This window comes from Notamacropus eugenii, chromosome 2 (assembly GCF_028372415.1).
Source record: "Notamacropus eugenii isolate mMacEug1 chromosome 2, mMacEug1.pri_v2, whole genome shotgun sequence".
NCBI classification, from domain to species: Eukaryota; Metazoa; Chordata; class Mammalia; order Diprotodontia; family Macropodidae; genus Notamacropus; species Notamacropus eugenii.
Window position 1 is genome coordinate 13,959,756 of NC_092873.1, and position 68,397 is coordinate 14,028,152.

The 68,397-nt window shown below is 44.7% G+C and overlaps 2 protein-coding genes across 3 annotated transcripts; both read left to right on the plus strand.

Moving 5' to 3' along the window:
• Positions 1–23,935: 23,935 nt before the first annotated feature.
• On the plus strand, positions 23,936–33,474 carry LOC140522124 (uncharacterized). 2 transcript variants are annotated; one of them, XM_072637202.1, is made up of 9 exons: positions 23,938–24,108; positions 26,036–26,155; positions 26,368–26,479; positions 27,570–27,772; positions 27,994–28,045; positions 29,202–29,322; positions 29,408–29,542; positions 33,069–33,178; positions 33,281–33,472. In XM_072637202.1, exons 1-9 carry the CDS (start codon positions 23,958–23,960, stop codon positions 33,447–33,449), a joined length of 1,173 nt encoding a protein of 390 aa, XP_072493303.1. In that variant the 5' UTR covers positions 23,938–23,957; the 3' UTR covers positions 33,450–33,472. The 2 variants fall into 2 exon arrangements, with proteins under 2 accessions (XP_072493304.1, XP_072493303.1); XM_072637203.1 differs by lacking the exon at positions 26,036–26,155 and having other exon boundaries at positions 23,936–24,108; positions 33,281–33,474.
• Positions 33,446–41,287, plus strand: LOC140522143 (inner centromere protein-like). Its single transcript, XM_072637245.1, has 6 exons — positions 33,446–33,589; positions 34,280–34,425; positions 37,533–37,596; positions 37,786–37,920; positions 39,509–39,659; positions 40,805–41,287. Exons 1-6 carry the CDS (start codon positions 33,539–33,541, stop codon positions 41,002–41,004), a joined length of 747 nt encoding a protein of 248 aa, XP_072493346.1. The 5' UTR covers positions 33,446–33,538; the 3' UTR covers positions 41,005–41,287.
• The last annotated feature ends 27,110 nt before the right edge of the window (positions 41,288–68,397 follow it).

Genomic DNA, 68,397 nt, shown 5'->3' on the forward strand with positions numbered 1-68,397 from the left:
TGCAAGAGTATTCAGAGGAACTGAACACTTTGGCCAAAGTGGATCCTCACCCTCTTTTCAAGATTAGGAAGCCACAGATAGAGAAGCAACGTTGGCTTTATACTGTTAATTCAGGACAGAAACTCCTATCAGGAGACAGATTGGCCTGTTCTCCATTAAGTCATCATCTTCTCTATATATCCATTATGTAACCCCTCTTAGTGTGACTTCCCCCTGTCAAACATATTTTAACATAGGACTCATGATCAGAAAATGGAGGGATAACTTTACGTGGGATGTGTCTGCTTATATACATGGGGTTTATTAAGCAAGTGCAGTGAAGAAAAGCTTTCTCCAGGGACCTCTAGGGTGTTTTCCCTGGCTGGTTTCAGCTAACCGTAAGATTTGGTTCATTTGTTAAAAACTTTGTAATTTTCTGAAAGCCACTGTCTGTGTCCTGATTGGTTGAGTCCATTTGCAGTCTACTGGCCTTCTTAATATCTGACTTATTCTCACTGACCTCATCAACTAATAATAACTTCTGTGGAAACTGACCTTTTCCTGTCTCTCACACTTCTCCAGCTCATTTTACAGAGTAAGAAACTGAGCCAGCAAGAAGTGACTTGCTCAGGGTCACAACTAGCAAATATCTGAGGTTGGGTTTGAACTCAGATCCTTCTGATTCCACACCTGGAGCTATATGCACAGCACTGCCTTAGCTACCCTTCACAATCAGAGACTTCGGCTGGGATTACACAGGCTTTTGGCTTTGCAGTGCTTTATTTTGAGTTTCCCTTCAGCTCTAAATTTTGTGGGCTGATACCTGGCAGCAAGATTCACAGGATCAGGGGGGAGGAGTTAAGATAGCTGAGTAGAAACATATACATATGCTAGCTTCTAACCCACAGCCCCTAAAATACCTGTAAAAAAGAACTCCCAACAAATTCGGGAGCAGCAGAAGCCACAGAACAACAGAGCAGAGGAGATTTCTGTTCCAGAGAGACTCGAAAAACTGACACCAAAGGTCCGCCACACCCCGACCTGGAGCAGAGCCCACCCCTGCCTTGGCCACAGCTGCACCACGAGGAGTAGATCCAAGCTGGCTTCAGGGACAGAATCTCCAGCGGCCGCGCAGGTTCCTCCACCCACAGGTGCCAGAGGTCAGTGAGAGGGTCTTTTTGGCTCACCAAGAGGGGAGTGGGGTGTCTGCATGGCTTGGGCACTCTCCGGAGGCAGCAGTGGAGGCAGTAGCGTACAAGGGCTCCCAAGGCAGGCAGGGGGGCGGTTCGATTGTTGAAGGTTTCCACATAAACTCCCTGAGGGAACTAAGCCCAGAGTGGCGTCCCTGCCCCCACCCCAGCACCTAAACTTGATCTCACACTGAATAGCAGTTCTGCCCACACCCAAAGCCCTGAGGCTGGGAAGCAGCATTTGAATCTCAGCTCCCAAGCTCTAGCTCGGCAGATCTGGAGACAAGGTGGGTGTGGAGAGGACACTCAGAAGTCAAGTCACTGGCTGGGAAAATGCCCAGAAAAGGGGGGGAAAAATAAGCACATAGAAGGTTACTTTCTTGGTGAACAGATATCTCCTCCCTTCCTTTCAGATGAGGAAGAACAATGCTTACCATCAGGGAAAGACAGAGAAGTCAAGGCTTCTGTATCCCAAACATCCAGAATAAGTATTCCATGGGTGCAGGCCATGGAAGAGCTCAAAAAGGATTTTGAAAATCAAGTTAGAGAGGTGGAGGAAAAACTCGGAAGAGAAATGAGAGAGATGCAAGAAAAGAATAAAAATTATGTCAACAGCTTGCTAAAGGAAGAAAATAACACCTTGAAAAATAGGCTAACTCAATTGGCAAAAGAGGTTCAAAAAGCCAATGAGGAGAAGAATGCTTTAAAAAGGAGAATTAGCCAAATGGAAAAGAAGGTTCAAAAGCTCACTGAAGAAAATAGTTCTTTCAAAATTAGAATGGAACAGATGGAGGCTAATGACTTTATGGGAAACCAAGAACTCACAAAGCAAAACCACAAGAATGAAAAAAAGGAAGAAAATGTGAAATATTTCATTGGAAAAACAACTGACCTGGAAAATAGATCCAGGAGAGACAATTTAAAAATTATGGGACTCCCTGAAAGCCATGATCAGAAAAAGAGCCTAGATATCATCTTTCATGAAATTATCAAGGAAAACTGCCCTGATATTTTAGAACCAGAGGGCAAAACAAGTATTCAAGGAATCCCAAACCCAATGCAACCAAAATCCGGAGGGATGTAGTAAATTGGGAAAGAATTTTTACAGCTAAGCTTGGGGATAAAGGCCTCATTTCTAGAATATATAGAGAACTGACCCAAATGTATAATCATACGAGTCATTGCCCAATTGATAAATGGTCAAAGAATATGAACAGGCAATTTTCAGAGGAAGAAATTAAAGCTATCTATAATCATATGAAAAAATGCTCTAAATCACTATTGGTTAGATGTCCATCAACTGGGGAATGGCTGAATAAATTATGGTATATGAATGTAATGGAGTACTATTGTGCCATAAGAAATGATGAACAAGAAGACGTCAGAGAGGCCTGGAAGGACTTATATGACCTGATGCTGAGTGAAAGGAGCAGAACCAGGACAACTTTATGCACAGCAACGACCACAGTGTGTGAGAGTTTTTCCGGTAGACTTAGATTTTTGTAATAACACAAGAACTTCTTCCAAAAAAAAAAAAAATCCCAATGGTGGTTCTCAAGGCAAAATGCCTTCCACACTCAGAGAGAGAAATATGGAAGTCACTCACATAATGTAACATATCATGTTTGTGTATGTGTATGTGTTTGTGTATCATGTTCTGATTTGTTATACGATTTCTTTCATTTATCTTAGTCTCACTACATAGCATGACTATAGTGAAAATATACTCAAAAGGAAAATATATGTAGAATCTATACAGAATTGTATGCAGTTGTGGGGAGGGAAGGGGGGAGTGGGGGGTAGGTGGGAGGGATAAAATCACAATTGTATGGCAGTGATTGTTAAACATTAAAAAATAAAAAAATAAATTAAAAAAAATAGGCTAACTCAATTGGCAAAAGAGGTTTAAAAAGCCAATGAGGAGAAGAATGGTTTAAAAAGGAGAATTAGCGAAATGGAAAAGGAGGCCCAAAAGCTCACTGAAGAAAACAGTTCTTTAAAAAATTAGAAAGGAACAGATGAAAGCTAATGACTTTATGAGAAACCAAGAAATCAGAAAACAAAACCACAAGAATGAAAAAATGGAAGATAATGTGAAATATCTCAGTGGAAGAACAACTGACCTGGAACACAGATCCAGGAGAGACAATTTAAAAAATACAGGACTACCTGAAAGCCATGATCAAAAAAAAAAGCCTAGACATCATTTTTGTGAAATTATCAAGGAAAACTGTCCAGATATTCTAGAACTAGAGGGCAAAATAAATATTGAAAGAATCCACCTGTCACCTCCTGAAAGAGATCCGAAAAGGGAAACTCCTAGGAACATTGTAGCCACATTCCAGCCTTCCAAGGTCAAGGAGAAAATATTGCAAGCAGCCAGAAAGAAAGAATTCTAATGCTGTGGAAATACAATCAAGATAACACAAGCTCTAGCATCTTCTACATTAAGGGATTGAAGGGCATGGAATAAGATATTCCAGAAGTCAAAGGAACTAGGATTAAAACCAAGAACCACCTACCCAGCAAAACTGAGTATAATACTTCAGGGGAAAAAATGGTCTTTCAATGAAATAGAGGACTTTGAAGCATTCTTGATGAACAGACCAGAGCTGAAAAGAAAATTTGACTTTCAAACACAAGAATGAAGAGAAGCATAAAAAGGTAAACAGCAAAGAGAATTCACAAGGGACTTACTAAAGTTTACATTCCTACATGGAAAGATAATATTTGTAACTCCTGAAACTTTTCTCAGTATCTAGGGAGTTGGAGGGATTACACACACACACACACACACACACACACACACACACAGAGAAACACAAATACACATGGAGAGAGACACACACAGAGAGAGACAGAGAGAGAGAGACAGAGACAGAGAGACAGAGACAGAGAGAGCGCAGAGGGTGAGTTGAATAGGATGGGATCATTTCTTAAAAAATGAAATTAAGGGGTGAGAGAGGAATATATTGGGAGGAGAAAGGGAGAAATGGAATGCAGCAAATTATCTCTCATAAAAGAGGCAAGAAAAAGACTTTTTAATGGAGGGAAAAAGTGGGGAGGTGAGAGGGAAAACGTGAAGCTTACTCTCATCACATTGGACTCAAGGAAGGAATAAATTGCACACTCATTTTGGTGTGAAAATCTATGTTACAGGAAAGTGGGGGAGAAAGGGATAAGCAGGGTAGGGTGGATGATGGAAGGCAGTGCACTAGAAGGAGGGAGAAATTAGAAGTCAACACTCTTGGAGAGGGACAAGGTCAAAAGAGAGAATAGAAGAAATGGGGCGCAGGTTAGGATGGAGGGAAACAAAGTTAGTCCTACACAACATGCCTATTATGGAAGTCATTTGCAAAACTACACATATATAGCCTATATTGAATTGCCTGCTTTTCCAATGGGGATGGGTGGGGAGGGAGGAAGGAAGTGAACTTGGAACTCAAAGTTATAGGAAAAACTGTTGAGTTTTATTCTTGCATACAACTGGGAAATAAGAAATACAGTTAATGGGGCATAGAAATTTATCTTGCCCTACAGGACAAAAGAGAAGATGGGGCTAAGGGAAGGGAGGGATGTTAGAAGGGAGAGCAGATTCATGTTAGGGGTAATTAGAATTCTTGGTGTTTTGGGTTGGGAGGATGGGAGAGATGGGGAGAAAATTTGCATCTCAAAATTCTGTGGAAATAAATGTTGAAAATTTAAAATAAATAAATATATTTTAAAAAACAAGGAAATATTAGGATAACTTCAAATAAACTAAAAGTTAAATGACAAAAAAAGAAATTCATTCAAGTCAGGGAACACAAGTGGAAATGAGTGGAGATTTCTGGTGGGTTTGGTTAGGGAGAGGTAGCTCCTTTCTGAGTTCATATGGTAGAGAGAAACTGCCAAAATTTCTCAACCCCAATGGGGATATTACAAACGTTTCATTATTATATTTAAACATACGTTCATATCTTAGATAAAAATAAATAAATATAAGCGAATATTATGTTTCAAACAGGGCCTCTTATAGATGAAATTGTACCAGAGTGACAGAGAGATAATTCTTTTACATATTGCAATCTTGTACATTCTTCTTAGGCCATAAAAGTTAATAAAAAGAGATTCATAAACAAAAAATCTCTTTGGGATCTAGATGCTTCTGAGATGAATCTGGACTCCACTTGATTCTATAATGCAGGAGACACTAGGGAGAAGCCCTCCAACTACCCTTGGCCGTGAGTCATATCTGTGTGTGCCATTTCCAATGTGAGAGTCCCTAAGAGGGAAGTGAAACCACCAATAGACTCCAAAGGCTGGTTCTAAATGACGAGTTCTTTTTTTTCCCCTTTGAATCTCCTGTATCTAGTACAGAACCTCTCCCTTAATAAAGGTTTGCTTTAAAAATTAAAATTAAATTAAATAACAACTCCATTGAAAATAAAATGAAAATAAAATTTTCAAAATTTAAAAATCAATTAAATATTTAATTTAATTCAGTGTTTGATAAAGGCTGAATTATGGGGAGCAGTGACGATAAGACTTACATCACTTACTCCTCCCCCTTGCCAGGGGCCAGCCATGTGCACCAGCCAGATGAAGGGATGTCCGTTATCACGCGAATGGAGGCATTAAAAAAGAAATGATCATCTCAGAATAACCACTGCCTAGTTGGACCTTTCCCTGGGCACCCTCTTGGAATGTAGGGACAGCTTGACCTAATGCGGAGTTACAGTCTGTTTGTAAGGAAATGCCCCAACACCTCTGGGGAAAGAAGATGGAGTCAGCTCGTTTGTGTTGGAGGCTTGGAAATCTTCAGTAAATGGATTAGAATCATTTGTAATTAGGACACTCCTGGATTTGCACACAAAGAATTTCTATAAGTGCATAACATTTCAACTGTTAAGTCTCTGTGTGTGCTCAATGGAGCCTGCTTATCTAGTGACAGCAGTCATAAATTTAACTGCACAAGTCTGGGCCGTATCCAAGTTCGTGGAGAGAAATCACAAGGTCACAGCCTGTTTATCTCCTTGTTGGTGAGTCCTTCCCTACAAACAGCTTCCTGCAGATTTCCCCCTAATGCAACAAAGTCAATCCCATCACTTGCTATTTTCTTCCTTTTTCCTACACCCCCAGCACCTCGTCTGCATCAGTGGGAGGCACCCACACACGAACCAATGACGCCTGGGTGCAAACCATGTACCAAGTAGCTTATCCCACCTCAGCAAAGAAACCTGGGAATCTCTTAAATGTTAAGGTTTGGCTCAGAGGCAAACAAACCTCTTTGTCTCTTTGACTTAATAAAAAGATCTTTCCAAGGCACAGGTCTCACCACAACATTCTCCTGGCCAAAAAATTTTCAGTGGCTGCTTTTTGTCTCTCTTACACCTGAACGTAAGACCCTCCACACTAGTATACTTTTCTAGCCGTATTTCACATCATTCCCCTTTACATGCTCTACATTTCTACCAGACTAGACTATTGCCTGCAACCTGATCACATTCAGCCTGACAACCTGTATGTAGTGACACTAGCTTTCCCTACCACCAACTCTCTTTCTCCTCCATTTTTTCTGGAAATCTTTATCTAAATTTCTCTTCTGGGCTTCCATGGATCGAGAGCAACCTTGAGGATCAGTTCTCTAAAGCAGCATCTCTTTGGCTCATTTACCTCACTCAGGAATTCTTCTTGTGTCAGAGTAGAGATCAATTATAGCCAGTGTCTAGGTCTTCACAAATGTCAAAATTGGGTCCCCATGGCTCTTGAAGCAATTTTCAGAGTAATGATACACCCTTTAGACAATGCAGAAAATACATAAAAGATTCATCATGGCCCGTGAATAGGAAAAGGGACTAGATCTGGGATTTTATTAGTACAACAAACCCCAAGTGAGGAAGTCCCTTTACCAATGCAGGTTGTGACCTTGTCTCAACTTATTGAGCTACCTTTTGCCCTAAGAGTGTAAACTGCTTCTCTAGGATCATACAGTCAATTTGGGGCAGAAGGGGAGCTTCAATCCAGGTCTTTTTCGGTATGGCTGACCCTCTATCTACTCTGCACTGTATCTCTCATTTATAATAAATAGTCCACAAATGATCAAGAAAACTCTCCTCCCTCTTCTGTGAGTCCCTCCTTACACCTGCTTGGGAGAGGGGATGAGGTTCTAAAGTATCCCAGACTCACAGCACCATCTTATGGGAGGAAGAACTGAGGACCCAGCTGACTTGAACCAGGTATTCATGCCCTGAGGACGTACACCCCAGTGAGTAGGTGCCATGGACACAGAGAACTTAAAACCCAGCCTAAAGACCCTGAGGAGAAGAGGGTCAGTCCGGAGCCTCTAAAATGTCCAAAGTTCTGGCTCTGTTCAAAGGTCAGGCAAGGGTATAAAGGCCATGCAAGAACTACACCATCACGTGGCATCTCATTCTATGGAACTCAAATAGGACAAAATATGCAGATTCCCTGCCTTTGGGCTCCAGCTAGGGAATCAAGGGGAGAGGGCTGGGCCCTGAGGATTTTTCCAATGTCCCATGTCTTTGGTGGAAGAAGGAGCAATGGCTTGAAGTGTGGATACTCAGAACCTTGTCCTCATACTCTGGAGATTTCTGAGATTCTGGTAAAGAATTCTGAGCACTAAGGGAAGGATGGAAGGCAACACACAGACCTGAACTGCAGAGGTACAAGTAGGGTCAGAGAGGCTGGATGTCATAGTGGAAAAGAATACTTGCTTGGGAGTGAGTAGAGCTGAGTTCAAATATTGGCCATGCTAATCTCTGGATGTGGGCAAGGGATAGAACCTTTGTAGGCTACCTCATTTGTCAAATGATTGAAGGTGGGTGAATGAGGTGGATGGCACATGAGTGAGTGTCTCAGCTACTTCTGAGATGGGTACCATTCTCTCCTCTTTAGGACCTTGAAGCTGGACTTCCCTCCTCACAGATTTCCAGAGGCTCATTTCTTTGGCCTTCCAAAACCCACAAGATTGGTGCCTCAAAGTAATCTCTTTCTACTCAAAGGCAAAACAAAAAAACACCAAGACAGACGGAGAATGAAGGACGTATTCATAGACCCACATGTCAACCTTAAAGAGGGAGAAGGTCCAAGGCCTGCCGCTGATGACATTATCTCTTACTAGCTACTAACAAAAGAGAGAGAAGAGAAATACTGAGACAGAGAGAGAAAGGAGGAGAAAGAGACAGAGATGGACCAAGGAAGAACTGCCAAGGAGAATGGCAAAAGCTCTGGTTTGGCAGCACCTTCTGAAGGAACCCCAAGTTCTTTAGGACGCCCTCATCTACCATGTACTTTGTAGAATGAAACCAGGAATAGAATGACTCCACATGATCCTAAGTCTCTCCAAGCCACATTGATGACACTTCATTATGACTCTCCCCAGCCTCCTCTACCAGGTGAGTTACATGAGTGGAAGTCTCGGAATGTGCCATTCCCAATTCTGCCTATTTTACCAAACTGAGGCTCAGAGAGTTGCAGTAAACGTATTATCATCCAGCTGCCTCCGAATGCATCTCCTTACATCCTGTCTTTCCTTTTCTTTATCAAGTTACCAACTAGGATTTCCTAAAGCCGTCATTCCACAAGCATTAGCAAGTACCTGTTACATACCAGTTGTTGAGATGAGCACAGAGGTTGGAAGGGGAAACAAAACCAAACCAAGAAGCAACCCCTGCTCTCAAGGAGCTCATGGTGTAAGGAGGATTGTTGTCTGATTGATATTGGTAAATCACACATCTGACCGTGTCAGTGTTCAACTTCAAAACCTTGTGACTTTATTTCATCGAGGACTCAATACACATTTCTCTTTCTGGCATCCAAAGTCCTTCACCATCACGAAAGGATGCAAGGAAACCCCAAAGAGTGTCATGAAGAGTGAGATATTACTGAACAATTTCTTTGTATCTGTTGTTACTGCCAAGTAGAATGTAAGTTCCTTGAGGGCAGGGGCTGATTTGTTTTTGTCTTCATATTCCCAGCACCTTGTGTAGGATCTGGCAAGTAACAGACAATAAGTCAGTGCTTGTTGAGTTCATTGGCTTGGGTCACAAGGCTGTGAGAGCAACTTCTCGGACCCTGAATCTAATGCTTCATCTGTGCCAGTCTCCAAGGACTCCTTCCCCCCTTTCCCTCCCAGTCACCAAAGGCAGAATATAGATCAGAAACTAGAGACTGTATTCTCAGAATTCCTTGTTTCCCTAGGACTCAGCTTTCCCACCTGCCCCCACCTCCCCACCTCCACACCACTAGCCGGGAGGTGCTTGATTCTTGGATCGATTTTGAATATGCCTATGTGTGAATGTGTTTGTGTTGTCTGACAGAATGGAAGTTCCTTGAAGATGGATACTGTTGCCTTCGTGTCTTTGTACAGCCAGCACAGTGCCTGGCACGTAATATAGGTTTAATAAGGGCTTGTTAATTGTTTTCTCCCACAAATGTTGATCTTTCTTGTTGTCGATTCTCAAACCACTGGGAAGCATGCGAGTTCACACTGTGAATTTAGGAGTTGGGGATTCTTTACCTGAAGGGTGGTATAATGGGATTGAGTCCCTTAGCTGTGTTCCTACAGGCTCCATTTTGAAAAAATCGGGTGAAGATGCTACCCATGGCACAAGATGTTAATAATAACGATAACAATACTAGCTCGTGTTCATACATTACCTTAAGATTTAGAGAGCCCTTATCTCCTTGGAATCACACACAAATTCCATGAGGTGACGGTGAAATGTATCATTATCTGGAAAGTGAGGCTCAGTGAAGTCAAATGACACTCCATGGAGAGATGGCTGCTGTTAGAATTCCCTAAATGCATAATGCTTTGGTGTTCGGGGTCAGGGCCTGAGCTCCCTGGGGTTCCCCTGGCCAACAGGTCTCTAACCAGCAGTACCTGTCAGTCTGGGTGGAGCAAACCGTGAGCATTGAAGGAGGTGGGAGACAAGATGAGAACCAACTCCATTCATTCAACTGAGAGTCAGGGTTTATAAAGGCTGTAACCATAATTATATGCAGACTGAGCTCATCCCATTACTTCACCATCTCATGTCTATCCCACGTCCTTACACCTGAAGTAAGTATCGAAGCTTATCTTCTTCCTGAAGCTAGTTCCTGGGTTCCCAGGCCCAATTGTAACTTTACTGTACAGAACACCAGTATCTGCAGGAACATCAGGTTCCAGGGTCATGCCGAGCTTCTGCCAGTATTTGAGTAAGCACAAGTACCACGGGAACAGGCTTTGCCTCTGCTATAGCCTTGGTCATGGGACTTGCACCCCCCCTGGGCCCCTTACACTTTGGGACATCCCCATTCATATTAGGAAAGGAACAGATGAAAACCTCAGCCCAAACCAACTTACACATCTAGGTGGGATTTCTTAAAGAACATTATTGACATTCATCTGAGGGTTCAGGTTGGCTGGAGCCAGAGAATGAGGCAATTGTCTATTTTCACTGGGCTGATTCATGAGGAGTGGGGAGGTGAAGTCTTCAAACGTTATTTGGGATTTTCCTCTTTCCTTATTTGACTTGTCTACCAGTCCTACTCACTTTGCAGAGGCTCCAGGGCAGTAATTGGTGGGGAAGTGAGGTGTTGTCTGATCTCAGTATTCCCAGATCTGTCATGTGAGATGTTTAAATATTGTAATGAATTGGGGGTGGGGGGGGGGGAGGGAATTCTCGACTTTCCTGAGCCAGTATCGAGATTCGAAAGCTTGCTATAAAATGATTAATATTCATTCAGGACTTTTTGTCCAGTATTTCCTATATTCAGGTGTCTTGTAGCTGTAAGATGGACCAGCAGGCGATCGCGAATGTGTGTCAAAATAAATTGACCAGCAGCAATGTCAAATCATTTGCATTCACTCTCTCAGGCACCAAAATCCTAAATAGTAAATATATCCTTATGGAGGTGCCAAAATTAGACCTGAAAGGGAAGAACTAACATTCGTGTAGCCCCTACTATGTGCCATACAATGAGCTAAGCACATTATAAATATCTCATTTAATCCTCATAACAACCCTAGGGGGTAGATGCCATTATCTCTACTCTACATTTAAGCAAACTGAGGCAGGGTCGCACAGAAAGTAAGTGTCTGAGGCTAGAGTCAAGAAGGCCTGAATTCAAAGCTGGCCTCAGATCCTGACTAGCAATGTGACCTTGGACCAGTCACTTCACTTCTATTTGCCTATTTCCTCAACTGCAAAATGCCGAATTCTCAGGGTTATTGTGAGTATCAGACAAGATGAGATGATATTTGTGAAGTGCTTAGCACAGAATCTGGCACGTAGTAGGAGGTTAGGAAGTGCACGTACTCTCACACACACGCATACACACACACGCACACTCACACACACACACACACACACAGAGAAGCATGCATCATTGCTCCAGTAGCCTCTCCCTTCTCTCCTTATGTGTTTTTATGTGGGAATTGTGCCAAATACGAAGACAGCGTCATTGCTAACTAGAGAACCATTTGGGACTTGTCCAAAAGCAGACCCTCCCTATATGGTACTTTTTTTCTGTAGTTCAGATAATGCCTCATAAGGGCTTATACTCCAAATCCATTCATGTTGTGTAGAAGTAAACTGTTCATTCGAGAACTAAAAATAGTGTGTATGAAAAAGTGTGTGATATTTCTGCATGAGTTTTAAAGGTTTTTTCCCATTATTTTAAAGGAAGTCTTTTGAGTTCAACTCCAGATGCAAAAATACAATCCTCCAAACAGTCTGACCATCTCCTATATGTAGAATCAACCTTTTGATATTTGATGGGACTATGCTATTTTAAAATGAAGTTTGTATTCATGGGATTGCCTGGAAATCTCAGTGAGGTATTTCGGGAGACAGTGGTCAGGGATGAGAATACCTACTCAAGGTTCAGAGGTGGAAAAAAGAGTCTGAGAAGGGAAATCATTCACCCATTGGTCACAGAGTTAATATTGACCATGTAAAGACTAAAGCCTGCTCTCTGGATGTATTTACTCACTGATTCAACAAACATTTCTAAAATACTTCTGATGTGCTAGGCACTGGGACCACAGAGCCAAAATGCAAACAGTCCTTGTCCTCAAGTACCTTACTGTTAGCCCCTTGATCTGTCCATGGTCCTGATCACTGCTACTTCTCCTCTGGAGCCAAGAGCTTGCCTACCCTCTTCAAGTCAGTTCCATAAGTCCCTATAGAGTGTATTCCATGTACAAGTTATTGGGGATACAAAAAGAAGAATAAGCAGTCCCCACCCTTAAGAAACTGTTGTTCTCTTGGTGTGAAAACAATGAAATTAAAAAATGATGTAGAAATTAAATAAAGAGTAAGTATTAGGGACAGTGCACTTGGACCAGAGTAGGCAGGATAGAATTCTCATAGGAGGTGTCACTGCCCACTTTCCTCCTTGACTTAACACAATGTTGTGTTCTGGAGGTAAGTTTAAAAAAGGAAAAGGAAGCAAGGCAGGAAGACAGGAAAGCAGGAAGGCAGAAAGGCAGGAGGGCAGAAAGGCAGGAAGGAAGGAGGAAGGGAGGGGAGGACGGTAGGATGGAAGGAAGCAAGGAGCAAACAAAGAAATACACAAAGTAGTTTTGCTAAATTACAGTTAGTAGGAACAAAAAGCCAAATGAGGTAGAAAATAAAGATGATCAATCTCACTGGGAAATGAAACACTAAGTCCTCAGCAGGAAGAGGATTGGAGTTTAGGGAAAATGAATGAAAAGCCTCTGAGACAGCAACTAGAAGGAAGGCAATGAAATCAGGCTTCAATATGCTTCAGAGTGGCCACAAAAAGGTGTTTATTCAAGAAAAGCTTCATAACTCAGCATTCAGAACAGGAGAATGTAGATTACGCACAGCAGGAGAAGTTGGGAGAAGAGGTAAACTAGTCAGACAAGCGGGCTATAGACCATTCAAAGCAGGGTGAAGGAGAAAATACAGAACAGGGATGTACATTCCCCATAAGATTGAGAATAAGAATTTATGCAATTTTTGCTGCATTGATGTACTACATGTCTGACACTTCTGCCTTCAGGTTAGATAATGATATGGTCCGGTTTGTATCATGCTGCAATTCTCAAAGTGTAGTCTGGAGACCCCCAAGTGTGCCCAAAGCCCTTTCAGTGGGTTGTTTTCTTCAAGATTACTTTCATAATAACACCAGAGCACTTTAATTTCTTTCCTCCATTTTCCTCATTCATTATTATTAACATTTATTTTTCAATTTTTGACTTCCGCATTCTCTCTCACTCCCTTCCTCCATACTCACTGACCTCATTGAGGGGCAAGCAGTTTGATATAGGTGATCCATGTGTAGTCATGCAAAATATTTCCATAACCATCATGTTGGTAACTCTATTTCCCGCCATCCTACCCCGCTCACATTTATTCTATTCTTTCCTTTGACCCTGTCCCTCCTCTACAGTGTTCCCTTCTGATTAATCCTTCCTCCCATTTCCTCACTTCTATCATCCTCTCCTGTTATCCACATCCACCCCACTGGCCTGTAAAGTAAGACAGATTTTCATACCCAACTGAGTGTGCCCATACCCAAGTATTACCTCTCTAAGCTAAATCTGATGAGAGTAAGGGACACTCATTCCTTCTCACCTCCCCCCTCTTGCCCTCCATTGTAAGAGTTGTTTCTTGCCTCTGTTCGTGAGATAGTTTACGCCATTGCACCTCTCCCTTTCTCCTTCTCTCAGTGCATTCCTCTCTCACCCCTTAATTTTTTTTGTAGAAATCATACCTTCATATTCAACTCACTCTTTGTCGGGTGTGTCTGTGTGTGTGTGTGTGTGTGTGTGTGTGTGTGCGTGTCTGTGTGTGGATGGATGGATGGATGGACGGATGGGTGTATATTTCATCCAACTACCCTAATACTAAGAAAAGTCTCATGCGTTACGGATATCGTCTTTCCATGTGAGAATGTAAACAGTTCAACTTTAAATAAGCATCTTATAATTTCTCTTTCCTGCTTACCTTCTCATGCTTCTCTTGATTCTTGTATTTGAAAGTGAAAGTTTCTCCTCACCTCCGGTCTTTTTTATCAAGAATGTTTGAAAGTGCTCTATTTCGCCTAAATCGGATTGCATGCCATGTTTGGGAGGGACGAGGGCAGAGAGGAGAAAATTTAAAATTTATGGAAGTGAATGTTGAAAACTAAAATTAAAAAAAATGAAAAAGTCCTCTATTTCATTGAATGCCCATTTTTCCCCCTGAAGTGTTATATTCAGTTTTGTTAGGTAGGTAATTCTTGATTTTAATCCTGGTTCCTTTGACCTCTGGAATATCATATTCCAAGTCCTCCAATCTGTTTACATAGAAGCTGCTGAATCTTCTGTTGTCCTAATTGTGTTTCCGCAATTTTTGAAGTGTTTCTTTCTGGCTGCTTGCAATATTTTCTCCTCGATATGGGAACTCTGGAATTTGGTTGCAATATTAGTAGGACTTTTCCTTTGGGGATCTCAGGATGGGGTTAGAAGATTCTTTCAATATCTACGTTCTTCTCTGATTCTAGAATATCAGGGTAGCTTTCCTTTATAATTTCTTAACATATGCTATCTCTGTTCTTTTTTGATCATGTCTTTCAGGTAGTCCAATAATTTTAAAATGATCTCACCTGAATATAATTTCGAGGTTAGTTATTTTTCCAGTGAAGTATTTCACATTGTCTTCTATTTTCCCATGCTTTTGTATTTGTTCATAATTTCTTGATCTCCCATAAAGTCATTAGCTTCGATCTATTCCAATGTAGTTTTGAATCAATTATTTTCTTCAGTGAGCTTTTGGACTTCCTTTCCTATTTGGCAATTTCTGCTTCTTAATGCATTTTCCTCATTGGTATCTTCAACTTCTTTTGATATTTCTTTTAGTCTATTTCTGAAGGTGTGATATTCTTCATTATTTGTTAGGTCTCCTTTAGCAAGCTGTTGGTTTGTTTTTCAAGATTTTCTTGCATCACTCTCATTTCGTTTCCCTTTTCCATCTCCTTCTCTTACTTGACTTGAAATATTCTTTGTGAGCTGTTCCATGTCCTGTGGCCAATTCACACTTTTCTTGGAGACTTTGGGTCTAGGAGGTTTGACTTTGTTTCCTTCTTCACGTTCCGTATTTTGATGTTTCTTGTCACCCAAGTCAGATTACATATTCCCACGTTTCACCTTTATTTGCTTATTTTCCCAGCCACTTCCTTGATCTTGAGGCTCTTTGTTAAATTAGGTCTCTGCTTCCAGTGTGAAGGTGTCCGGCCCCACACTTCAGGGCTATTGTGCACCTGTTTTCAGAGATATTTCTAGGGACCTGTAAATCTTCAGTTCTTCCAAGGTTTGACGATCCAAGAAAAGATATTCATTCCTCTCCTGGTGTGTGCTTTGATCTGTGAGCAATCCCAAACTTTGTTTTCTGTCCTGGAACTGTGAGGAGGATTTCCTCTCCATTCTTGCCACAAGCACCACCAGAGCAGCGTTCCTCCTTACTCCAGGGCCACTACCCAGGACTGCAACCCAGATCTTCTTTGCTGAAACAAGGGAATTGGACTTCATAACCCCTAAGTTCCCTTCTAAATGGAAAGGTATCACTCTGAGAGTCTATGATTTCACCTCCTTTGGTTTGAGTGGAGTAGAACTGTGAACCTTAGGATTTTGAGAGGAAAATTGGTCACAGATATCGTACTAGTCACCGTGTGCAAGGGAGGGCAGGCAAGACTCAGATGCTAACAAGCTCCAAGGACACAGGCTGGGGCAGGGGAGCAGCATCAGGGAGTCTGAAAACCCATGCTCAGACCTTGGAATCCAAAAGAGTGGCATGAAGTTGTCAGAATAATCCTAAGTCTCTATGGTTCAAGGAGCCACTGACTTTTCCCAAGTCGTGCAAGCTACTGAATAAATCGGTTTCAGGCTAGAGAAGGTACAGCAGAATCTCTGTAACTCAACATCAAATCCATCCTATTTTACAGTGCTTGCAGATTTCCAGAACACTTTCCACGCTCACAAGAGCCCTCTAAAGGAGGAAGTACCAATGTTAGTGTTTCTTTCTTACCGATTGGCTGACTGAGATTCAGAGAGGCTTCTTGCCAATGTGATAAGTCTGCAGTGAAGAGTGTTTTAGAGTAGATTCAAAACCACTTTTCCTGCCTCTGAGTGCAGAACGTGTCCCTCAACATCAGGGAACAAAGAATGTGTACAAATGGCAGAATGTGAATCATGACTTGGCTTGTAGATTCTTTCATCATGTTTTCTCCAATCGAATCCTTTGCAGTGAAATTTGACAAACCACAAAGAACCATGAAAGTTCACGCTATGAACTCAGGGACAGGGGAATCCAGTCTCTGTCCTTGCAATTCACTCTTTTGCTCCTTGGCTCCTTTTTCCTTTTGGGTTCGAAATCTATAAAACAGGTAAGATAACAGAGGCAGTAAGAAGTGATGGAAAGATTCCTGGCTCTCAGGTCCAGAGCATGGGTTTAAATTTCACCCCTGGCTTAGAGAACAGTTTGACCTTACCAGACACTGAGGTTCCCCATACTTCCAATTAGTTATGTTAGATGTTGAGGATTGCATTAGATACTCTCTAGGGTCTCTTCCAATTTTTAAATCTAAGATCCTTAGAGAATTGTGGAACCTAGAACCGTTTGTTGTTCCTATATACCCAACAGAGAATCCTACCTGAGTCAGGATCTTGTGAAATCCTTCTGGGAATCCCATTAGAGAATAGAAACATCCAGAAAGAAAATGATGTATGCAGTTGGGGACAAATCACTGTTGTTCTGACACAAAAGTGAAGAGCATTTTTCCGTAACTGAGATTAAGTTTCACTACCCGTTGGATGGTGATTCAGGTGACTCTAAGGACATTTTGTAAATATACATGGTTAAATGGCAGAACTCTCCAGTTAGTAGAGGAGAAAATGGGACTTCGTTTGGTGTTGTGCAGCCTCTTCTACCTCGAAGTAGCATACGGGTAATTGCCTCAAACCCCCATTGCCATGAACTACCTGGCCTTAAACGTCCAAGGCAGAGACGTTTGCAGAACTAACACCATAAGAAGTCACTTGGATGTAAGCTGACTTCAGCCTGGGTTTCATGTCTGGAGGAGACACACTTCAATGAGCATGTCCCATGAAGTAAAGATGGAGAGGTTCCAATCTAGCCTGAAAGCTTTGAGGAAAGTGAGACTGTCAGAGATTAGTTCACTAAGAGATGTCAGGGATCAGGTTGGAGAGAGGTGGAAGGGGTGTGTGTGTGCAAGGCTTTATCGTAACATCACATGACTCACTCCTAGGGGAGGCCTGGGCAGCCTTGCAGGGCACACATATCCCTGTGCTCTCCGGAAGTTCCAAAGCACTCCTAGCTTCCTGAAGCCCAGTACCTTAGAACCTCATTTTCTTATGGTGAGACCTTTCCTTTTTGTTTTGCTGCTAGCTAGCTTGGTAATTTACTACTGCGAAGGTGAGTCACCTTGCCCTGCCTGATCCCTCCCTGAGAGGGTTGCATTCCCCACTCATTTGCCCCTGGCACCAGGGAACCTATCGGGCCATTCATTTTAGGTCTCAGGGTATTCATGCTCTGGATCATCCTACTTCAAGGAACTCCAACTATAAGGTATAGAGAATCCATGAGAGGTCCTATAGCCCATTCCCCTGCCTCTCCAGGCCGAACTAACAAAAAAAATGAGCTGTCGTATTCTCTCCAGTTTCTTCAGCCTTTGCTGTCTGTGCTGTAGTGTCTTCAGTCAGGAATTATATCAAGGATGGAGAATGGATTAAAACCAAGACGTGAAGATTATATAACAGCCTAAAGCGGTATCTCTAACTGTCATATTTTCTCTTTGTGTATTTCAGCCTTTTCCATGGATATGGTGAGAAAGTTCACCTTGGACTTAATTCGTTTTCTGAGAGATCTCATGCTGACCATAATAGAGAAAAATGAATGTGTGAAAGTACTAATTGAGGAACAACTGAAATTCTTCAATGACTTTGTAGTAGTATCTCTTGATAATCCTGTTACAACTTGTTCATATTTAGCTGCTATTTTTGAGCGCAGTACCAGATGTAAGGAATAAGGGAGTAGACATCCTAGATTCTTAGACCAGTCCTTTTATTCCTTAGCTAGACTACAGAACCAAAAGCAGTTTATTTTCTTGGATTCATTATCTGAGCCAGATTTTTTTCTGTGGGTTAGAAAGTTGAGCCTGGCCACTTTGTCTCAGCCAATGTTTAGAGTAGTTCCCTTTCCTGAGGCAAGATTCCCTGAGCATGGCTCCTTTCCTTAGATGAGATCGTGAGCTGTATTTCCTTCCTTGGACCAGGACTGAGCCTGGATCGCCTTCATTCCCAGTCTGACAATCAGCCTAATATGATTCCAGAGTTGGAAAAAATTATCCTGACTTCTCAAGATTTCTGTCCTTTAGTCCTTGAGGTTGTCTTGGCAGGTAAACTGCCAGATAGTTGGGAGTGTCTACCCTATCTTTAAAGAGAATTTCTCTTTCTATCTCGTGCTATTGGGGTTTGGTACTACTCTATAGAAATGCAGAAGATTTATGTGGGTTTATTTTGTAACTAGCAACTTTGCCAAACTTGCTTGTTCTGTCAAGAAGTTTTTTGCTCGAATCTCTGGGATTTTCTACGTTTATCATCATATGATCTGCAAAGAGTGATAACGTAGTTTCTCCTTTCTTCTCTTTTCCTTCTCTTATTGCGATAGATCATATTTCTAGTGTCATACTGAATAATAATGGTGATAACTGACAACCTTGTTTCACCCATTATCTTTTTGGAAATGCATCTAGCTTATCTCCATTGCACTCAATGCTTACCGAAGATTTTAGGCAGATACTACTTATTGTTTTATGGAAAGTTCCCTTTTTTCATATGCTCTCCAATATTTTTAATAGGAGTAGGTGTTGTATTTTGTCAAAAACTTTGTTCTGCATCTATTGAGATAATCCTGTGGTTTCTGTTATTTTTCTTGTTGATATGATGGATAATGCTGATAGTTTTTCTAATATTGAACCAGCCCTGCACTGCTGGTATGAATCCTACCTGATCATAATGTATTATTCTCGAGATAAGTTGCTGTATTGCTTTTGTTAAATCTTATTTAACATTTTCGCATCTATATTCATGAGAGAAATTGGTGTGTATTTTTCTTTCTCTGATTTGTCTCTTCCTGGTTTAGGTATCAAAACCATATTTGTATCATTAAAAGGATATTGGAGGACTCCTTCCTCTATTTTCACAAATAGTCTATGTTGTATTGGAATTAACTGTTCTTTAGATGTTTGATAGAATTCACTGGTAAATCCGTTCAGCCCTGGAGACTTTTTCCTAGGGAGATCATTGATGGCTTTTCAATTTCTTTTTCTGAGTTGGAGTTAAGTATACGAACACATCTGCAAGACACTTTTCACACAAATAAAGTCAGATCTGAGTAAGAGGCAAAACATCACTTGCTTGTGGGTAGGCCAAAGCAATGTAATAAAAGGGACAATTTTGCCTAGATTGGTTTACTTATTTAGTGCCATACCAATTAAAGTATGAGATAATTATTTTCTAAAGCTGGAAAAATAGTATCAAAATTCATCTGGAAAACAAAAGTTCCAGAATATCCATGACAAGAAATCCTAGGGTATGTGGCCTAGCGCTTCCAGATCTCCAAGTGTATTTGAAAGTAGCAATTATGAAAACCACTCGGTACTTAGTAAGAAAGAGAAGGGTAGAGAAGCGGAATGAGCTAGGTACTCAAGGCAGAGTAGACAGTGAATATAGCAATGTACTGTTTGATAAACCCAAGGACCCAGCTTCTGGGATAAGAAGCCACTGTTTGTCAAAAACTGCTGGGACAACTGGATAACAGTATGGCCGAAACTAGGCATAGACCCATGCGTGACATCATATAGAAGAGTAAAATCCAAATGGGTACACAATCCAGGTATAAAGATTGATCTTATGGACAAATTGATGGAGCAAGGAATAGAGTATTTCCCTGACTAAAGAAGAGATAGATAGTAGTATGAAGTGCAAGATGGGTAATTTTGATTACCTTCAACTGACAAGGTTTTGCACAACCAATCCCAATGCAACCAAAAATCGGACAGATGTCGAAAATCGGGAAAGAATTTTTACAGAATTTTGACAGAATGTCCAGGATAAATGTCTCATTTCGAGAATATATAGAGATCTGAGTCAAATTGTTACAAAAATACAAGTCATTCCTCAGTTGATAAATGGTGAAAGGATATGAACAGATAGTTTTCAGAGGAAGCAATTAAAGGTGTCTATAGCCATATGAAAAAATGTTCTAAATCACTTTTCATTAGAGAGATGCAAATCAAAACAGCTCTGAGGTACGACATCACATCTATCAGATTGGCAAAAATGACAGAACAAGGAGGCAGTAAATGTTGGAGAGGATGTAGGAGAGTTGGAACACCAATACTTTGGTGGTGGAGCTGTGAGCTCATCCAACCATTCTGCAGAGCAATTTGGAACTATGCCCAAAGGGCTACAAAAATGTGCACACCCTTTGACTCAGCAATATCGCTACTAGGACTGTATCCCCAAAACATCATAAAAATGGGAAAGGGTCCCACATGTACCAAAATATTTCTAGCAATGCTCCTTGAAGTTGCCAAGAACTGGAAATCAAGGTGATGCTCCTCAATTTGGGAATGGCTGAATAAGTTGTGGTATATAAATGTCATGTAGTACGATTGTGCCATAAGAAATGATGAACAAGAAGACTTCAGAGAGGGCTGGTAGGACTTATAAGATCTGATGATGGGAGAAAGGAGGAGAACCAGGAGAACTTTGTGCACAGCAACATCCACAGTGTGTGAGAGCTTTTCTGGTAGACTTGGAACTTCATAATAACGCAAGAACTTAAAAAAAAAATAATTCCCCGTGGTTTTCTAAGACAAAATTCATTCCACACTCAGAGAAAGAACTATGAAATGCATTTACAGAATGTAGCAGATCATGTTTGTATATGTGTCTGTGTGTGCATTATATTTTGATTTGCTATATGATTTCTTCCATTTATTGTAGTTCGTCTACACAGCATGACTATAGTGAAAACGGATTCAATAGGAAAGTATATGTAGATCCTATATAGAATTGTATGACGTCTTGGGGAGGGAGGGGGGTGGTGAGGGATTGGTGGCGGTTTAAACATCTAAGTTTTTTGTAGTGATTATAGAACATGAAAAAATTAAATAATTAAATTTTAAAAAAAATGCTCTAAATCACTTTCGACTAGAGAGATGCAAACGAAAATAACTCTGAGATATCACATCACATCTCTCAGATTGGCAAACATGATAGAACAAGGGGACGATAAATGTTGGTGAGGATGTGGGAGAGTTGGAACACCAATGTAATGAAACACTATTGTGCTATAAGAAATGATGAACAGGAAGACTTCAGAGAGACCTGGAAAGACTTATGTGATCTGATGCTGAGTGAAAGGAGCAGAACCAGGAGAACATTATGCACACCAATGACCACAGTGGGAGAGAGATTTTTCTGGTACGCTTGCAACTTCGTAGCAATGCGAGGACTTAAAAAAATTCCCAATCATCTTCTAAGGAAAAATGCCTTCCATATCAGAGAAAGAACTAGGGAATTCAATAGCAGAATATAGCAGATCATTTTTTTCTGTGTATTACGTTTTGGTTTGTTCTGTGGTTTCTCCCATTCGTTATAATTCTTCTACACAGCACGACTTTAATGAAAATGTGTTTAATAGGATTTTATGTATACATCCTATATAAAATTGTTTGCCGTCCAAGGGAGGGAAGAGGGACGTAGAGGTGAGGTAGGAGAAAGAAATCTAAGTTCTATCTTAGTGAATAGAAAGTTAATAAAATTAGTATAAAAAGAAAAAAAAAGATGTGTCATTTGTTCTTGGATTTTGCCAAATTCTCCGTCCTTCCTCCTCTCCCTGAACGAGCTCCCTGAACACTGAATATTGAATTAACGTTGGATCCGTAATCTCTGGCTGCTCAGATCCCTGTTTTCTGTGGAAAGGCTGGAGTAACAAGGATGTAAGCATTTGTGCTAACTCAATTCTCAAAGAAAGGGCTGAACCACAGTCACATGTTTCTGTCTCTTTTTAGGAAAAATGGAAGACCACTAAAAAAAATGTTGCCTCCTAGAAGCTTGTTGGAACCAAATGCACATCTTGTCAACCAAGGGCCCACTCACTGTGGAACCTAAGCCTCAACGTTGCCTGTGATCCTGAGCATCCACTGCAAAGCTTCCCCTCGATAAAGCAAATGCAGTTCTTTCCTGAATGTGTCCTCATACTTACTTAGCTCTGTCTGAGATTAGGTGGTGGTACTTAATAGAATCAAAAAGGACCAAGTGAGTGAAAGGGTACAATTGTTGGAATGACGTTTATAGCATGCCACTTGATTGTTCTCTAAGGCCTGGAGGCTGCAAACAATGAGCATTCATAATGGGCTACGTGGTGGGTAGAAGTCACTTTAGCTGTCTGTACCTCAGGTTTCTCATTGGCAAACCACGGGAATATTCTGGCAGTCATATCTATATTTCCTGGGCTTCTTCCTCCAAGGGTCCAACTGAATGACCAGACAAATTCCTAGGCTTGGGGATGAGACGGAAATCCATAAAAGATCCATTTTTTTCAATGAGTATTGGTCCAACTACAGGGCTGTGCAGGGCACGGTCTTGTGCTTTGAGGAAAATAGAAAATCTAGCAAAGAACTGGCTCCAGCATTCATAGAAATATCAATTTATTAAATGCTTAAGACAATAGAATAGGTGACTATCATACAAATGCTCACACGACAGGTATTTTACAGCTAATAAGTCTAATAGAAGCATTAAAAATGCCAAATTGAGTACAGGGGGCCATGAAGGATTTGTGGCATGTGAAGCTATGTGTAAGCGTGGGATAATCAAAAAATTATCATTTATTAAGCACCTTCTGTTTATCAGGCACTGTGCTAAGCTGTGAGGTCACAAAAAGTGCAAAAGACTTAAGGAGGCAAGAGGAAGGAAAAGACTGAAGAATCATAAGGAAAAAAGACACGAGTATTAGACGGTGGATACAGGGGTAGAATGGAAACAACTCACAAGAGTAGTTTTACGAACAACTCAAGATATATTTTGTTCCAAGATTATGGCAAGGCAAAGATAATAAGGCAACAAGTATTTATTAAGTGCTGACTGTATATCAGGCACTCTAAGTACTGAGGTACAAAGGAAAGAAAAGAGTCCTTGTAAGGAGAATGAATGAATGAATGAATGAATGAATGAATGAATAACATGTATTAAGCTCTTACTAGGTACAAAGTTCTGTGCCAAGTAGTCCCTGATCTCAAGGAACTCCTATTCTGAATGGAGAGAGTAATGTATAGGTTTCAACTGTCAGTCAGATGAAATATTGCCAGCATTCTTAGGGTGCAGAAGGAAAACACAAGGTAACCAGCATCCCTTAATGTAATTCCTTCGGGCAATTCTTATGTTTCCAATTTGGAAGCATTTGGCGTATTGAAGCAAGAACTTTGGTGGCAAGAAAGTTGTTTTCGGGGTATTTTATAAATTGAATGCCTGAGGAGGTTGGGGCTCTAGCACCTGCAGGAGGAGTTATCCTTTCCCTTTGCTTTACAGATGAGGAAAATGAGGCACAGGGATGGGGAAACGATTTCCCTGAGGCACATTTGTCGTAAAATGGCCAAAGGAGCCGGATTGAATGCCTCAGTTGTCTAGCTCCAAAGACATCCCTCTAGACCTCAGTGCCCCACCCATCCCCTCCCCCACTGGTCCTTCTCTCCCTAACTGCCATGGAATTCTGCAACTCCAACAGGCTGCGTTACTTCACAAGGGACAGTTGCTGTGGAAGTTTGCTTGGTGACTCCGGTCGTGAAGAAATGGGCCAAACCTGGGGCGCAGGTGTCCAAAGGGTGACTTGCTGGTGTGGCGGCAGACCCCTAGGTAAGCAGGAGTGGGGGTGAGGGGAAACATCAGTCTGACTTGGGGTTCATCTCGTAGGGGAGGCAAGGCTGGGACTGTGGATTCTTGGCTGCTTTTCTTTTCTTCTGATCAAAAGCCTCCCATAGAAGGCACTTGGACAACCCCTTTGTCCCAGGGACCTCTCAGTTGGATAAGAGATCCCAAAGTCTAAGACGACTCTCTGTCCCCCAAATCTCCCTGACTGGCCTGGCTCCTTGCACTGTCGTGCGGGTTACACTGCTGTGTGTGTCTGTCTCAGAGCTCCCCTGGTGGACCATGAGCTATGTTCTGGTGAAGGCAATGGTCAGGTTGGCTCTTTCATCTTTGTACCTTGAGGGCTTTGAATACCTGACGCTGCCTCAGCTTCGAACGCACTGGGGCAGCCAGCACCGCAAAGGCTTGACCTCTTTCCTCATCACCCGTCACGGTGTTTGTGGCCTTCCGTAGGGGAAGACTCTAGGTCCCATGTTGGTGCTTTCTCCTCTGGGGAGCCTGGTAGCATATTTCCTCAGCTGGTGGCTTAGTGGCTGGAACTCTGGATCTGGGCACTTACTGGCTGTGTGAGCCCGGGCTAATCACTGAACTTCTGTGTGCCTCATTTTCTGCAACTGTCAAATGGGAACAGTCATAGCACCTGATTCCCAAGGTGGTGAGGATTAAGGGAAATAGTATAGGTAAGGCACTTTGCAGAATTGAAAGCACTTTTGAAAATGATTATTCCCATCAATAGTAATGGACCTGAGATCCCAAAGCCTCTTTGCCAGGCAGGGATTTTGTTCCCAGTGGAGCTTGGAGTGGGTGTATGGGCCTGGCTCTTCCTATCTGTACTCCCCAATTTCTGCCTGGCTGCCCTGTTCCCTTCTGGAATTCAGGGCTCACTTTGCTGAGGAGACCTGAAGACCTGCAGTTGGGGCTTGTGTTGATGTGAGTCATGAGGGACAGGTTTTGGTTGCCTTGCCTGCCTTCATCCTACTTTATCCCTTTCCTCTGGTTTCCTCCTTGGGATATGGATTCTTCCTGTGGGGAATGGATCTGCTGGGGATTTGCATCCCCTCTAGCTCCCAGGGTGTTGAATTGAAGGGAACTGATCAACATGAAGAGGGGTCATGTTGACATTGGTGAGCAGTGGGGTGCTGGCCCGAGGTTGCTTTGCGGAATGGTAAGCCATCAGAGGGAGGATGTTGGGTTCCTGGGGCTTCTGCGTCCTCAGGACAGCAGTATGAAATGAGCATGCGAGCTCCTTCTGATGCCCCATGGCCTCCCTGGGCTGGGTTGCCTAAGTACCCAACCAATTCCTTACTGCATTTGGGGTGTAAAGCATCTGAGGGAGAAGAATGCCAGGTAGTTGCTGGGCCGGCACTCCACCTTCGTTCCCTGTTTGCCCCTGCCTCCCGATCCTGGCTCAGTTTAAGGGGCACCAGCCTGTGATGTCTGACCCATGTCTGAGAGATGTTTGACTTCTGGGCCTCTCTCTTCAAGTCAGTTCTCTCTTCGTTGCCTCACCCTGGGACCACAGATGTACACTCACTGGTCCCTGTGGCCCGCCAGCCAGGCGCCAAGGCTCCTATTAATCACTTTCTTCCTGCCCAGCGTGCTGCTAGGTGCTGACCTCCCAGCTTGCTGCCAAGACACAAAGATCAAATGGCACTTGTTGGAACTTCTAACAGCTTGAGAATATTCAGATGACAATTAGGAAGGAAGGGAATGCTTTCTCTGTGCCTGGCCCTGGGCTTAGCGTGGCAGATACAAGCAAGCCAAGCTGGTGCCAGCCTTCATGGGGCATTTAGGTTCTTACATGGTAGATAACACAAGGAAGTGGTAACCAGTGTGGGGCATGGACTGAAACATAGTACCCAGAATGAGTACACTTGACTTTGAACTGTTGATTTGATTCCTTGCAACCATTTAGCCTTTCTGAGATCACTGCTGCCTTTCCAATGTCGTCGAAACACCTACGACCTCCAGAGAGATGGAGTGCAGAGACTGGAAAGGGAGCCAGTGAGATGCATCAGCATCAGAAAATACGAAGGTATCCAGATTGCTGCTGCAGTGAAGACATTCTTGGCATCTGAAGATGCTCCCAATGGCTAGTGCATTCAGGGTGGAGGGATGGGAGTGATCTTAAAGCCTGGACCTGGTCCCCTTCCCCTGAGCAACCCTGGAGCCTGCTTCAGATGATTTTTCTCAGCAGGTGACCTGGGAATTCTCATTTTGACCTTCCCTTCTGCTCTGAAATTGCAGATGGCACCATGGGGACCACCATAGGCTCTGGGAGAGTCCTGGAGGCCCACAGAAATGAGACGGTGTGGCTGCAGCAGATGCAGGAGAAGGAGGGTTTGAGCACTTTTTCCAGGTTAGCCTGGGGCCAAGGGACCCGCATGGGTGCAGCAGCCCAGGGCAAGGGGCATTGGGCAAAATTGAGTGACCTGAGGGATTGGGGACAGAAACCATTATTTAAAATAATTTAGGAACCGTATGGGGAATCTGGACCCTGTTGCAAGGCAGAGTCACAGGAACTGAGAAAGCACAAACAAACAAGGACAAGCATGTGTCCCATTACACTCTTGCTCCAACCTCTGCCATTTTGGCCTGTTTTCCTTCCTTCCCTCACCTCCTCTTTCTTTTCTTCTTTTCCTTTCTTACTCCTTCCATCCTTCTCTCCCTTCTTGCCTCCCTCTATGCCAGGCATTGTATGGAGCCCAGAGAATGAGAAACTCTCTTCTCTGTGGACTGGATCTTATGTTCTAAAGGGATGTGACCAGTCTTCTGGACTTGCCCTTCCTATGCTCCATCAGTATCTGGCTTCCCCCAGGCTAAGTGGGCAAGGCAGAACAATGGAGACAGGCCTGAGTTTGGTGTCAGCATCTATCTCCAGCCCTCCTAGTCTGTGCTAGCTCCCTAGGCCTCTGTAAATAGTGGGAGCTGGGCCAGAAGGCTTCCAAGGTCCCATCCATTCAAATGATGGTCCAGTGATGATGGTAGTACTCTCAACACTGTGTTTGGTGCTGTGGGAAACATGGAGGGAAGTAGGAGATGTTGAGGGGAGAGGAGACCCAGGCAAGCAGCAAGGGCAGGGCAGGGGAGAGTTTGGTGCCGACGTGCAGGCCCTGCAGAGAGTCTAGGACCCAGATTGGAAACCAGAAGGGACCTTGGAGGTCCTGGAGTCCAAGACTCTCATTTTCACAGACGAAGAAACTGAGGTACGCAGGCAAAATGACTTGCCCATGGTCCCCTAGCTAGTCAGTGTCTGAGGCTGAATTTGAACTCAGGCCTTCCTGATTCCAGGCCAGTGCTCTATCCACTGTGAGTTCCTTAAGGGCAGGGAACATATTCGGGATTTTCTTTGTTTGCCAGGCATAGGTTTGTAGACTGAGAGACAGAGCCTCCCAGATTGGCGATGCCTAGGGCCGTGGTGTCAAGACCCTATTTTCTGCTTCCTGCAGGGGGTCTGGCCCCAGGAGGCCCAAGAGCAGTCAGCACCACCAGCAGCTACTTGCGGTCAAAGAGAGCTTGGAGAAGCTGGTCCCGGGGGTGGCTGAGAACGGCTCCGTCTCTTGTGGGACCCAAAGCCAAGCAGCAGCGGTCCCCTCGCTGCCTGCCTCCCCTACGGAGTTCCCCAGAATGTCAGGGAACCTGCCATGCTCAGGTAAGCTCGTACCCGTCGTGGAGATTGGCGTCAGCGATCAGCAGAGTGCGGAGAAGTGCCTGGTGGTGAGCAAGGCTAGCACAGGTCCTCTCTTTGGGCCAGGTCTACTGCTGTGGCTTGGTTCCCTCTGTGCCCTAAATCTGCAACAAGGATCTAACAAGATATCGGGGGTGAAAGGTTCAGAGGAAGGGTGGGTCTCCATTGTCTTCTTCTCTCCGTAGAGAGCACGATGGACCAAGGTGAGGCGCCCAGGAAGCTTCCTCAGAGCATCAGGTAGGAGGAGCCACAGGTATCTGTGAGCACAAGTGGCAGGGAGAGACCACACAGGATGGTCCCAGAGCTGGCCAAGGGATCCACGAATTCAGTGCTGCTAAAGTGCCACTGTGTGCCTCAGTGAGCAAAACATCCCGGCACTGCGGGGAGGTCTGCCCTCTGGACGCTTTGACTCAGCCTCTTTCAGAACCTCCAAGGCAAGCTAGGCTTTTGGGGAAAAGCCGCCATCCAGATGAGCTTGGGGTCCCCAAGGCATTCCAGAGATCCTTAATATGGTCCTTGCACAACTCATGCTGACACCCAGCTAAGGCGTCCAAAATAACTTCCTTCTCAGAATCAGCCTTTAAGAAGAGTCTGGTTAGTGGGGCAGGTGAAAGGAAAGGAGGAGGCCATTCCCTAAGTTCTCTGGATGATAAGACCTCAAACATATTGGTGTGACTTTGGGCAGATGACGTTTCTGGGCCTCAGTTTCCTTCTCTGTCAAATGGGTGAATTGGAAGGCCTCTCAAGCTTTCTTGATGCTCAGTTGGTGACAAAGTGGTGGTGGATCCTGAGTAAACGCTCCTTGTGGCCTTGGTGGGTGGCTCCAGGAAGAATTTTGGCCTCCAGTGGAGAGGGAGGTGTCCTCTCTCCCTCCCTCCCCATATAATCTCGTCTACCATGTATAGGTGACCTACACACACACACACACACACAGACACACAAACACCCCTCCCTGTGGACATTCCCAGTAGGATGTGAGCCTCTGATAGCAGAACTTGTTCAATCTTTACTGCTGGAGCCTCAGAACCTAGAACAAGGCTTTTTGATGGAGGAGGTGCTTAGGAAAGTTGTATTTGATTTAATCAGACACATATGATTCCGTAGCAGTGTGTGTGTGTGATTCTCATCCTGGCTGTTGGCATCTGGTGTTCCTGTAAGATTGTGCGTTCTCTGAGGGCAGTGGGGACTTGACCTTTGTCCCTCCCCAGGCCAAGATAGAGCCCTCCAGGAGGGAGTGCCTAGGCCTGTGATTGTTAAAGTGTGCCAGGTCTAGGATGTGGAGGGAGGAGGAAGGCTGAGACTCCACCTGTCAGAGTCTGGCTGCTTCTGCTGTGGCAGGGGGCTGCTGTCATCTGTCCCAGGGCACCCATGGGTGCTGATTCTGCCCCCACAGGCGGAGGTGGAGCTACAAGCAAGCTGTCAATAAGGCGGCTGAGAAATGGCACCACATGGACGATGAGGCTCTCACTCCTCCTTGCACCAAGACAGCCTTACCTGTCTGCCCCGGCCGCAAGGTAAGGCAGGTGAGGCACACTCCCCATCCTGGCTGCTGCTAGGCTGGCGCCATGCCCACGCCTTCCTCCTTATCTCCCTGGGCAGGTGGTGCAGCCCGTACGAATGTTCCTACAGACAGTGCGAAAGAAGCAGATGCTCGTGACGCTGACCTCCGCCAGCCGCCCCAGTGTCATGAAGTCGTTCATGAAAAGCAACACTGTCCACCATCTGGATGCCGAGGTCAGCACCGGGGCCAGGGGTAGCCACCAGAGGAACTTCTCTGCTTGGCCTGTGCCTGGGACTTCCACGGGACAGCTGGGAGTGCAGTTTTGGGTTGGTGACCTTCTCAGAGAACTGGGGTCCAAATAGTCCAAGCAGTGCCTGTACGTGAGCCAGAGGTTTGGTTTGAGTGTAGAGAGGATGCAGGTTTAATCCTGGCACTCTAGGTCCTGACTAAGAGCTGAGGCTCAATTGAACGTTCCATGTGGGTTGTATACAGAATCGTCTTAGGAGATGAGTTTTCTTCAGTGGTGTGTCAGCCCCATAGTGTGCATGAGCATCAAGGGAAACTCAGATTACTCTGCTTAGCTTGCCCGAGGTTTTAGAGGAAATGGCTGGGTCAGAGGTTGGGCAGGCAGGCAGCCCCCCTGCCCTGGAGCAGCCTGGAGGACTGGCTTCAAGGGCAGGGCTGCCCAAGGCCTCTGGCTGTGTGCCTGGCAGGGGTGTGTGAGGCAGCGAGAAGACTTAATGCCAGGTTTTCCTCCTTTTCTCCTTTCACAGGGCACTTTTGTCCTGAGTAATCCACCCACCTATCATCTTAGGAGTATAGCCACCCATCCCCACCCTCCCTACTGGACCACTACTTCCTGAAGTGCTAGAATCCCTTGTTTTACACGTGAACTTTGTGAGTGTGTGAGCAGAGTAACTCCCAGGGGAAGGGAGCCCCAGGAGGTCGAGTCGCTGGTTCAGGGTCACCCAGCAAGTCCTTGCAGGGCTTGTCCCGGGTTGCTGGCCCAGCACAGATGGCCCAACACGGGCATTCCCTTTGCATTGTCGGCAGCCACGACCCAACGCCTGACCCTCCTGGATCCTGAGGCCTCAGTCCTGGGCTCTTGCCAGCAAAGAAACAAATGGCCCCCTGGTCTACCTTGCCCCTGATTTTCCAGCGTACCCTGGCTCGATGGTAGGCGATGGTGCTCCCCACTTTAGAATGCTAGTATTGACCTTTTCAGCTCCTGTTAGTGATTAAAACTATGTTTTCAAAGTCTCATTCCTAATTCCCAGAGTCTCTGAGAGATCCTTCTTAAGGAGCTTGTACATGTCCTTTGAGTTTGGTCTAAGGAGCACACCACTGTTGGGGCTGGTTCCTGCTCCCAGGGGCATTCCACAAACTTTCTGGTCAGTTGATTTTAAAGTTGTGGAAATGACTTGCCTTTTGGAATTGAAGTGGGGGTAGAGCCATGAGACAGACCTTGAGTGATGAAGGAGAAGGGAACCTGAGTCTTTGGCAGAGAAAGGCCAATCACCATCATCAGCCTGTGGGAATCAGGAAAGGAGCCTGGCGGAGCAGGGCAGCTGCGTCTGTAACTTTGTGCTGAGGACTGCACAGTCTCGCCTACTTCACTGTGCTCAGCTAGGGGTACTGCCCCCAGGATCCCCACATCCTAAGGGCAGGAGTTTTCTGCAAGGGGTCTGGGGGTTATTTGGGAGAGTTCTCCCACTTACCTAAATCTGGGTTCCTGGGGTGAGATTCTTCCTGGCCTTCTTGGCTACTTCTTAAGAGTTCAGGGCCATGCCCAAGGTCCAGGCCAAGCAGCTGATTCTGTCTTGGAATATTCGCATGCTTCCTCCAAGGGGAGCAGCCTTTTCCATTTATGTTCTAGAGACCAGAAAGAGCCCAGCAGGTGATTAGTACTCAAGGAGACTATATTTTCCTCCTTCTGGGAATGAGGAGTTCCTTACCTTGAAGCCTTGGGGAATGGGGTAGCATTTCTGGCCAGAGTTGTGGTGTCCTGGCTCTCCTCTGAGGAGAGCTTTGTCCCTCAATGACCTACTGAACTTGGGAGTCATGGCATTCCAGGGAAGGCAGTTCATCCCAAAGTCTCTGTTTAGGGAGGGATCAGAGTGTTGTTACCTTCAAGAGATTGTGGACTCCCAGGCAGGTCACGGGATCTGCAGTGCTCTGGGCCCTTGCTTTAGCTGGTGAAGAAATGTCGATAGAGAGTGGTGGAGGGAGGTACCAAGCTGGGAATTCTCACGAGACTTGGCTGCTCCCCAAAGCACCCAAGTTTGTCAGTTAAACGTTCTTCAGGAGCTGCTGCTTAAAGCATTTCTGGGCCGAATCTTTTCAGAAAGGACTTTGGTTTCATCCATTTGAAGGACTTTTGTCTATTCGATTTGATGAACATTGGCTGACACCTGAATTTTTGAACCAAGCAAACGCAGTTGTATCAGTCATCCTGAAAATGCTGTCTCCCACTATTCTCTCCATTGTCATGCTTCCCACTCTCCCACTTCTTAGTCCACGCTGAGCCAGCTGCACGAATCGGGAGATTTTGCCTCTGGTTGACAGCAGAAAGGGCAGTGCGAGGAGGGAGCTGGAACTCAGTGGGGATTGATCCCTTGGGTAGCGTCTGTGTGGTGAGCTTCGGAAGTTATGTCAACCCTCGTTCTGTGAGAGGGAGGTGTACCGTCCACAGCATCCTGATGGGGTCATCTGTCTAGCCTTTACTGGAACACCTCAGAGCAGCAGGGAGCTCACTAGTTCACAAGGCATGGCCTGTGTCTATGGTTGCCAGCATGATGCTTGAGTGCAGTGGACCTCAAATCCCTGTACATTGGGTCGAGTTAGAAGGCTCCATTCTGCTGTCCCGTTGGTTTCCTGCAGATTTTGACCCCTTCTGGGTGTGCATTCTGAGGCTGGGCAGAGTAGAGCTAGTCACTGTCCTCCTCCGTTCTCCTTTTTCTTCAGTCCCCATGTGATGGATTTCTGAAGCCTGACTCAGTCTTTCCCCTGGAGGGGTATCTAGATCTGGCAGGCCAAGAAGACCCTCGAGGTTCTCTCCCAGCACACTGGGTCCAAGGCTTCTTTCCGGACAGGTGGCCAAGGGGTGTGCGAGGTGTTCTTGTGGGGGCTGCACTCTCCTCGAGCTGGTGGGCTCAGGTATCCTGGGGTCCGATGGTATCGATCATTTGGCTGCACCTCACAGCTTTTGATGGGTGTGAAGCCCAGCTCACCGTGTCTTGTACGTGAGGCCTTGGATCAGCCCCTTGCCTCTTTGGATCAGTGAGGCCCTGATGTTGACTATCAAAAGGAGCCAGGAAAGCCTCCGAGCCTTGGTTTCTATACTGCCTCCATGGAACGGAAGGACAATGAGCCCATTTGACAGATGATGAATTTTGGATCTCAGAGAGGGGAAGCAGTGGTGTACAGCCACCTGGCCAGTTAGTGGCTGACCAAGCCCTGGGAGTCTACCCTGGCAGGACACCAGCCACCCCCCATGCCCTCAGCTTCCCTTCCTTTGACTCACTGATGTCAAGAACGGTTGTTAGAGCATGGGCAGAGAAGAGCCAGCTGCCTTCAGAGCCTGGTTCAGGTCCTGTCTGTGACACAGCCCTTCTCATGCTCTCTGCATATCGAATGGGGGGAAGGTGGGCCTTCCAGGGAAAGGGGGTGGGGAGAAGAGAGTCTGGGCATTCTGACCTCTTCTGGCCCCTGGCGGTCTCCCCATCTGCCTCACAGCTGCGATGCCCTTCTTGTCCTCAGGAGAAGGAACTGCAGCAGCTGGAAAACCTGAAAAAGAAGGAGGAGGCTGAGCTCCTAAGAAAGCAGAAGGTGGAGGAGGACCAGCACCAGCGCCTGGAGGAGATGAAGATGTGAGTGAGCACCTTCTGGAGGCATGGGCGGGCGGTATGGTGGGGAGGACTGAGGGGGCTCGCCAAGCCCAAGAATGGGTCCATTGCTCCTTGTTCCCCCAGGAAACGGGAAGAGCACCTGTGGAAGGCCCTGAAGGCCCGCAAGCAGGCAGAACAGCTGCAGGTAGAGAAGAAGAAACGCACTGAGCAGAAGTTGGAGGTCAGAGGCAGCCCCAGAGTCTGGGCCCCTGGCAAGATGCTGGGTGGGACAGGGCAGGGTCTTGACCCCTGACCTCCTGGCTCGGGGTCTCTCAGGCAAAGCAGAAGCCGCTGGCTAAGAAGGCCAACAAGAAAACTGCCAGGAAGCTGGAGGAGGCTGAGATGATGCTGAAGCAGGAGGAAGAAGCCTGGAGGCAGACGAGACTCCAGCAGGTGAGTGCAGATGGACCACCATGGAGGGAGGAGTGGAGCTGGCCAGCCTCTGGTCCTTCGGCCCCACTTACTTGTGGGCAGCCAACTGTGTGCCCCTGTGTGCTGAGCCTCGAGGCAAGAGGACCTTAGTTCAGATCCAGCTGTGCCACCTTGGTTAGCTCCTTTAACTGTTGCCTGCCTCAGTTTCCTCTTCTGCAAATTTATATTTGCCTAGTAGAAGTGTTGGTAAGGACCTGAGGAGATAAGCCAAGCCAAACACAACTGAAATGTGATCTTCATCATTCTTGTTGTCAGGGCGCAGCCCCACAACAGAGAGGAACCTAAGAGAGAAAGACTGGGGACAGTTGTTCACCGTCCATTCTGGGATACCTGATGCCCCTCACTGCCTGGTGTGTTATTGGGGCGAGGAGGAGGACTGTGCCAGGTGCAGAATATTCATTCTGTAGTCAGTCAGAAGCATGGGCCCAATCTGGAGCCAGCATGGATGGTTCTTGTACAACCATTGATTTTAGAGCTGAGGGGGTCTTAAAGACTGTTGAGAGCAGCGGGGATACTGAGGGCGAGCTAGAGCAGCCTGATCCGTGCCCACACCAGTCCTCCTCCTGCTCAGTGAGTTGTCTGTGCTCGGAGGCCCATGTGGCCCGTCCCTCCCCACCTCCCTGACGGGATCCCTCTCCTTTCCACCTGCAGCAGGAGGAGGAGCGGGAGCAGAAGCGGCAGAGGAAGGTGGCAGAAGCCCTAAGAAACGCGTTGCAGCGGAGGCAGCGGGAGAGGCAGCTGGCGCTAGAGAGGGAGATGCAGAGGAAGAGGGAGGAGGAGAGGCTGCAGGCTGAGTGGTGAGGGCCTGTCTGCCCCCTGAGCAGCTGTGCCTCCCCTGCCTCTCTGTTCATGTCTGTGTGTGTGTGCGCGTCTGTGGATGTTTCTGTGTGTGCGTGTGGGTGCAGAAGTGTGGCCGTGTGTGCGTGTGTGTGACTGTGTGCATGAGTGTGAGTTCCTGTGTGTGATTATATGGGTGCATGTGTGTGTACATGTGTTTGACTGTGTGTGCTTCTGTGCGACTCTATGTGTGACTGTATGTGTGCATGAATCTGTGCCTGTCTGTGCATGAATGTTTGCGTGTTTATGACTGGTCGTCTGAGATTTTGTGTGTGTGCATGTCACTGTGTGCCTGTGTGCGTGTGTTTGGTTGTGTCTTCATATTTGTGTAACTGTGTGTTCTTGTGTGTGTGGCTGTTTCTGGGTGTGAGATTGTGTGTGCGTGTGAATGAGGAGACTGTGTGTGATTGGAATGTGTGTGAAATTGTGTGAGTCTGTGAGAGATTGTGTGTGTGCGACTATGTGCGGCTGAGTGTGAGAGATTGTATTCGTGTGTGTGTGTGTGTGTGTGTGTGTGTGAGAGAGAGAGAGAGAGAGAGAAAGAGAGAGAGAGAGACAGAGAGAGAGAGAGGATGTGAATGTGAGTGAGCTCCCTGCAGATACCCGACATCTGTGAGAAGGCCTCTTGGGCAGGGAGGTGCGTGGGGTTACTCCAGGCCACATGCTGGCTCCATTATTTACTTTCAACCGGTCATTGAGAATGTCCCTTGCCCTCTCCAAGACTCAGTTTCTTTTCCTAAATGGTGTGGGTGCTAGATGGGCCCTGTCGGGAGACTCACAGGGTCGTGCTGAACTCTCCTCGTAGTTCCTGACCACCTTGGGAGCCTGAGATCATGTTGGCATCACTGGCAGGCAGGGCCATTGAGAGGATGGATTTTCACATTGGGGAGCTTGGGATCATGGAGCACGATTCCCCAGACACATCCTGCTTTTCTTCTTTGTCCTTTGCCCTTCTGGGACTAGCTGTTTTCCTTCCTTTCGATGGGCCATGTCTCCTTACTTCTTAGAACATGAGCAAGCTCTTCATCCCTCGCACTCAACCCAGAGCAGATGCTAAGTCAAGGTCTTTTTCCTTCCTTGGGGTGACTGTCCCGCTGTGTGGGACAATCTCCTTCACTTCTGTCCAATATCACAACAATTTTGAGAGGTGTGTATTTGCAGGGATCATCCCCATTTTGCAGATGAGGAAACTGAGACTTTGACGATTTGAGACACAAGTTGAATTTGTTGGAAGCAGATTTGAGCACGAGCAACGGTTTGTTTTTAATTCTGTATTTTGAAAATAGGTTTTATTAATGTCTTTGACAGGCGTTGTCTGCTCTCCCATAGTATTCCGTCCTGTGACAAGGGAGGTGGGCTGCCCTGACCTCAGGTGGGCAGCACTGTGCCCTCCACCTCCCTACCGCAAATGGGCTGAGGTGCAGGAACAAGAGGGGCTGGGGCGGCTGTTCAGTCCATCTCCCCTTCCATATGATTCTTGGCTCACACTCTTCTGTCCTCATGCCTGCTCTTCTCCTTGGACTTTTCTCGGTACCAGAGCTTCATTTCTTGCTGCATACTAATATTCTGTTACACCCATAGACCAGTTTGATCAGCCCCTCCCCAGTTGGTGTGTTCCTTCTTTGGTGGAGATGCTTCCTCCACGCTGGTGGGGTTCCAGCTCTGCCCAGGTAGCTGTGGCTTCTCAGTGTGGCTGAGAGCCCTTCTATATGCTCAGGTAGCATACCAGGGCCTGGGAATTTAAAGAATGACAAGCAACCCAGCTTACCAGAGAAATCGGCAGACCTTTTCTATGTTTTCATCTCTTTGCTGTCCTAGTTGCAGCCTTTGACGCTTTCAGGACAGTGCACTTACTTGGACACTCCAGCCCCATGCAATATCAGCTTGTTTTCCGGGGTGGTCTGAGGCAGCCCTGCTCGTATTTCACCTCTGTCCTGGTCCTTCGTGGAATTTTACGGATCACTCTGTATTTTTGGCTGCTGCCTTTCCACTTCCTGCGGGCATCAAGTGTTGACCTTTACAGTGAGACTTCTGTAGGACAATGATGGTCTGGCACTGAATCTTCTGTGTCCTTTGCACTTTTTCTGAGTTACTAGTCTACTTAAGTGAGAATTGCCCCAACTGTGTGCCATCTCTTCTCGTTCCAACTTTTGTGACTGGGCGCTAGTCTTGGCCTTCCCTGTAACAGTGGCGCTGCTGGCAGAGGCATCCCCAGGCCCGTCACACACCTCAGTAGGCAACCACTTGTTTCTTGCCTTTCCCGCTTTCTCTTGACTCCCGTGTTGGAATTTCAAAGTTTTTCCTCAGCTCTGAGCTTTTCATCAGGGTGTTGGAAAGTGCTCTATTCTGCTCAAGACCCCTTTTGTTCCTCTGCAGCATAATTATACTCAGTTTTTGAGCGAATCTCTTGACCGATCCTTTGACTCACTAAGGAGGCCCTGTAGCATTCTGGGATCTGATGGCAGCTACAAATATTTTAACGTTTTGGACCATGACAGGTGGACTTTTCATTTGAAACGTATGGCTCTGTCTCCACGGATGCGGCAGTTTCTGCATCAGGTTCCCTGCTGTGATGACATTACTGGTCCAGATATGAAATCACATCCTGATATTTACATGTATAGTTTTGCGTCTCCTATATTCATCATTCCATTAGTTTTCTAAGCTCTTGACTCAGAGGCCTATGGTGGGTGTCTATTTTAGTGGGAGGCAGTACTGATTCCCAGCTCCTGCATCAGTGTTTGGGAATGTTCTTGGATTAAAGTGGAACAGAAAAGAGAGTTCAATTCCTTGAGCATTTCTTGAGTGCCTACTATGTACAAGAGACTGTCTCAGTTCTCTGGGGGTACAAAGACAGAAACAAAGAAGGCCCTGCCATCTGGGACCTTAGGCTTTCCTGACTTTCCTCCTGATACTCTTTCCCCTGTCCCATTGTCATGAGTAGGTGAAGAGTAGTTAAGACCTGGGCAAAGTGGCAGGAGGGGCCGCAGGGAGGGATTTGAGTCAGGACCAACCCTCTGGCCCCCTTCCTGCTGGTGACTGCTGAGGAAGGACTCTTGGTTTTCAGGGAGCGAGCTCTGCAGCTCCACAAGGAGAGATTACTGAAGGAACTGGAAGAGGAGCAGAAGAGGGTGAGGCACTGGGCAGGACCTGGGGTGGGCCTTGGTCTTAGCTACAGCCCCAGCCCTTACCTCCTCCTCCAATGGTCCCTTCAGAGGCTGCTGCCCCTGGGCTCTTTGGGTTTTCCTGGAACAGGGCAGGGATGAGGGGCAGCACCTTGGGCAGTTGTCTGGGCTGACGCAATGTTGTTGTGGCCCCAGGAGCAAGATCAGCGCCAAGAGCAGGAGCCAAAGAAGCTGCAGAAGGAGCAGGAGAAGAAGGCCAAGGAGGCCAAGGTGGTGGCAGCCGCTGCTGGAGCCCCTGACAGATGGTTGGAGGAGACCACGCACGTGCAGGTGAGGCCCCTTCTGCATCTCACTGCCCAGAAACGTAGAAAGGCAGGCTCCTAGGGGGCTGTTAGGCCACTAGCCAGGTCCACGCTCGGTCTTCTTCCAGTGCTCAGGATAAGAGGTCCCTTGGCCTCCGCTTCAAGATCTCTCAAGACCAGGGAGCCCATCAATTGATCAGCCAGCCCATTGCATTTTGGGAGAGTTCTGAATGTCAGGATGTGCCCAGGGGACCTCCCCACTTTGGCCCTGGTTCTATCCTCTGTTGTCTCAGCCAGGTGCCCACCACACGTGGACGTGAGGACACAAATTAAGTCTCCTCTTGTCCTGGCTCAGCAGTCCCACGTCCTTTGGCATTGGATTGCCCTTTTCTGCAGACTGTCTGGTTTTCAATATTGTACGATGGGGTGTAGCCTGGGCCTCAGAGGGAGCAGAGGCTAGAGGCACCAGGGCCACCTCATTGTTTTTGGAAGCCCTGCCCACCTGCCTCTCCCTGTCTTTCTGGGATGCTGTGTCACTGCTGACCTACCCTGAACTTCCTGTCCCTTGAACGTCCTGGGGCCTTTTCACATGATCTTATGACTCTCCACACTTCGCCCTTGCAAATTTGGATTGTCTGAAACCATATTTTGACTTTGACATGAATGCCTATTTAATTCCATCTTCTCAACACTGAACTAGGGCTCAGTGGGCTGGCACCGCCAGCATTGTGCAACGTAGCCCAAGGCTGTATCTGAGAGCAGTGGGGGCTAAGGACCAAACAGGACACCACGTTGGGGTTCAGCCTATAGCATGCACCATTTCCTGTGTGAACTCTTCAATTACTAGCACCCAGAGTTCTCTTTTGCAACGTGGGGCAGTGGGATGACCTCAATGACCCCACAAGGTCCCACTTGGTTCAAACTCTGAACCTCCTCCACATTCTGTGACCTCTACAGAGGAGAAGGGAAAGAAAGCCTAGGGAGAACTCTCCAAGGGGAGCCCAGTGTGGGGACCCCTTGGCCGCCTGTCAGCCCAAAGCTTAACCAAACTCTGCAGGCTTGCCTCAGCTCTGTCTGCCAGCAGTTTCCTGATGTTTGGCTTTTTTCGGTCAGCAGAGGGTCAAGTCCAAGAGGTCCTGGCCCTCAGGAGTGTTATCTAGGGTTTAGCTACACACATCAAGATGTGGCCATCTCCACCGCCCTTCCCCATTGCTCTCAGTGATCAGGTCCTTGGTCTATAAGGAGTTGAAGATGCCCCACAAACCCTGTGGGGTCAGTGCACACCTTCCCAGAAAAGAACTCTTTGGACCCTGCCAGACACAAGATTTCCTCCACATAAACAGGGATTTCTTTCTGTGTTCACATCCTTTCCTCTGAGACTCCCAGCTGGAAGCTGCGTGTGACTTATCCACATTTGACACATCGAGAAACGGATCCACATAGAGGTGGAGACATAATGAGAGTGTTCTTCCTGGCCTGTGGCCACTCAGGACCTCAGTCTCTTCATCAGTCAGATGGGGTGTGGGTGGGTTTGCACTGAATCATCTCCCAGCTTCTTTCAGCTCTGGCACCCCAAGGGGCCAGGAAGAGATAAAGAGATCTCCTTTCTTCTTCAGTCTCCAGTTGGCAACTCTTCTGAAATGACCCCCCAGAGCCCCAAGGGGAGCCTCAAGATCATCCCAGACAGTGATGGAATGGACCTGTGTAGTGATGACTCCACAGATGATGAGTTCCAGCCCGGCAGGCCCATTCCTGCTTGGGCCACAGGTAAGTGAAGACCGTCTCCCTGAATGACAAATGACACCCCTCATGAGATTGGAGTGAGGTGTACTAAGGGGAGCAATGTTTAAAAGGCTAGAAATGTAGGCTGATAGCAAGTTGTAAAGCTTGGCCTTTCAATGTCAGTGGAAACTTCCATTTGATCTAGAGGCTAAGCAGGGAAGGGATGTGGTCCGTCCTGCTGGGCTTTGGAAAAATTCCCGTGTAGCCTTGTGGAGGATGGGTGGGGGAGATCCACAGGGAGGGCAGTGTGCAGGTGAAGTCGCGGAGGGCTGTGTGAACTGTTGTGGTGGGCGAGGCAGCATCAATAACTGGGTCAGATCCAGTTCAGATAGTGTAAGGTCTGGTTGGCCCTCGATGGGCCATGTGCGTGGAAAAAGAGTGAGGAGTCTGGGGTAATGCTGAGATTGTGAGCCAGGTGGGCAGTGCTCTCCACAACAAGGTGGAGGTGTCCGTTAGGGGAGAGAATTCTGCATGTCAGATATAGAGAACTGGAGGTGCCTGTGAGACATCCTTTTTGAAAGAGCCAGCTGGCAGTGGATGATTTGGGGCTGACACTCAGGAGAGAGCAGAAGGCTATATGGATGCATAGCTCTGGGAGTGATCCACTTCACCAGAGGAAACAGTAGAGAGAGAAAGCAGAATGGGGCCCAAGAAGGATCCTTGATCCAGAGGGCTGATGAGAAGTCAATTAGGAAAGAGGAGAAGCAGGCAAGGGGCAGGTGGCCCGGGATCCATCAGCTGCAGAGATAAGATTGCTCCCTTTGGCACTGAAGAGGTTATTGGGGACAGTTGTATGTGAAGGGGGTGCTGAACATCTGACATGTGAAAGGAGTTCAGTGGAGGGAGGGAAGGCCAGGAGGAGACATGCTGCAAGGTGGGCTCTTAGGACGTTCCTTCAGGAAGAAGAGAGGAAGGGATGGGATTGAGGTATCTGGAGAGAAAGGGAATTTCCTGAGAGCCTGGGGCCTGAGGTCAGGGGAGGCAGGTTCTCAGCTGCAAGGGCTGGCGTTACAAGGGGTGAGGAGAAGGGAATATCTGGAACAACCTTGATGAGGAGAGTCATTAGGACTTGGGTGGCATCTGTTTGTGAGACCCCTGCTCTGATGTGACCCCTGACTCTCCTGGCCCAGGGTTCCAGCTCAGGCAGGCCACCATCTATCAGTACTACGTCCCTCCTGACATTGACCAGATCTTTGGCACCATCCTCAGTCCGGACCTCGAGGACATATTCCAAAAGAGTAAACCACGTTATCACACTCGCACCAGCTCTGCCCTCTGGGATTCCCCACCACTTGCCAGAGTCCCGGAGTTTGAGGGAACTGTCGTATGACCTGCAGACGCCTTGAGATGGGAGCAGGGAGGCCCCTCTTGGCCATCCTGTGCAGTCACAGCCGGACCTCACTGAGACTCTCAAAAGCTGTGGGTGAGCTCGAGGGACAATGGTGCTCACAGTGCCCACATGGTCAAGACAGCAGTCCCTCACCTGTACATAAGTGCTAGCTTGCTAGGTAGGTAGTTCGAAGCTGATGTCAGACTCCAGTGTTACAAGGTTAGGTTAAGAAAAGGTTAGATGATAAGGTTAGGTTAATAAATAAAAATTTTCTGGCATATGATGTGGCGTTGTTCCTTTTAGGAAGGTCTTGGTACTTGATCAAGAAACTCTGCAGCATGACCTGGGCTGTGAGGAGTGGCAATGGTCGGTTTCAGGTGGCCGAGTTCAGCAGCTACCTGGGCTTGGCACTGGGGTGAAACAGCTGACCCTCAGCAGCAGTCAAGGAGCAAGAGAAGGTTCTGAGATGCCTTTGTGCCCTGACAGCCTGGCTTCCAAGGATCTGTCCAGCTCTGCCTTTTCCTGGCCCTCCTGTCCCAGTCATTGTCTCCTTCCTGGCTGGAACCTTTTACATCCTGGGTTCTCTGGTTCCTCCAGTGCTGATATTTGACCTCCTCTGCTGCCCTGCTCCTCAGCCTGGACATTTCATGTCCCATGCTGTCTGGTCTCCCCAGCCCGGACATTCCTGTACTGTGTTCTCTGGTGCCACCCTGCCGGTTGGGGCTGGATGTGTTGAAGAGACCTAGAATCGGGGCAGGTGTGCAGTCAGGGTGCAGTGGGAAATGTTCAGAAATTCTTTTCTCTTTAAGAGTGTGGCCCAAATGGGAGCCCATCTGGGGGTTGCAGCATCTTAACTCTGAAATGCACGCCTGCTCAGGGAGGATGATTAAGGCCCATACCACTAATAGTTATAACAATGACATGTCTCTCTAAGGCTGATAGAGCACCTTGCAAAGGTCATTTCATTCTATCCCTCACAACCCTGGTAACTCGGTGCTGTGATCCTCACTTTTCAGCTGGGGAAATCAAGGCAGGCAGCAGCTCCTTGACTCGCCCTGCACTCCATGCACCTGGTACATGTCTAAGGCAGGATTGGAAACTGGGGTCTTCCTGACTTCGAGCCCAGGCTCTCTTCATCTTGCTGCAGACATTCACTAGTAGAGTGACCCTGCGCAAGTCGCTTCGCCCAGCTTGCCTCTGTTTCCTCACCTGGAAAATAAGCTGGAGGAGGCTGTGGCAAATCTGCTCCCATATACGTGCAAGGAGAACCGCCAATGGGATTACAGAATTGGACAAGACTGAACGTACTTTAGGCTGATGATGAAGTGCTTTGTGGCTTACAGCAGGCTTCACCTGCATCCTTGACAAGAACCACAACTACTTAAGAATGAGAAAAATGAGGCCCAGACTCCCCTCCCTGCTTCAAGGAGCAGACTCGGTGCTGGTGCTTGGACCCAGCCTCTGACCTCACTGCTGGGTTTTCAGCACAATACCATGCTTACATCGCCTCTCATGTGGGCCCCAAACTCCCGTGGATGTGGCAGGGAAGGGAAGAGGCCAGACATACACCTGCAATTTTTGTCTCCCCTTTGATTTCTCCTGAGGGGGTTATTTTTTTTTTTCAAAATCAGAATCAATCTGAATGAAACTATTTATTTCCAAGTAGTGTTTAAAAGGTCTTGGGTGTTTCCCCAGTTAATCATCCTCCATTCCTCCCCAGAGCATACCTGCTCCCACCACATCAGTGTTTCAGAGGTAACCTGGACCAGAGCTGGTGGGGAACCCGAAGCTGAATTTCAATGTCTCCATGGGGATGAAACTGGCTGTGTGACCCTGTCAAGTCACTTAAGCTGAGCCTCAACGCTTCCATCTCTAAAATGGGCATCAGAATGTGTCATAAAGTGGTTGTGAGAATCCAATGAGCTCATGGTGGTAAAGTGTCAGACATATTGCTGCTTGGTCGTTGAACAATTCATTTCACTTCTTGGCCTCTGTTTCCCCATATGTAAAAGGAGGGGGCTCCATCAGACGACCTTTGAAGCCTCTTCTAGCTCTGCAACTGTGATCCCATATAAATTCTTTTAAAAGTAGTTATTAATGACTTACAATTTTCTTTTTCTGGAAATAGTAGTTTACCTTTTTCAACTGCATGTAAATATATCTTTGTTGATAATAAGGTTTTGAATTCCACATTTGTTTATCAGTCACTTTATTCTCCCCTCCCCCCTCCACAAGAGGCCAAGCACTTTCCTATAAGTTATGCAGACTCCACGATGAAAACATGTCTGCATTAGTCATGTTATGAAAGAAGAAACATAAGAAAAGGGCAAAGTCATACTCCCAAAAAATAGCATGCTTTGATCTCCATTCTGACCCGCTAGTTCTTGCTCTGCACATGGGCACCATTTTCCATCTTGAGTCTCTTGCAACTGTCTTAGATCCTTGCCTTGCTGAGAAGAGCTATGTCTATCATAGTTGTTCATTGTACGCTGCAGCTGCTCTGTGTACAGAGTTCTGGTTCTGCGGACTTCACTCAGCCTCAGTTTCTGTAAGTTCAGCTTTTTCTGAAGTCTGCCTGCTCATCATTTCTTAGAAGATATATTTTTATAGCACAACTTATTCAGCCATTGCCCAAGAGATGGGCATCCCCTCAGTCTCCAGTTCTTGGCCACCACAAAAAGTGCTGCTCTACATATTCTTGTCCATGTGGGTCCTTTACTAATTTTTATGATTTCTATGATACAAACCTAGTAGTGGTATTGCTGGATCAAGAGGTATACACAGTTTCGTAGCCTTTGAACACAGTTCTAAATTGTTCTCCACCATGGTGGGATTGGTTCAAAATTCCACCAATAACGCATTACTGTTCTAATTTTCCCACACCTCTAACATCATTTTCCTTTTCTGTCATGTTACACATGACAATCTGATGGGTGTGAGATGGTACTTCAGACTTGTTTGCATTTGTATTTGTCTAATCAATAGTGATTTAGAGCACTTTGACATATGACTATAGTTAGCTTTTAATGATTCAATCTGAAAATTACCTGTTGAATTGCTTTGACCATTTATTAATTGGGGAATAACTTGTATTCTTAGAAATTGGACTCACTTCTCTGCATATTTGAGAAATGAGGCCTTTAACAGAAACACTGGCTTTGAAAATTGTGTCCAGTCTTTCTGCTTTCCTTCTTCTACCCTTGGTTGCATTGGTTTTGTCTGAGCAAAAACCTTTTAATTTCATATACCCACAATGATTCATTTTGCATTTTATCATTCTCTCTTTCTCTTGATTGGTCACAAAGTCTTCCCTTCTTTGTAGATCTGACAGGTGAACTATTCCACGCTCTCTTCATTTGCTTATGGCATCAACCTTTATGTCTAAATCATGTACCCATTTTGAACTTCTCTTTGTATGCAGTGTAAGGTATTGGTGTATGCCTAGTTTCTGCCATATTTTTCTCCCTTTTTCCCAGCAGGTTTTAGGAAATCATGAGTTCTTATCCCAGAAGCTGGACTCTTTGGACCACTGAATTCTTTCTTCAAGGCCCAAGTCATGCCTCACTATATCTGGTAACGCTTCCCTGACTCCCCAGCTAAAAAAGTGGAACACTTTTTTGGATTATGGAGACCTCCTCTGTTCCCATCCCATCCTTGCGCATGGTTCCCCACTCCTCTTGTTCAGTCATGCCCAACTCTCTGGGAATCCATTTGGGCTTTCCTAGGCAGGTACTGGAGAAGGGAAATCGAGAGCTATTGCTCACCCAAAGGCCTAACACTCTGTGTTGGCTGGTGAGAAGACCTGCTTCATTGTTCGAGACGCTGGACCCCTGAAGTGGTCAACTAAGTGAGGACTAGACAAGTGCAGAAATGAAGCCTGGACTCAGTCTACATCTAACAGTTGGGTCTTACAGGGGTGAAAGTGTAGTCCAGAAGTACATGATGCAAATATTTGTTTTGTCAAGCTATACAGATTATGTAATGTAAAAGCCAGAGTGGTGATAGAATGTGGAATGTGGAATATAAGGGCTGGGAAGGATCTTTTTAAAGAAATAATTCTTAAAATTGATTTTTCTTCTATATTTATAATCTTCCCTTCCATTCATCCCCCCAGTCCCAAACAAAGGAAAAGAAAAATTCTCTCCTCATAAACATGCACAGTGCAGCAAAACAAATCCTCAGTCTTGATCCTGCCCAAAAATATACATCCTTCTTGGCATTGGGAGTTCATCAGCCTCCCATCAAAGTGAGATGGCGGTTTCCTTTTGAGTTTTCTGGACTCACAATTTTCCCCTGCTTGCTTGGACATCTGGACGTTGGTTTTCCCTACAATGTGTTCCCTATACAAACTGTTCTGGTTCTGCTCACTTTGCTCTCTGTGTGTTTATTGAGGTCTTTCCAGGATGCTCTGAAACTGGCCATTTAGTCATTTCTTGGGACACAATATTCCATCACACTCATACAGCACAATTTGTCCAGCCGCTCCCCAGTAGGAGAGTAGCCCCTTAGATTCCATCTCCAAGCTACCATGAAAAAAGATGCTCTAAGTATCTTGGGATATAGCAATCTTTTTCCTCTTTCTTTAGTCTCCTGACCTTGGGGTACGTCTTGAATACTGGTCCAGCTATTGGGAAGAATTTTAAAAACCAAAAGGTCAAACCTGGGATGGAGTAACCTTGTAATAGGGAAGATAGGATGTTAGAGCAGGACCTTAGCAGAAATGGTTTAAAGAATGTCAAGTTAGTGGACTAGTCAACAAGCTTGATTAAGCAGCTACTTAGTGCCAGACACTGTGCTGGGGATAGGAGGAGAGGCAAAAGACATTCCCTGCCCTCAAGGAGCTCCCCGTCTGGTGGGGACCATGACCAATGTCAACCCTCCACAACCATGTCAAAGTAATCACTAATATCCACACACCTTGTTGGGCTCACCACTTACTGTAACCTGGGTGACCTTGGGCAGGATACGACACACCAAAGTGGTTCAGAACATCGAATGTCAGAGCTGGGAAGGACTGTGAAGAAACTGAGACCCACAGAGATTTGGGTCAAAATTCCCCAGCTAAGACCTTGATTTCTGGCCTCGCTGATTCTGAGGCCAGAGTTTTTTCCACCTGGCCTGAGAAGCAGAGACGTCCTTCCTTCAAGAACCAGAAACCAAGACTCATGTTCTCTTTGATTATAGATGGAAGGGAATTCAAGAGAATTGAAATAGAAATCCAGCTAAGCCAAAGTGAGGGAAGCAACTCAATCTCCTTAGATTCATGGGGTTCTCACACACACACACACACACATACACACACATGCACACATATTCACACACATGCTCACATGTGCATGCACACACATGAATGTATACCTTGATTTAAGCCTCTTCCTATTAGTGAAAAGCTGTGTTTTGTAAGTTATTCCTAGTCTAGTGCTCATCTAGATGCCAACATTAATTTTCAGAGTCAGTTATTATTTCTCTTTTCCTTTGACAATCTGTGTTTCTTTGGTCTAGAGGACACCCTGATTTGACAGAGTTTCTACTAAATTTTCAGCATTCATCTCCACAAAATCTTGACTACCATATTTTCTCCCCCTCTCTCCCCTCCCCCCCAAAACACCAAGCATTCTGATTACCCCTACCACCAATCTGCCCTCCCTTCTAACATTCCTCCACTTCCCTTGAACCTATCTTCTCTTTTGTCCTGTAGCGCAAGATAAATTTCTATACCCCACCTGTAGTTCTTATTTTCCAGTTGTGTGCAAGAATAATACTCAACATTTTGTCCTCCAACTTTCAGTTCCAACTTTTCTTCCTTCCTCCCTCCCTACCCATCAGCACTGAGAAGGCAAGCAATTGAAAATATGCTATATATGTGCAGTTTGGCAAATGACCTACATAATGCCAGTCTGTGTGTGTGTGTGTGTGTGTGTGTGGCTTCATCCTTTATTGCCAAAGAACAGCATGCCATCAGAGAAATGATGACATGACTTGCACTTGACTTTGTTTTGAGTGAGGGAGGGCTGTGCAGGTCACCAGCCTCACTTTTCCTCCAGAGTCCCCTGAATCCAGGGACCAGATATTCATCGGGATGCCTGGAGATGACCCAGCATGAGGTCTTTGGGATTAAGTGATTTACCCAAGGTAACACAGCTAGTGAGTGTCACGTGTCTGAGGTGAAATTTGAACTCACTTCCTCCTGACTCCTGCACTGGTTCTCTATTCACTAGCTGCCCCTCTTCCATAATAGTTATGTTGTGGAACACTAACTCTATTTCCTTCCATCCTATCCTGCCTCCCATTTCTTCTATTCTCTCTTTTGACCTTGTTCCTCCCCAAGTGTTTACTTCTAATTACTCCCTCCTTCCATTTGCCCTCCCTTCCATCATTCCCCCACCCTGCTTATCCCCTTCTCCCCTACTTTGCTATGATGTAAAATATCTTTTCATACCAAATTGAACATGCATTTTATTCCTTCCTTGAGCCAAATGTGATGAGAGCAAGCTTCACTTTTTCCCTCTCATATGCTCACTTTTCCCCTCCTTTGAAAAGGCTTTTCTTGCCTCTTTTATGAGAGATAATTTTCCCCATTCCATTTCTCCCTTTCTTCTTCCAGTATATTTCTCTCTCACCCCTTAATTTTACTTTTTTCAGATATGACCTCTTCCTCTTTAACTCAAGCTGTGTTCTCTGTCTGTGTGTGTGTGTGTCTGTGTGTGATTGTGTGTGTGTAATCCATCCAAGTACCCAGATGCTGAGAAAAGCTTCAAGGGTCACAAATATTGTCTTTCCATGTAGGAATGTAAAAAGATCAGCTTTAGGAAGCCCCTTATGATTTCTCTTTCCTGTTTATCTTTTCATACTTCTCCTGATTCTTGTATTTGAAAGTCAAATTTTCTTTACAGCAAGAATATTTGAAAGTCCTCTACTTCACTGGAAGGCCATTTTCCTCTTACGGTATTATACTCAGTTTTTCTGGGTAGATGATTCTTGGATGTAATCCTAGTTCCTTTGACGTCTGGAATATCCTTTCCACGCTCTTCACTCCCTTAATGTAGAAAATGCTAACTCTTCTGTTATGCTGATCATATTTCCACAGTACTTGAATTGTTTCTTTCTCCTTGCCTGCAATATTTTCTCCTTCACCTGCAAACTCTGAATTTAGGTTACAATGTTCCTAGGAGTTGCTCTTTATCGATCTCTTTCAGGAGGTGATCAGTAGATTCTTTCCGTATGTATTTTGCCCTCTGCTTCTAGAGTATCAGGTCAGTTATCTTGGATAATGTCATGAAAAAGGATGTCTAGGCTCATTCTTTGACCATGGCTTTCAGGTCGTCCAACGATTTTTAAATTGACTCTCCTGGATTTATGTTCCAGGTCACTTGTTTTTCCAGTGAAATATTTCACATTGTCTTCCACGTTTTCATTCTTTTGGTTTTGATTTGCGATTTCTTGGTCTCTCATAAAGTCAATAGCTTCCATCTGTTCCATTCTAATTTTCAAGAATTATTTTTTCAGTGAGCTTCTGAACCTTCTTTTCCATTTTTCTAATTCTGTGTTGTTCAAGCATTCTTCTCCTCATTGGGTTTCTGAACCTCCTTTGCCAATTGAGTTAGCACCCTGTTTTAAAAGATGATATTTTTCTCAGCACTTTTGTGTCTCTTTTGGCAAGCTGTTGACTGGCTTCTCATGATTTTCTTGCATCTCTATCATTTCCCTTTCCAATTTTTTCTCCACCTCTCTTACTTGATTTTGAAAATCCTTTCTGAGCTCTTCTATGGCCTGAGACCATTAAAAATTTATTCTGGATGTTTGGGATGCAGAAGCCTTGACTTTTATGTCTTTCCCTGATGGTAGGCATTGTTATTCCTCATCCAAACAGATGAGAGAAGATATCTGTTCACCAAGGATGCCACCTTCTATAGATTCATTTTTCTTCCCTTTCAGAGACAAGTTCAGAGCCAGATACTTGACTTTTGGGTTTTTTCTCAAGAGTAGGGTGTACTGTGGGACCCTGTAAGATCTTAGTTCCTCCAAGGTGGCCCAAGCAAGCCTGCACACTGGTCTGGGAGCAACCAGAAAAGTTTTGTGCCCAGAATCTGTGAGTGGTAGAATTTCCTCTCCACATATACCTCGCTTCCAGTTACACCATGCCAGCCCTGGGGGCCGAGTTTCAGATGAGATGCTCAATTCCCCGAGGAGCTTGAGGTGAGGGTAGGGTCCCACTAAGGCCTGAAGTTCAAATCAACTGGTCAGTGCCCCCAGAGGCTTTACAATGGGTCCTCCTGCAACAGATGCCAGCTGCTGCCTGCCGTGAGAGCTGCAGGCTGCGGGCTCTGTTGCCTCAGCCTGGCACAAGAGCTGTGAGGGGACTGTGCTCCCTTCTCAGACAGCTGAAAAAGCCCTCTCACTGGCCTTTGGCGCCTGTGGGTTGAGGGATTTGGGCTGTCCCTGGGGATTGCTCCCCCGAGGCCTCCGCCAGCTCTGCTCCTCCTGGCAACTAGTGACCAGGACTGGGCTGCACTGTCCCCTGAGTCTGGCGAGACAGACCTTTTCCCATAGGCCTTGCAGGTCACCCTGGGCTGAAAGTCTCCTCTACTCTATCGTTGTGTGGCTTCTGGTGCTCTAGAATTTGTCGAGTCATTCCTGACAAGTGCTTTATGGGCTGTGGGGGAAGAGCTAGAGTATGTTTGTCTTTCTACTCTGCCATCGTGCTTCCATGTCCCGACAGTGTTTTTAATCTTTTTTTTCCTTCTAACATTTTTGCCTGTCTAGATATATCATGAACGCCAGGGGTGTCAGTCAGTCAGTTGACTGGCTTTGAATAAGCACCTACTACACACCAAGCCTTGTGCTGAACCCTGATGTCAACAGTGTGGTAGAGAAAGGTACAGGATGGAGTGAAAGGAGAAATAAGTTTGGGGTAACGTGACCTGGATTTCACCAGCTGCATGACCTTCAGCAAGTCACTCATTTTCCTGGCGCATCAGCTTTCTTACCCATACAATTCTGGGGTTAGAGAGTTTCTGGTGTGTGACCTGGTGACTGCTTTTGAGCAATCCTCGAGAGCCCAGGATCAGGGGTCATGAAGACCTGACTTCAAACGCTGTCTCAAACAATCATTGATATGTCAGAACCTCACCTTCCTCATTGGTGAAACAGGGATAATAAAAGCTCCTACCCCAAAGACTGCATCTCAGGAGGATCACCTAGGGAAAACGTCACGCAAACCTTTCAGTGTCATCTCAATCTTGGCTGTAATTGTAATGATGATTAATGGATCATCATTGAACAGTCACTGGAAAACCACTAAGAATCCCGGATGCTTTTCAGAAAACCTGCTGTTTAATGAAAAGCTAACCTTTATATTCTACTTTAATATTTGTGCAAAACACTTTACAAATACTATCTCACATTTTCCTCATACCAATTCAAAACCTGTGGGTTATTGTTATTCCTGTTCTGAAGATGAGAAAAGTGACTTTTGATCCACAAAAATTTAATCAGATGTATCCTGTGCAGGAGGTTCCAGAGAGCACCAGGCTGGTTCTTGAACATTCTTGATTCAATGTCCCCAAAGTCTCTCTATGATTATCTATTCTAGAATTGTCCCAGGAAACCAAAATTACCTTCACTCACCTAGAGTTTCAAGATATACATCTGCTTCCCTTATTTTAAAAAATTTCTCAACATTGGCTTTCCTCCATTCATAGGAGACATCTCTCCCATTCCTCATGATCAATAAATGGGTGCATTGCTGAGATTACCTCTAGGGGTCTGATGGCACTAAGTCTGTCATACCCAAATAAGGCACTAATCCTTCCTAGTTCCTAGTACCTGTAAGGATAGAAGTCATGGCTCTCGTCCTAGAACACAGTGTCACTAGATTTAGAGCAAGGACAGCCAGGGTCGAAGTGTAGGCTATATCATTTCCTGGCTCTATTTCCGTATGACTCAGTTTCCTCATCTGTAAAAAAGTCCACATGACCCTTCTAGTTGCAGGATTCTCTGTCCTGGGGTGCCTAACTGCTCTGACATGATGGAATAATGTTCCTTCCAGCTTTCAGTATCATAAGTGCCCACTGGAGGGAACTGAGCACATATATTTACACCATTCCTTCCTCCCACTACCTGGAGTTTCCTGAACTCCTGATGCTTGGCAGCTGCTGTTGGCCTCAATATCTTTCTGGCATGTACTCTGCTCTCCAGTCTCCACCCCATACCTGGGACATTTGCTCTCTTGATCAACATTATTCATAAAACACAGTATGAGTTTGAGTTTTCAGAAACAAATAAGGGAAGGAACTGCAGATTTGTACAACCCTGAGATTGGGTCAGCAAGCGATTGGAGGAAGAGGGAAGAGCCATGACTCAGAACTCCAGCCCACCGGCTCTCCTTGTGTCTGAGTGGTTTTGCTGGACCTGCTCCATCAGTCTACTCTTGCTCGGATTTAAACCTCAGTGAGCAGTGCAGTCCCACTGACTCCATGTTGTGCCAGGTCCCTGCCTTCAGATTCCCATTCTGAGCAACTTTGGCCCCAATGAAGTGATAGGGGAAGGCACCTGCTTCAGTCCTTTACAAAGGAGGGAGACTATGGGGGTGAACATTGCTTATATCAGACTTGTTGCATGAACTCTTGTTTTTATTCTTTTTTTTTCATAAGGGATGGCTCTCTGAAAAAGGAAAAGAAAGGGGAAGGGATACCTTGGGAAATGTCAGGGATGTCAAAACAATGTATATCAATACATGTTTAAAATGCAATATGGAAAAAGTTCTCTCATTTAAAAAAAAGAAAAACGTGGAGGAGGAGAATCCAGATGATTATAGATAGATAGAGATGGATGGATGGATGGATGGATGGATGGATGGATGGATGGATAGATATTTGAATAGTAGATAGTTGGCTAGATAGGCAAGAGATGATATAGATGGAGGAATAGGTCAGTGGATGAGTAGATGATAGAGATATATAGATGCATGGATAGTTGATAAAGATGGATGGATGGATAGATGGATAGAGAGACAGAAAATTGATTAAGCTCTCCATCTCTGCTAGGCATTAGGCCAAAGGAAATATCCCAACACCCCTGGGGAAAGAGGATGGAGTCACCTGGTATTGTTTTGGAAGCTTGGAAATTTGCAGCAAATGGATTACAGTCTTTTTTAATTAGGACACTTCCGGATTTGTCCACAAAGAATTTCTTGAAATGCATAACATGTGAGCTGTTAAGTCTGTGTGTGTTCAGCGAAGCTTGCTTACCTAGGGACAGCTGTCCTAAAGTAGAACTGCACAAATCTGGGTCATATCCAAGTTCATGGAGAGATATCACAAGGTCACAGCTTGTTTAACTCGTTGCTGGTGAGTCCTTCCCTACAAACAGCTTCCTGCAGATTTCCCCCTTTAGCTGCTAAGTCAGTCCCTTCAGTTGCTGTTTTCTTCCCCTTTCCTACACCCCCAGCACCTCGTCTGCATCAGTGGGAGGCACCCACACACTCTGGGTGCATAAGATGTGCCAAGAAGCTGATCTCCCCTCAGCAAAGAAGCCTGGGAATCTCATAAATGTGAAGGCTTGGCTCAGAGGCAAACAAACCTCTCTGTATCTTTGAATAAATAAAAAGATCTTGCCAAGGCACAGGTCTGACCAAAACACTCTTCGCGCCAAAAAATCTTCGGTGGCTGCTTCTTGTCTCCATTGAATGTGAGACCCTCCATATCCATGCTGGTCTAGTTTTCTAGCCATGTTTCACACCATTCCCCTTTACCTGCTCTGAATTTCTACCATGCTAGACTGTTGCCTGCAACCTGGTCATATTCAGCCTTAGCCTGACAACCTGTGTGGGGTGATATTACCTCTCCCTACCACCAACTCTCTTTCTCCTCCATTTTTTCTTAAAATCTTTATCTAAATTTCTCCTCTGCGCTTCCATGGATCCGCAACTATCTTGAGGACGAGTTCTCTAAAACAGCGTCTCTTTGGCTCATTTCCCTCACTCAGGAGTTTCTCTTGGGAAATTTCAGAATAGAGATCAAATAGAGCCAGTATCTAGACACTATCACGTGGTATCTCATTCTAGGGAAAGACCCCAATAGGAAAAAATATGGAGATTCCCTGCCTTTGGGCTCCAACTACGGAATCAAGGGGAGAGGGCTAGGTCCTGAGGATTTATCCAGTGTCCCGTGTCTTTGGTGGAAGAGAGAGCAATGGCCTGAGGTCTGGACACTCAGAACCTTGTCCTCACCATCTGGAGACTGCTGAGATTCTGGGTAAAGAATTCTGAGCACTAAAGGAAGGATGGAAGGCAGAACACAGACCTGAACTGCAGAAGTACAGGTAGGTGCAGAGAGGCCGGATATCATAGTGAAAAAGAATACTTCCTTGGGAGTGAGTAGAGCTGAGTTCAAATATGGGCCTTGCAAATTTCTGGGCATGGGCAAGGGACAGAACCTTTGTAGGCTGCCTCATTTGTCAAATGATTGAAGGTGGGTGAATGAGGTGGATGTCACATGAGTGAGTGTGTCAGGTACTTCTGAGATGGGTCCCATTCATTCCTCTTTAGGACTTTGAAGCTGGACTTGCCTACTCACAGATTTCCAGAGGCTCACTTCTTTGGCCTTTGAAAATCCACAAGATTGCAGTCTCAAAGTCATCTCTTTCACCTCAATGACAAAATAAACAAACACCAAGACAGACAGAGAATGAAGGCCGTATTCATGGACCCACATGTCAACGTTAAAGAGAGAGAATGTCCAAGGCCTCCCCCTGATGACATTATCTCTTAGTAGCTACTAACAAAAGAGAGAGAAGAGAAACACTGAGACAGAGAGAGACAGGGGGAGAAAGAGACAGAGATGGACCAAGGAAGAACTGCCAAGGAGAATGGTCAAGGCTCTGGTTTGGTAGCACCTTCTGAAGGAACCCCAAGTTCCTTAAGATGCCATCATCTACCATGTCCTTTGCAGAATGAAACCAGGAATAGAATGACTACACATGATCCCAAGTCTCTCCAAGCCACATTGATGACCCTTCATTGTGACTCTCCCCAGCCTCCTCTACCAGGTGAGTTACATGAGTGGAAATCTCGGAATGTGCCATTCCCAATTCTGCCTATTTTACCAAACCGAGGCTCAGAGAGTTTCAGTAAATGTATTATCATCCAGCTGCCTCCTAATCCATCTCCTTACCTCCAGTCTTTCCTTTTCTTTATCAAGTTACCAACTAGGATTTCCTAAAGCCGTCCTTCCACAAGCATTAGGAAGTACCTCTTACATACCAGTTGTTGAGATGAACACAGAGGCTGGAAGGGGAAACAAAACCAAACCAAGAAGCAACCCCTGCTCTCAAGGAGCTCATGGTGTAAGGAGGATTGCTGTCTGATTGATATTGGTAAATCACACATCTGACTGTGTCAGTGTTCAACTCCAAAACTTTGTGACTTTATTTTATCGAAGACAGAATACACATTTCTCTTTCTGGCATACAGCGTCCTTCACCATCAGGATCTTTCCAACCTTTCTGACCTTTCCTGACTGATCTCACTTTGCTGCCCCTCACAGATGCTCCCTTCCAGCTGTTCCTTCTACAAGACATTCCATATCCTGCCTCCAGGCCTTTGTAGACAGGTAGTGTTGTGTGCTGGGAATGCTCTCTTCACCTGTGGTTCAGAGAATCCTCATATTCCTTCAAAGCAGAACTTAGATACCACCCCAGAGAGGATGTTATTCCCACACTGTTAGTGTGCTCTGTCTCCCTGTCTCTCTGTCTCTGTCTCTCTCCCCTCGCTCTATGTTTCTCTGTGTGTTTCTCTCTTTCTCTCTTTTCATGAAAGTAAAAATTTTGCATTAAAATGAAGATTATATTTAGCATTTATACCCTGATTGCCTCAGTTTCCTCCTCTGTAAAATGAGCTGGAAAAGAAAACGGCAAACCACACTAATATCTTTGCCAGGAAAACCCCAAACAGGGTCATGAAGAGTGCGATATGACTGAACAATTTCTTTGTATCTGTTGTTTCTGCCAAGTAGAATGTAAGTTCCTTGAGGGCAGGGGCTGATTTGTTTTTGTCTTCATATTCCCAGCACCTTGTGTAAGATCTGGCAAGTAACAGACAATAAGTCAATGCTTGTTGAGTTCATTGGCTGTGAGAGCAACTTCTTGGACCCTGAATCTAATGCTTCATCTGTGCCAGTCTCCAAGGGCTCCTTTTCCCCTTTCCCTCCCAGTCACCAAAGGTAAAATATAGATCAGAAACTGTATTCTCAGACTTCCTTGTTTCCCTAGGACTCAGTTTTCCCACCTGCCTTCGCCTCCCCACCTCCACACCACCGCCTGGGAGGTGCTAGATTCTCGGATCGATTTTGAATATGCCTGTGTGTGAATGCGTTTTTGTTGTCAGACAGAATGGAAGTTCCTTGAAGATGGATACTACTGCCTTTGTGTCTTTGAACAGCCAGCACAGTGCCTGGCATGTAATATAGGTTTAATAAGGGCTTGTTAATTGCTTTCTCGTGTTGACAATTCTCAAACCATTGGAAAGCATGTGAGGTCACACTGTAAATTTAGGAGTTGGGGATTCTTTACCTGAAGGGTGGTGCAATGGGATTGAGTCCCTTAGTTGTGTTCCTACAGGCTCCATTTTGACAAAACAGGGGTGAAGATGCTACCCATGGCACAAGAAGTCAATAATAATAATAACAATACTAGCTCGTGTTCAGACATTACCTTATGATTTAGAGAGCTCTTATCTCCTTGGAATCACACACAAATCCCATGAGGTGACCGCGAAAAGTATCATTATTTTGAAAGTGAGGCTCAGTGAGATCAAATGACACTCCATGGACAGATAGCTGCTGTTAGAATTGACATTCAAACCCAGATCTCCCCTGAATCCAAGGCTTGCCTTCTATCCATCATGCCATCTGGTCTCTCAATGGAATCTCCTAGTCACTGGCAATATGGATTTTGGTCTCCACCTTCCTGTGCCCCTTAAAGAAAGCCACCCATGTTAGGATATTTCCATGATCCCTGTGGATGGAAGAATCAGTGAGAAATGTACCCAAAATGGTCAGCGAAATATCACATGCTGTCAAAGTCAGAGGAACTGGAGCAGGTGTTGATGTCTCCCAGAGTGGCTTTGTGAATGTCCCTTGTAAAGTGCTTAGAAGCTGCAGTCAGCTCTTCTTCTAACCCTAGGACTTCCCATCAGGTTTAGTTCTGTCTCCAAGCACCCAAACTCTGAAAAGGCGTCCAAGGCACCCAGTTTCCCACCACAACCACCAACTGGCAAGAAAGAGGAAGGACTGGAACTCACAGAGCTGGGGCTCCAGCTGCCAGGGCTCCATGCCCTGAGGATACGCCCTTCCCTGCCAGTGAGGAGATGCTAGGGAACATGGGAGAGGTTTCATGCCAGGTTGGAGGCCCTGGGGAGGGGTTTCATTGAGAGACGCCAGGAGAGGGTATGGGGACAGGGGTAGAAATGGAAGGTGTGCCAAGATTTGCCATGATATCACTTGACTGACTTTTGGGGAGGGAGTGGGCAGCCTTGAAGGACACAAAGATCCCTGTGAACTCTGCTAATCCCAAAGCACTCTGAGCCTCTTTAAACTCACGGGCCAACATCTCCACCAGGAGACCTTTCCTTGATGCTCTGCTGAGGATCACCCCAGCCATCTCCTGCTGTGAAAGTGAGTAATCTTGCACCAGCTGAGCTCTCCTTAGGAAGAGGGTCATGATTTACATCTACTTCCCCCAAGAAATAGGAGAACTAAAATAGGAAACACGAGGCTATCAGTTTATCATCCAACAAACAGCTCAAAGCTTAGGGCATTGGTGCATAAGTGAGAGAGAAAGCCATCAGGATGGCTGAGTTCATGTGTCATTTTCTTTAAAAGAATGATTGTTCATCTTCTCTTGCACATTTTAATTCCTACGTGTAGTACACAATTATTCTCTAAATGAATAATGCTTTGGGACATCCCCATTCATATTAGGAAAGGAACAGATGAAAACTTCAGCCCAAACCAACTTACACATCTATGTGGGATTTGTTAAAGAACATTATTGACATTCACCTGAGGGTTCAGGTTGTCTGGAGCCAGAGAATGAGGCAATTGTCTGTCTTCACTGGGCTGATTCATGAGGAGTGGGGAGGTGAAGTCTTCAAACGTTATTTGGCATTTTCCCCTTTCATTATTTGACTTGTATACCAGTCCTCCTCACTTTGCAGAGGCTCCACGGCAGTGATTGGTGGGGAAGTGAGGTGTCATCTGATCTCAGCGTTCCCAGATCTGTTATGCGATATGTTTAAAAACTGTAATCAATTGCGGGGGGGAGAGGGGAGCAGTTCTCAACTTTCCCGAGCCAGGATCCAGATTCGAAAGCTTGCTATAAAATGATTAATATTCATTCAGGACTTTTTGTCCACTATTTCCTACATTCAAGTTCTTGTAGCTCTAAGATGGAGCAGCAGGCAATTACTAATATGTGTCAATATCAATTGCCCAGCAGCAATGTGAATTCATTCCCGTTCACTCTCTCACGCACAAAAGTCTTAAATAGTAAATATATCCTTATGGACAGGGTCAGAGGTACCAAAATTAGACCTGAAAGGGAAGAACTAACATTTGTATAACCCCTACTATGTGCCTTACAATGATCTAAGCACGTGATAAATATCTCATTTAATCCTCAGAACAACCGTAGGAGGTAGATGCTATTATCTCTGCTCTACATTTAAGGAAACTGAGGCTCAGTCGCACTGATAGCAAGTGTCTGAGGCTAGAGTCCAGAAGGCCTGAATTCCAAGCTGGCCTCAGATCCTGACTAGCAATGTGACCTTGGACCAGTCACTTCACCTCTATTTGCTTCAGTTCCTCAGCTGTAAAATGGGCATCATAATAATGCCTAATTCTTAGGGTTATTGTGAGTATCAAACAAGATGAGATGGTATTTGTGAAGTGCTGACCAGAGAATCTGGCACGTAGTAGGCCGTTGGTAAGTGCACGTACTCTCACACCCACACATACAGAGAGACAGAGAGAGAGAGAGAGAGAGAGAGAGAGAGAGAGAGAGAGAGAGAGAGAGAGAGAGAGAAGATGCATCGTTGCTCCAGTAGCCTCTCCCTTCCCTACCTACGTGTTTTTATTGGGGAATCATGCCAAAGAGGAGCACAGCATCATGGCTAAGTAGAGGTCAATTTGGGACTTATCCAAAAGCAGACCCTCCCTATATGGTCGTTCTTTTTCTATATTTCAGATAATGCCTCCTAAGGGCTTATCATCCAAATCCATTCATGTTGTGCAGAAGTAAGATGTTCATTTGAGGACTAAAAATAGTGTGTGTGCAAAAGTGTGTGATATTTCTGCATGAGTTTTAAAGGTTTTTTTCCCATTATCGTTAAGGAAGTCTTTTGAGTTCAACTCCAGATGCAAAAATACAGTCCTCAAAACAGTCTAATCTTCTCCTATACATAGAACCAACCTTTGGGTATTCAATGGGACTCTTCTATTTTAAAATGAAGTTTATATTTATGGGATTGCTTGGAGATCGCAGTGAGGTATTTTGGGAGACTGTGGTCAGGAATGAGAGTATTGACTCAAGGTTCAGAGGTGGAAAAAAGAGTCTGAGAAGGGAAATCATTTACCCATTTGTCACAGACTTAATAATGACTGTGTAAAGGCTAAAGCCTGTGCTCTTGATTTATTTACTCACTGATTTCTTCATTTATTTACTCACTGAAGATAAAGCCGTCTCCACCCTTAAGAAACTGTTGCTCTCTTGGTGTGAAAACAATTAAATTAAAAAATGATTTAGAAATTAAATAAAGAGTAAGCATCAGGGACAGTGCACTTGTACGAGAGTAGGCAAGATAGAATTCTCGTAGGAGGTGACACTGCCCACTTTCCTCCTTGACTTAACACAATGTTGTGTTCTGGTGGCAAGTTTAAAAAGAAAGGAAAAGGAAGAAAGGCAGGAAGATAAAAGCAGGAAGGCAGAAAGGCAGGGGGCAGGGGGGCAAGGCGGAAGGAGGGAAGGAGGGAAGGAAGCGAGAATTAAACAAAGAAATAGACAAAGAAGTTTTGCTAAATTACAGTCACTAGGAATACAAAGGCAAAACAGCTGGACAATAAAGATGATCTATCTCACTGGGATATGAAACACTAAGTGCTCAGCAGGAAGGGGATTGGAGTTTAGGGAAAATGAATGAAAAACTTTTCAGACAGCAACTCGAAGGAAAGCAATGAAATCAGGCTTCAATATGCTTTAGACTGGCCACAGAAAAGGTGTTTATTCCAGGAAAGCTTCATACCTCAGCATTCAGAACAGGAGAATATAGACTATGCAGAGCAGGAGAAGCTGGGAGAAGAGGTAAACTACTCAGATAAGCTGGTTATAGACCATTCAAAGCAGGGTGAAGGAGAAAATATGGAACAGGGATGTACATGCCCTATAAGGTTGAGAATAAGAATTTGTGCAATTTTTTCTGCGTTGATGTACTATATGTCTGACCCTTCTGCCTTCAGGTTAGAAAATGATATGGTCAGATTGATATCATGCTGCAATTCTCAAAGTGTAGTCTGGAGACCCCCAAGTGTGCCCAAGGCTCTTTCAGTAGGTTGTTCTCTTCAAGATTACTTTCATAATAACACCAGGGCACTTTAATTTCTTTCCTCCATGTTCCTTATTAATTATTATTAACATTTATTTTTCAAATTTTGGCTTCCACATTCTCTCTCTCTCCCTTCCTCCATACTCACCCTCACTGAGGAGGCAAGCAGTTTGATATAGGTGATCCATGTGTACTCATGCAAAGTATTTCCATAACCATCATGTTGGGAAAGGCTAACTGTATTTCCCTCCATCCTATTCCACTCACATTTATTCTCTTCCTTCCTTTGACCCTGTCCTTCCTCTACAGTGTTCCCTTCTGATTAACATTTCCTCCCATTTCCTCACTTCTATCATCCTCTCCTGTTATCCACGTCCACCCTACTGTCCTGTAAAGTAAGATAGATTTTCATACCCAACTGAGTGTGCCAATACCCAAATATTACCTCCCTAAGCTAAATCTGATGAGAGTAAGGGACACTCATTCCTTTTCACCTCCCCCTTCTTGCCCTCCATTGTAAGAGTTGTTTCTTTCCTCTTTTTGTGAGATAGTTTACCCCATTTTACCTCTACCTTTCTCCCTCTCCCAGTACATTCTTCTCTTACCCCTTAGTTTTATTTTGCAGATACGATACCTTCATATGCAACTCATTCATTGTCGGGTTTGTGTGTGAGTGTGTGTGCGAGTGTGTGAGTGTGTGTATGTGTATGGATGGATGGATTTACGGATGGATGTATATTTCATCCAGCTACCCTAATATTAAGAAAGGTCTCCTGAGTTACCAATAGCGTCTTTCCATGTGGGAGTGTAAACAGTTGAACTTTTAATAAGCCCCTTATGATTTCTCTTTCCTGCTTACCTTTTCATGCTTCTCTTGATTCTTGTATTTGAAAGTGAAAGTTTCTCCTCACCTCTGGTCTTTTTATCAAGAATGTTTGAAAGTGCTCTATTTCGCCTAAATCGTATTGTATGCCATCTTTGGGAGGGAAGAGAGCAGAGAGGGGGAGAAAATTTAAAATTGATGGAAGTGAATGTTGAGAACTAAAAATAAATAAATAAAGTCCTCTATTTCATTGAAAGCCCATTTCCCCGCTGAAGTGTTATATTCAGTTTTGCGAAGTAGGTAATTCTTGATTTTTATCCTGGTTCCTTTGACCTCTGCAATATCGTATTCCAAGTCCTCCAATCTCTTTTTGTAGAAGCTACTAAATCTTGTCTTATCCTACATGTGTTTCCACAATTTTTGAAGTGTTTCTTTCTGGCTGCTTGCAATATTTTCTCCTCGATATGGGAACTCTGGAATTTGGTTGCAATATTCCTAGGACTTTTCCTTTGGGGATCTCAGTATGTGATTAGAAGACTCTTTCAATATCTATGCTCTCCTCTGATTCTAGAGTGTCAGGGTAGTTATCCTTAATAATTTCTTACAACTAGGTTCCTTTTTGATCACGTCTTTCAGGTACTGCAACAATTTTAAAATGATCTGTCCTAAATCTAATTTCCAGGCTAGTTATTTTTCCAGTGACGTGTTTCACATTCTCTTCTATTTTCACATTCTTTTCTATTTGTTCATAATTTCTTGATCTCCCACAAAGTCATTAGCTTCGATCTACTCCGTTTTAATTTTGAAGGAATTATTTTCCTCAGTGAGCTTTTGGACTTCCTTTTCTATTTGGCAATTTCTGTTTTTTAACGCCTTTTCCTCGTTGGTATTTTCGACTTCTTTTGATATTTTGTTTAGTCTATTTGTTAAAGTGTTATATTCTTCATTATTTTTTGGGTCTCCTTTAGCAAGCTGTTGATTTGTTTTTCATTATTTTCTTGCATCACTCTCATTTCTTTTCCCTTTTCCATCTACTTCTCTTATTTGACTTGAAATATTCTTTGTGAGTTGTTCCACGTGCTGTGGCCAATTCATACTTTCCTTGGAGACTTTAGGTCTAGGAGGTTTGATTTTGTTTCCTTCTTCAGGTTGTATATTTTGATGTTTCTTGTTACCTAAGTGAGATTTCATATTCCGATTTTTCCCCATTATTTGCTTATTTTCCCAGCCACTTCCTTGACTTTGAGGCTCTTTGTTAAATTAGGTCTCTGCTTCCAGTGTGAAGGGTGTCCTGGCCCACACTTCAGGGGTGTTGTGCAGCTGTTTTCAGAGATATTTCTGGGCACCTGTAAATTTTCAGTTCTTCCAAGCTTTGATGATCCAAGAAAAGATGTTCATTCCTCTCCTGGTCTGTGCTTTGATCTGTGAGCAATCCCAAACATTCTTTTCTGCCCTGGAACTGTGAGGAGGACTTCCTCTCCATTATTGCCACAAACACCACCAGAGCAGTGCTCCTCCTTACTCCAGGGCCACCACCCAGCACTGCAACCCAGATCTTCTTTGCTGAAACCAGTAATGGGACTTCATAATCCCTAAGTTCCCTTCTAAATGGAAAGGCATGACTCTGAGGGTCCAGGATTTCACCTCCTTTGGTTTGAATGGAGTAGAACTGTGAACCTTAGGATTTTAAGAGGAAAATTGGTCACAGATATTGTACCAGTCACCACGTGCAAGGGAGGGCAGGCAAGACTCAGATGCTAACAAGCTCCAAGGACAGAGGCTGGGGCAGGGGAGCAGCATCAGGGAGTCTGAAAACCCATGCGCAGGCCTTGGAATCCAGAAGAGTGGCATGAAGGTGTCAGAATGATGCTAAGTCTCTATGGCTCAAGGAGCCATTGACTTTTCCCAAGTCGTGCAAGCTACTGAATAAATTGGTTTCAGGCTAGAGAAGGTACAGCAGAATCACTGTAATTCAACATCAAATCCATCCTATTTGATAGTGCTTGCAGATTTCCAACACACTTTTCACACTCACAGGAGCCCTCTAAAGGAGGAAGTACCAATATTCGTGTTTCTTTCTTACAGATTGACTGACTGAGGTTCAGAGAGGCTTCTTGCCAGTGTGATAAGTCTGCAGTGAAGAGTGTTTTAGAGTAGATTCAAAACCACTTTTCCTGCCTCTGAGTGCAGAACGTGTCCCTCAACATCAGGGAACAAAGAATGTGTTTCTTTGTTTCACTTCCAGGTACAAATGGCAGAATGTGAATCATGACCTGGCTTATAGATTCTTTTCTCGTGTTATCTCCAACCTTGAATTCTTTGTAGTGAAATTTGATAAACCACAGAGAACCATGAAAGTTAACACTATGAAATCAGGGACAGGGGAATCCAGTCTGTCCTTGCACTTCACTCTTTCATTCCTTGGCTCCCTTATCCTTTTGGGTTCCAAATCTATAAAGCAGGTAAGATAATCGAGGCAGTAAGATGTAATGGAAAGTTTACTGGCTCTCAGGTCCAGAGCATGGGTTCAACTTTCCCCCCTGACTTGCAGATCGATTTGACCTTACCAGTCTTTGAGGCTCTGTGTACTTCCAATTACTTATGTTAGATGTTGAGGATTGGATTGGACATTCTCTAGGTTCTCTTCCAGTTCTTGAATCTACTTTCCTCAGAGAATTATGGAAGCTAGAACCATTTGTTGTTCCTATATACGCAACAGAGGATGCTACCTGAGTCAGGATCTTGTGAAATCCTTCTGGGAATCCCATTAGAGAAAAGAAACATCCAGAAAGTCAGTGATGTATGCAGTTGGGGACAAATTAGTGGTGCTCTGATAGAAAAGTGACGAGCATTTTTCCGGAACTGGGATTAAGCTTCACTACCCGTTGGATGGTGATTCAGATGACTCTAAGGACATTTTGTAAATATACATGGTTAAATGGCAGAACTCTCCAGTTAGCAGAGGAGAAGCTGGGACTTCGTTTGGTGTTGTGCAGCCTCTTCTACCTTGAAGTAGCATACGGGTAATTGCCTCAAACCCCCATTGCCAGGAACTACCTGGCCTCCAACGTCCAAGAAAGAGACGTTTGCAGAACTGATACCATAAGAAGTCATTTGGATGTAAGCTGACTTCAACCTGGGTTTCATGTCTGGAGGAGACACAGTCTCATGAGCAAGTCCCGTGAAGTAAAGATGGGGAGGTTGCCATCTAGCCTGAAGACTTTGAGGAAACTGAGAGTCTCAGGGATTACTTCACTAAGAGAAGTCAGGAGTCTTGTTGGAGAGAGGTGGAAGGGGTGTGTGTGTGCTCCAGGCTTTATCATAACATCACATGACTCACTCCTAGGGGAGGTCTGGGCAGCCTTGCAGGGCACACATATCCCTGTGCTCTCTGGAAGTTCCAAAGCACTCCCAGCCTCCTGAAGCCCAGTACCTTAGAACCTTATTTTCTTATGATGAGACCTTTCCTTGTCGTTTTGCTGCTTGCTAGCTTGGTGATTTACTACTGTGAAGGTGAGTCACCTTGCCCTGCCTGATCCCTCCCTGCGAGGGTTGCATTCCCCACTCATCTGGCCCTGACAGCAGGGAACCTATTGGGTCATTCATTTTAGGTCTCAGGGTATTCATGCTCTGGATCACTCTACTTCAAGGAACTCAAAGTATAAGGTATGGAGAATCCATGAGAGGTCCTGTAGTCCATTTCCCTGCCTCTCCAGGCTGAATTAACAAAAAAATGAGTTGCCATATTCTCTCCAGTTTCTTCAGCCTTTGCTGTCTGTGCTGGAGTGTCTTCAGTCAGGAATTATATCAAGGATGGGGAAAGGATCAAAAGGCAGCAAAGAAAGATTATATAACAGCCCAAAGCAGTGTCTCTAACTGTCATAATTTCTCTTTGTGTATTTCATCCACTTCCATGAATATGACGAGAAAGTTCACCTTGGACCGCGTTAGTTTTCTGAGAGATCTCATGCTGACCATAATAGATAAGAATGAATGTGTCAAACAACTAAGTGAGGAAAAATGGAAATTCTTCAGTGAGTTTGTAGTCATATCTTTTGCTAATCCTCTTAGAACTTGTTCATGTTTAGCTGCTATTTTTGAGCCCAGTACCAGATGTAAGGAATAACAGAGTAGATGTCCTAGATTCTTAGACCAGTCCTTTTATTTCTTAGCTAGCCTAGAGAACCAAACCCAGTTGATTTTCTTGGATTCATAAGCTGAGCCAGACTCTCTACTGTGGGTTAGAGAGCTGAGCCTGGCCACTTTGTCTCAGCCAATGTTTAGAGTAGCTCCCTTTCCTGAGGTAAGATCCCTGAGCATGGCTCCTTTCCTTAGATGAGATCTTGAGCTGTATTTCCTTCCCTGGACCAGGACTGAGCCTGGATCCCCTTCTTTCCCAGCCTGATAATCAGCCTAATGTGATTCTATAGCTGAAAAAAATTATCCTGACTTCTCAAGATTTGTGTCCTTTAGTCCCTGAGTTTGTTTTCGTTGGTAAACTGCCAGAGAGTTGGTCGTATCTACTCCAGCTTGAGAGGGGATTTCTCTTTCTATGTCCTGTTGTTGGGCTTTCTTATTACTCTATAGAAATGCAGAAGATTTGTGTGGGTTTATTTTGTAACCTGCAACTTTGCCAAACTTGTTTATTATGTCCAGAAGTTTTTTGCTTGAATCTCTGGGATTTTCAGCCTATATCTTGGTATCATCTGCAAAGAGGGATAACTTAGTGTCTCGTTTGCCCATTTGGCTTCTCTTTTTCTTCTGTTATTGCTACAGGTAATATTTGTAGTGTCATACTGAATAATAATGGTGATAACTGACAACCTTGTTTCACCTCTGATCTTATGGGAAATACATCTAGCTTATCTCCATTGCACACAATGCTTACTGAAGACTTTGGGGAGATACTACTTATTGTTTTATGGAAAGTTCCCTTTATTCTTATGCTCTCCAATATTTTTAATAGGAATGGGTGTTGTATTTTGTCAAAAACTTTTTTCAGCATCTATTGAGATAATCCTGTGGTATCTGTTGGTTTTCTTGTTGATATGATGGATAATGCTAATAGTTTTTCTAATACTCAACCAGTCCTTCACTCCTGGTATGAATCCCACCTGATCATAATGTATTATTCTCATGATAACCTGCTCTATTCTTTTTGCTAAAATCTTATTTAAAATTTTCGCATCTATATTCATGAGAGAAATTGGTCTATATTTTTCCTTGTCTGTTTTGCCTCTTCCTGGGTTAGGTATGAAAGCCATATTAGTATCATTAAGAGGGTTTGGGAAGACTCCTTCCTCTATTTTCACAAAGAGTCTATATAGTGTTGGAATTAACTGTTCTTTAAATGTTTGATGGAATTCACTGGTACATCCGTCCAGCCCTGGCAATATTTTTTTCTAGGGAAATCATTGAGACTTGTTCAATGTTTTTTTCTGAGATGAAGTTGAGTATATGCACACCTCTTCAAGACACTTTTCACACAAATGAAGTCAGATCTAAGGAAGAGGCAAAACATCAGTTGCTTGTGGGTAGGCCAAAGCAATATAATAAAAATGACAATTTTCCCTCAATTAGTTTACTTATTTAGTGCCATATCAATCAAAGTGTGTGATAATTATTTTCTAGAGCTGGAAAAATAGTATCAAAATTCATCTGGAAGAACAAAAGGTCCAGAACATCCATGACAAGAAATCCCAGGGAATGTGGCCTAGCGCTACCAGATCTCCAGTTGTCTTTCAAAGCAGCAAATATGAAAATCACTCGATACGTAGTAAGAAAGAGAAGGGTAGAGTAGTGGAATGAGCTAGGTACTCAAGACAGAGTGGACAACGAATATAGCAATGTACTGTTTGATAAACCCAAGGACCCAGCTTCTGGGATAAGAAGTCACTGTTTGGCAAAAATGGTTGGGACAACTGGAAAAGACTATGGCAGAAACTAGGCATAGACCCATGCCTGACATCATATAGAAGAGTAAAATCCAAATTTGTGCACAATCTAGGCGTAAAGATTGATCCTATGGAGAAATTCATGGAGGAAGGAATAGTGTATTTTTCTGACTAAAGAAGAGATAGATAGTAGTATGAAGTGCAAGGTGGGTAATTTTGATTACCTTCCACTGACAAGGTTTGGCACAACCAAACCCAATGCACCAAAAATCGGAGAGATGTAGAAAACTGGGAAAGGATTTTGACAGAATGTCGGGGATAATTGCGTCATTTCAAGAATATATACAGAACTGAGTCAAATTGACAAAATTACAAGTCATTCCCCAATTGATAAATGGTCAAAGGATGTGAACAGATAGTTTTCAGAGGAAGAAATTAAAGCTTTCTATAGCCATATGAACAAAATGCTCTAAATCACTTTTGATTAGAGAGATGCAAATCAAAGCAACTCTGAGGTACAGCATCACACCTGTAAGATTGGCAAACATGACAGAACAGGGAAATGATAAATGTTGCAGAGTATGTGGGAGAGTTGGAACACTAATTCGTTGTTGGTGGAGCTGCGAGCGCATCCAACCATTCTGGAGAGAGGTTTGGAAGTATGCCCAAAGGGCTACAAGAATGTGCATACCCTTTGACCCAGCAATATCGCTACTAGGACTGTATCCAAAAACATCATAAAAAAGGAAAGGGTCCGACATGTACCAAAATATTTCTAGCAGCGCTCCTTGAAGTTGCCAAAAAGTGGAAATCAAGGTGATGCCCCTCAATTTGCGAATGGCTGAATAAGTTGTGGTATAGAAATGTCATGGAGTACTATTGCACCAGAAGAAATGATGAACAGGAAGACTTCAGAGAGGCCTGGAAGGACTTTTATGATCTGAGGCTGAGCGAAAGGAGCAGAACCAGGAGAATTTTGTGCACAGCAATGACCACAGTGGGAGAGAGATTTTTCTGGTAGACTTGGAATTTTGTAGTAATGCAAAGACTTAAAAAATATTCCCAATGATCTTCTAAGGCAAAATGCCTTTCATATCACAGAAAGAACTAGGGAATTCAAAAGCAAAATATAGCAGATAATTTTTTTCCTGTGTATTATGTTTTGGTTTGTCCTATGGTTTCTCCCATTCATTATAATTCTTCTACGCAGCGTGACTATAATGAAAATACGTTTAATAGGATTGTATGCATGCATCCTATATAAAACTGTTTGCCGTCTGAGGGCAGGAGGAGGGACGGAGGAGGGAGGGAGGCGAAAGAAATGTAAATTATACGGTCGGGATTGTAGAACACCCAAAATAAAGAAAATTAATATTAAAAAAAAAAAAGATGTGTCACTTGTTCCTGGATTTTCCAAATTCTCCTTTCTTCCTCCTCTCCCTGAACGTGCTCATGCCAACACTGAATACCGAATCAACTTTGAATCCCTAACCTCTGGCTGCTGGGATCCCTGTTTTCTTTGGAATGACTGGAGTAACAGGGATGTAAGAATTTGTGCTAACTCAATTCTCAAAGAAAGGGCTGAGCCACAGTCACATATTTCTGTCTTTTTTTGAGGAAAAATGGAAGATTATTTTTAGAAAAGGTGTTGCAAATGCAGTTTGTTCCTGAATCTGTCCTCATACTTACTTAGCTGTGTCTGAGATTGGGTGGTGGGACTTCATGGAATCAAAAAGGACCAAGCAGGTGAAAGAGTACAATTGTTGGAATGACATTCATAGCATTTATAGCATTATAGCATATGTAGCTGAACTACAGTCACATATTTCTGTCTTTTTTAGGAAAAATGGCAGACTATTAAAAAAGGTGTTGCCTCCTAGAAGCTTTTGTGGAACCAAATGGACATCTTGTCAATGAGGGGCCCACTCATTGTAGAATGTAAACCTCAACGTTGCCTGTGATCCTGAGGATCCACCGCAAAGCCTCCCCTCAATAAAGCGAAGGCAGTTTCTTCCTGAATCTGTCCTCATACTTAGTTAGCTGTGTCTGAGATTAGGTGGTGGAACTTAATCGAATCAAAA

Coding starts and splice junctions, on each gene's coding strand:
- LOC140522124 (XM_072637202.1), top strand. CDS start 23,958: ATGGAATTCTGCAACTCCAACAGGCTGCGTTACTTCACAAGGGACAGT. Junction 29,323..29,407: donor CTGTCTGCCCCGGCCGCAAG/GTAAGGCAGGTG, acceptor CTCCCTGGGCAG/GTGGTGCAGCCCGTACGAAT. Junction 33,179..33,280: donor CGCCTGGAGGAGATGAAGAT/GTGAGTGAGCAC, acceptor TTGTTCCCCCAG/GAAACGGGAAGAGCACCTGT.
- LOC140522143 (XM_072637245.1), top strand. CDS start 33,539: ATGATGCTGAAGCAGGAGGAAGAAGCCTGGAGGCAGACGAGACTCCAG. Junction 34,426..37,532: donor GAGAGGCTGCAGGCTGAGTG/GTGAGGGCCTGT, acceptor CTTGGTTTTCAG/GGAGCGAGCTCTGCAGCTCC. Junction 37,597..37,785: donor TGGAAGAGGAGCAGAAGAGG/GTGAGGCACTGG, acceptor TTGTGGCCCCAG/GAGCAAGATCAGCGCCAAGA.